Source organism: Penicillium brevicompactum (assembly GCF_028827555.1).
Source record: "Penicillium brevicompactum strain IBT 35665 chromosome Unknown utg000001l_segment0_segment0, whole genome shotgun sequence".
NCBI classification, from domain to species: Eukaryota; Fungi; Ascomycota; class Eurotiomycetes; order Eurotiales; family Aspergillaceae; genus Penicillium; species Penicillium brevicompactum.
Window position 1 is genome coordinate 614,997 of NW_026623203.1, and position 69,201 is coordinate 684,197.

The window sequence follows — 69,201 nt, forward strand, 5'->3', positions numbered from 1 at the left end:
CAACTTTCAGCAGTGTGGGTCCACTTGAGAAGGCATACTGCGAATATGAAATTAAACTTGTCGAGAGATTTGGAACCCTTTTGGTTTGTCTAGCTTCTTTTCCCTCGAACATTATTCACTAATAAACATACCCTTCAGAGTGAAGACCAGAGACAGGGCCTTCCCCCCAACTCAAAGTATTATTGATTCGAGAGCCTCAAGAAATAACGTGACGTGGCGATTGATGGAATGACAATGTCAATGAACGGGAACTAATAGCAAGGAGGGATAATAGAAGAATGGTAAATTTTTATATCAAGGATCTTCACTGAATATTCAGAAAGCATCATTTTAGCCCTATCCAAATTCTCACAGTAGAGAAAGAAAATCGTTGCCGCGAGGAAATTATTGGATTTCAAGATCATAAGAATAGTCAATCAACGCAGTCAAATTAGAACAGAATTTGTCTCTTTTCAATAACTATGGGTTGCACCCTGGAGATAACCGTGGCTTAAAGAGTGGATCCATATTATTGAAAGATGAATGTCACATTACCCTACATTTCTGGAAAGTGACGACCTTTGATGCCCAAATCGCGGATTCTCGCTGTATTCAAGAAGATAGAACGCTTTTTCCACCATCCTCCGTCAGTCTGTCTCTAATCTTGATTACCATGTACCCTGAGCCCAGATTCCTCAGCCCCTGCAAGCCTTCTGAAGCAGTGCCAGAAACGGCACCCAGTGAAAAGAGTAAAGCCTCGCCCACCTGGAGATGAACGATTCTATGAAACAATGAGAACTTTCTAGAAATCTCAACATTTCCCGGGTGGTCATCATCAGAGGCCGACTTCTCTTGATTCAACTGTAAACCCAAAGCGGCTCCAGCCACATGGCCCTGTAGTGCGCGTATCCACGCCGGGGAGGAAAATCTATGGACAATAGTGACCGAGCACAGACTGAGAAGGTCACTTGAAATCGTTGGTTCTTGGGTCGAAATCAAGATACGGGCCCCGAGGTGACGCTGTAACCGAACAGTGGAGAGAAGGTTATCTGTAAAGTTTCCAGCTTCAACCGAATCTTTCATGTACTTGAAATAGTCAGCAGCGATAACCAAGCCAAGTGCGTGTAGAACACAAACCTTATGAGCTTCGTCAAGGGCCACTATTCTGCCAATCTTGGTATCCTGCTCCATGAAGATTCCAAAGCAAACGTTGAAAAGTGAGCAAGCGGTATCAGGAGAGATACAAGGACAGGAGAGGTCAACAATTGTCAATTGCGAGGCCTAGATCGTCGATTAGGCCCTGAAAGTAATTCGGGGATTTAATGTACCTGTATTACCTTCGGTGTCCAGTTGGAGCCTGCTCCTTGGGATTTCGCCTTCTTTCCACGTGCTTGGTTGTTCGGGGCTGTCTGCTGCGGAGCCATGAAACTCTCAAGCGTATCTAATCGTTGCCTCAAAGGTTCGAGCTGACCTGGAAGAAGACCAGTACTAAGAATTCTTTTCTTGAAGTCCTTGTAGTCAAATTGGGATCCTGCCATTTGTTGTAAAAGGCGCATTTCCCGCAAGATCCGCTGAACTGTATGGACGTACAGAGGAACGGGCCCCGAGTCTTGGCCGACTGCCATAAGATCCAGCATACGCTTAGTGCTCAGATTAGCTTGGTCTATCTGCAAAGGCTCTACCTTGATGTTGAATCTCGAATAGGTTCTCTGCAGGCCCATTAGCCAGATGAAGGAAATCGGAGATATTCCATATTACCTGTATAGTGAGAAGGTTGGTCGGAGCACAAAGCACCCTCACTCTGATATTCGAGTGGGATGCGAGGAATGCGGCCTCACAGGGCGAACCGCCATTGTCGCAGATGAAAGTATCGTAGTGAAAAATAACAGCTGTCAGGGGATTTAAAAGTCTACCCGCTTGAGAAGGGATTAAGCATCCTTCTAGTATGCAAGATAGAGTATGACTTTTTCCCGAGCCCTGAGAGCCACAAATGAAAGTGCTGGATGGCGAGGAAACGTTAAAAAATAGCCTCGGATCTTTTTCAATGAATCGGTTGTCCGCACTTGCAAAACCGGACGTCTCGATATTTTTGACACCTCCAAGTAGACCATACTGCGATGGAGCTAGTTCGGGCTGTCTCAGAACGAACCCTGTGAAAATGGGTGCAAGACAGGCTTTTTCGCTCTGGTCATTGGAGCTGTCAAGTTTCAACAAGCTCAAATGATATGCCAGTCTTGAATCTATGAGCATAAAATTCAGTTCCAGCAAAGACAGCGAGAGACAGAAAATTGGTGACAATGTGAGGCAACATGAGCCTGTAGTGACGTACCTGTTTGGTGCTCTTTGCACGTTGATGCAGACATTTTCGGACTGTAATTTGCAGACAAAATTCGATCCCCTGACTTCCAGCTCTATTTATACTCCCGGGTTGTGGATTCACTCGCCTGTTCTCCTCATATGCAATGGTAAGTGGGTGTCGAATACATGACCAAGGCGGTGTACTCATTCACGATCGCGAGATCCTGAGATGGTTGACTGGCAATGACCAATGAAATGAGGCACGTGAATGGCAGACTTACCTGAGCCGGGGATTTTTGGACTTTTGTCCAAGAAGTTGGGCTAATATCAAGAGGCCGAGCCAGCCGGCCAGGACTACCCCAGTAAGTCTACTAGTGATCGTGTCTCTCGTAGATGGCCTCCCGCATTGGCAGCCTCCCGCATTGGCAGCCTCCCGCATTGGCAGCCTCCCGCATTGACAGCCTCCGCAGCTTGTCTGCAATGAATCTTGTCCCTCAAAATCTCCAAGCGCGACATCAGGACCGGCTTTGTGCCTAGGATTCATAAATAAGTCTTCTTAGTTCCCTCTCATCATAGACCGAAGCAACACTTCAGAGCTGAAATCACCGATATGAAAGAGAAAAGCTACTTAGAGATTGCCCCCATTGGCATTGGCCCCCCAAGACTTGATCCTTACCGAAGAATGCTAGCCCGGTTCTACGAGCCGTTATTTCTTTTGAGGGCACTCGGACAAACGCGAGGCGAACATACACCCCGGCCCATGAATTTCGATGCTCCCATGGAAAGGAGAAGAAGATTCTTACAGAATCTTGCTTATGTGTGTGATTTTAAGAAAGGTGGGGATTCTTGCACCGCAATCGGCTTGGAAAATTGCCAAACTCGCTACCTGTTTTGGGTTGCTTCAAACAGGGAGATCGAAAAGATAGTTTATTTTCTCAACATAACTCTCAGTGTTTTGCGCACCGCGAACAGCCAGCCTGCCTCGGATCTAGCAACCACAGAGTCAGCATTTATTCAGCTTTGCGCAGACTTTGCAACTTCTCGTATCAACCTGGAGCACAAAAACTTCCAAAGAGAGGCGATAAACTGCATTCCAAGACTCACAAAAAAACCCTTGAAAGCTGGTGAGCATAGAACTTCCGTAAACATTGCCTTTGGTCTGCAGCTGAGAAACGCCTAGCCCAGGAACTGGTCAACTGGTTGCAAATAGCCGTTAATCACAGTCACAACATCGAGCTTTGCAACTTTGCGTATAAGAACCGCAATTCAGTGTATATCGACCAGCTTGCAGCACTGGCACTGCAGGAAGAGAGCAAATTAGACCCTGCAGGCAGGCGGTCATGTTTTGCCTTAGTCCGACATCACATTTTGAGGCTTGCCCATCACATACGGGCACCAAAAGAGCTTGTCGATGATTCCTTATATTTGGGACACCTGTTACAAACATATGACGTTTGTAGCGTTGATCCATTTCCAAGTGTACCAGCACCAGTACGAGATTCACATACAAACCTCCGAGGAATTCTGAATCGTATGTACAAAACGGCCGGAGAGGAAAAGAAAATTGTCGAGGACGGTCTCCTCTACTTGAACAGAACTTCTTTTTCTGTAATCTTTGAGCATTTCGTGGAACAATATGAGCAACCTTACCCTCAGGTTCATGCTGAAGTTCAAGTCTTGGAGCACTTTTACCAGAGACGGCTCTCTTTTGCGGAAGACGATCGATTTGTTGCTTGCAGCAAGCCCACTTGCCTCTGCTGTGAGCTATACTTCAAACATCATCCAGCGCGCATGGTGCTGCCTTCATCACACCGGAAAGTCTGGACAAGATGGAGCCCTCCGGTCGTGAAGACTTTTACCAAGAACGATATGACAGCTCGAGAGCAAAAGCAGATTATGAGCAAGATAACGCAAGAGCTCCGTGACCAGATCATTGACCAAGTCTTGCGGCGCTCACAAGCAAGTCGCTGGCATCCAGACTCTAGAACTTGCATCACGGAGCTGCGCTCTGTGAGTAACTTCAATTTTCATGAAGAGCAAAACATTTGCGAAAATGCATACAGTGAATCTGTTGCAGATCCCTTGAATAGTTCAGAGCCCGAGAGCGAGGTGGGGCTAGATCAGGAACTTGATTCGGACGATGGTGGCGTGTCCATTTACATTTAATTCGTTAGTTCAATTACAAAGCCTCCCATGGGTATCAATTTGTGATGCTCAATCCCATGTACAGTCTCTACATCCATCTAATTTGATCGAAAACTCGACTAGAGGACAACAAAAATCAAAGTTTCTATCTTCTCAATTCACCTGCATGCTTGTTCCTGCAGTGTCGTCGAAAATTGTCCTTGCGTGTAAATGAGACAGCGCACATCTGACAAGAGAACTGCTCTTCCACATTCCAGTGTCGCCTAGCCCACGCTTTATGGGCATGCTCGACGTGTCGGCGCATGTCCGCTTGTTCTGCAGCAGCGTAATGACACATAGGACATTTGATAGCTTTCTCATGCCATCGCAAGTGCTTTCTAAAATAAATTAGAAAAGATCTTTTATTCCAGTACGGAAGCCTCACCGAAAAACTCCCTTCTGCTGGAAACCCTTCCGATCGCGACACGTTTCCCGCTGGCAGTAATACAGCCCGTCCGAAGCAACATCCGTCATACTGATTGAAGGCATTTCTGCTTCTTCAAATCGCCATTCCGATTTTGAAACGCTTTTGGGAGATCCCGAGTCTTGCTTGGTGTTTATAGCCAATGAGCTCAGAGCCTCTGAAGCGGCCATCGGATAGTCGCACATTTCACCTATATCAATCGGGATTGAGCTCGACCCAGCACTCTATAGAGACTGGTCGTGGTCGAGCAAATCTAGATCTGAAATAGGTTCAAGGTCCGTTGTGGATGAACTGACATGCTCGTCGAAGCTGGCAATTTCCATTGGGTTTGCGTGAGTTCCAGGTGACGGGAAGATACTGTCGTCCTCAGGGTTGCAAAGGAGTGTTATCTCCGGTTCCATTTCAAGGACCAAATTATTATCCGTAGTAGAAGTCGGGAAGCCGAAACAAATATCCCAAGGTACCCCCAGCATCCAATCCCCACTCTCACTTTGCCCAAAGAATCGGGGTTCCATGGCCGATTGGCTTGAGTGGGAGCAATGCGCTTCACACCATCTAGGCGGGTGCCAGCGAGTATATGTACACGAAGCATTCTCCGTGAAATTTTATGATACATGGGATCTACGTGTGGGTGACGACAACCAAGAATGAAGAATGAACGGAGAAGCACGTATGGCTCAATTAGCTGCCAAGACACCCCTTTGTCGCTCACCGCTAGTTGTGGCCATGTAGCTGCTGACAGCGCATTCAGCCAAGCCAACGTCTTGCCAGCTGAGTAGCCTACGGGATTGATGAAGTCATAGTAGTGTAACATTCAATACTAACCTATCTAGGTGACCTTCGATCCAACTTTATGCGTCAAAATAGATAAATATGCCAAGATCTTCCTAGTTAGTCCTAAGTATCCTCATTTATGGAGAAACTGGGTCGAGACCTGCGAGCTAAATTGGGTGACGCAGAATTATATCCACCACGGGCTAGTGTAATAGCGTGAATCTCATAGCAAAGCGAACTGCCATCAATCCAACCTCGTCGATCAAATCATCCATGTGGCTTTGTCTAGCAGCCAGCGCACACGGTCCTCGACTATTAATTTACATCTGCTCCTTCCAGATCTAGCTTGGGTATCTATGTTTCATGCGGTGGCCGAAGTTGATTGGCCGCACAGACCAGTACAGATGCACTTACAATCATGCCTTCTACTTTGCGGTCTGTTATTACTTCCGCCGCAATAGGATGCATCGGCCATCAGGGCGTAGAGCGAACAGAGACGTGGGTGTTTTGGTGCGTCGCGGATATGTTAATGAGTGTTGACGGTCGTTGATGGTCATTGATGCAAAGAGCACAAGTGGTCAGCTTGACTAATCTGCAGCTGCAGTGACTTCCAGGGTGAGTGGTCTTTGCACGTGTTGCTCCGACTTGGATAGAAAAGCGCGCCTAGGCATCAAGTATACCAAAATCTGTCCAAAGACACCACACCATTTCTGACAGCGCCCTTGATGCAGCGTCGTGCAAGGTCAATTGGTTCGATTTCGCTCGTTCGTCTTCGCCCGCTCGAATACGTCGCACGGCTCAACAACGCGGAGTAGGATTAGGTGAGACGGTATCGGACGGCGATTCGTAGCTCGTGGGTTTTTAATTCGCTCGGCTGTGACTTAGGACCAGACAGTCTCTTTCCTAGTGCGTAGCTGATATAGCCATTGTTAATCCGTAGGCTCGAAATGACGGGGCATTTGCCTCACCTTCTCCTTGCACACAGACTTAGACTATCCATCTGGTCGTCTGCGAAGGTATCGCTCACCTGCCACAAGCAAGACAAAACAACACCATTCGTCGGATCTTTCGGAGTTCTAGTATTGGGAGGACGCGAGGTGCTAACCGAGGACAATAAGGATCACCCATTGGGAGGCCGTCAATGCAGGAGGCTGTCAATGCGGGAGGCCGTCAATGCGGGAGGCCGTCAATGCGGGAGGCCATCTCTTCCCATCGTTCCAGTGGCAACCATTGCCTTCTATACGTCCTCCAAAAGTAAAAGTAGCTAGGTTGAAATTTAAAACACTCACGATTCGGACAAGAAGAGAAATTTAATCACCGTCTCACCAAATTCATAGAGGCAGCTGCTACCCATCATATCTTGATGATTTTGATATTCCATTTGCCTACCCAATATCTCGATATTCAAATCCTCTAGCTACGATGCCAAATCGGCAGCAACTTGAACTAGATGAGATTGATCAGTTCTTTGCACAGTACACCGTGTTTCCCTACCAGAGAGAAAAGCCTGTACATGCTGAGTTCTATCGCATGTGCGACATGTTTGAATGGCGCAGGCAGTCGAATGGTAAATTCCCAGTCGAGCGTGAAGAAGCTTGGGGATTGTTTCGCATTTCCATCGTACAAGCCTTCAACTCAACGTTTGGGGCAGATGCCGACAGCTTAAAATCATGGAAACGCATCTGTCGCTGCATAGGAATATCCCCTGTTCCGGAAAGTCTTCTTGAAGCCCGACAGGTATGACTCCCATATATTCATCAAGTTATTCTATACGACGCTCATTAAATTAGGCTGTAATACGCACCCACGTTAATCTGGTTGATCTGCTGGAGTCTATGCGTGCTGGCGCGCCCGCGGAATGCTTTGCTAGCCAAGAGGATTTAAGAGACTATACAATCAGTGAGGGTAAATTCTTCCCTAAAGAAGAGGCGTATGAGGGTGGACTGCTTCGATTCCTTCTCAGGGAGATACTGCATGATTACGAAGGTAATCGTAACAGAAACCACCCCAGAAAGTCGAAACGGGGAGCAAAGAATGATGGCGTCAAAAGATGATAATGGTGAATGCCGAATTTAAAGTCAGGATTTGTGGATATTCATGAGAAATGCCATATCTCTTATACCAGGCTTCTACAGATAAATAAGCTCTTCATATCTAATTCTAACATACCGGAGACAGTGTTTGCCTTGGATGCCCACAAAACATAAGCTCTACAGGAAAGCGGCGTGCTGTTCTGGGAGCAGGTCTCCAAACCTCCTGTCGTGGAGACGACAGCTGCCCGTTGAAGACTTTGTTTAGCAACCCCTTGCAACAATCGTGGACTGCCTTCCGTCAGCGATCCTGCTGTATGAGAAGGCCATTGGCGACCGCGATTTTGAAGCTTCCTATCAAATTGTTGCATCCAGGATCACAAAATACCTCGAGTTCGTGGACCTTTTGCGTTTATTAAAGGGTCATAATCAAATCTGCCCAGCCATGCTCACCTTCTGGCAACATGAAGTCTGGGAGAAAGTTCTCGAGAAGGGAAGTCTCTCGAAGACAGTAAAAATGATTGGTGGGGACACTCATCGGACTGTCTTGTTATGACACCAGTGTTGAAAGCGACGCTGGTGACACGCTTGCGTAACCATGGCGACATTCATCTGGGCATTCGGGGATAGTCCACTGGACTAGGGATTCTAAATGCTGCACACCAGGCAGTTGTTGTGACCGGGGAAGAGCGGAAACCAAGCGCCAGTATGAACGAAGCATTAGCAATGCCCATCAGAAAATATGGGGATCCGCCGCTCCAGCCTATTTTGTTTGACCCTCCCATACAACAGCCCAGCGCCTCGACGCGTCTCGCCTGCCTGTGGTATACTTGACAATTCAGTTCTTCGTGGATTCATCATTTATCCTCCACCAAAGCGCTCGCATTCTTCACACTACCCATTGCTGTGCGGCCAGGTTGCTTATGGCCCCAATGCGCAACGCACTGAATGCAGGTCCAGCGCTGCGGTACGCACATCGCCGAGATTGATTTTGTCTCACCGTAGAGCTCTGCACGCAAATTCTAGGCGTCGGAACATACCCAATTTACCATGTGCATGGGCACCAGAGCGAGGACTATCAGATACTGCATGAAAAAGAGACATTGATAGTGCCCCGGATGCATGGTGGAGAACCAATGGCCTTCTGGTATTAATGAGGTCATGCCCTTTGCTATGCTCCTACATGCGAAGGTTGCGAGTGGTATTCGAACCAAGCATGTGAAAAATTGCGTGACAATCATACTCGTTACCTTGGTGGTCAACAGTGGTCAATTAATTCTGGAGTTTGTGCAGCATGTCCGGAGGTTAAATGCCACTATCCGCATTGTATTATAACTGTAATTGAAATGTAATGTGTTTCTGCAAGCTGCATGGCTCATAAACTTGGTCGCTCTCGACGCCTATTTTTCATGGCACTTCGCCTTTCAGATTACCAATTTGCCGGAGTGGAACATCGATACCGGCAATAGATTGTTCTGTCAGGATGAGGAATTGATGTACTGGCTGGTACTGAACATGTCCAATAGAATCAGGTGATTGATTGTAGGTGTTAAAGATCGGTTGAACGATCTCAGGGGTCTATACAAATAAGCTTCGGCGTGTTACAACACCGTACTTCCGAATGTGCCCGGAATACCGTACAAATACTAGGGGGAATTGGGTGAACGATGAATAAGCCTGTCCCAAATGGTCCTAGTGGTATTTGACCACTCTCTCAGTTCGTCAAATTTTTTAACTGTCTTGTTTTTTTGTTACCTTTGCCATCTACCTTCACGAGTATAACCTATGCTATCTTGCTTTATACAAAGAGCGCCCTCGACATTTAGGCCGGCAACCTCATCATTTCTGCTGCACCCCAAATATTCAGCAAGGATGTCTTCCGCTGCTCCTCAACAAGTGGTTGCGAACACCTGCCAAATCGATGTCTCATATCGAACTCTGGCATTACGTCCAAGTGAAGATAGCCCAGATATCCGCCAGAAGTATCGGCCATTCATCCTTAGCGACGATGCAACTGAAGACTGGGTCAACAGCTTAGACTTGACCACTGCAGTGGACATGGCCGAACTTGACCTGCAGGTTACGAACGAGAGGTTGAGAGTTCTGGTACTTTATGGCAGTCTTCGGAGAAGGTCATATTCGCGGCTAGTGGCATTGGAAGCTTGCCGTATCCTTTTCCGGCTCGGCTGTGATGTGCGCATCTTTGATCCTGAAGGTCTTCCGGTGAAGAACGACAGCGATACCGACCATCCTAAAGTACAGGAGCTCCGAGAGCTTAGTGTGTGGAGTGATGGACATGTCTGGGTCTCGCCTGAACAACACGGCAACTTAGTGAGTGACCTTTCACGATAGTTCTAATACTCAGTACAGTAATTACTGACTCGTTCTATCCCCAGACCGCTGTATTCAAGAACCAGATAGACTGGATTCCTTTGACCACAGGAAGTGTCCGTCCCACCCAAGGCCGAACGCTGGCCATTGCCCAGGTGTGCGGTGGATCCCAATCGTTCAATGCCGTTAACTCTTTGCGTATCCTGGGTCGGTGGATGCGCATGTTTACTATTCCAAATCAATCCTCGATCCCCAGGGCATATACACAATTTCCGGATGAAGGTCAACCGGAAGATCAACGACTCATGCCTAGTGGTAATCGAGATCGTCTCGTGGATTGCATGGAGGAATTTGTCAAATACACGATTCTGATGCGGCCTCACATCGGTCTTTTCGGTGATCGCTTTAGCGAACGGGAGGAGAAGAAAGCAAAGGGGGGAAAGATGAATGCTGCTACAACCAGATAAGAGACATAGAGCAGTATAGACAATGCCAGAGAGGCAATATCTTATAGAACGATTGTTCAGCATACTTCCTGGCGCGAACCGACCGCTAGGGCTCCGAAAGGAATAAGATTATTCATGAATATTCATGAATAATTGCGAATATGAATTATATGAATTGTGTTGGGTATCACGGTGGCTGAACCTGATGGCAGGGATTAGGAACAGATATATATGAGACATCCCGCCCCTGTTAAAGAAAACTCCTCAAGTCAATTAGAATCAATCAGACAATCACTTATCTCAACAGGTTATGAGCCCGAGTGGCGCAACCCTTAGGCACGCAGCTCGGCAACAGAAATTTAAACAGACAACTCTTTGACTGCCATCTACAGCTAAGCTTCCCCATTAAGTGAAAACTTCATCAACCCCAAGATCTGACCATATGGATTCAGGAACATGGCGAAGGGGTAACGAAATCAAGAGTTCAAACCCTCTGGATGAGATGGAGTGGATGGACTTTTCTCCACTAGATAATCACAGACATCACACCATCACTGTCACTATCACACTATCACTATCACAGATATCACATCGTCGCAAGATATCACAGTGACGCCCCCTGTGATTCGTCAAGTGAAACGACACTTTGACGGAAGGGAGTTGAAACCCCTAATTCATTGGCCCTCGACGCAACATTATCGCAACAATATCAAGTATTAGAGCATATGAAATAATGTCGCCCTCTGTAGCGACCTCAAGAACTGCTTCCTCGCGGTTACCGTCTCGACCTCAAAAAGGGTCATCTCAACCTCCAAGGAGAAGCACTAAACGGCAAAGCAGACACTCTTGGACAGACGAGGAGCTGAATCTTCTTTCGTACCTTCGGCACCTTCGTCACTGGCGCTTTACACAACTCCAGAAGTCATACTTCCCTTCACTTTCACCAAGTGCACTCTTAGGAGCCTACTGGCGCCTGTCCACTGAAGACCGCGTACGCCGAGCATCAGCGGTCACTGCTCCAATTACCATCCCTCACAACATTACAAGAGACTCTCGCAGTTCCCCCAACACTCAATCTACGCGTCCTGGTCTTGAACAGGGACCAAGTTATCTTCATCGTCCTATTTCTTGTCCACTCTCCCAGGCGAAACGTAGCACTGAGACCTCGATCTTAACCTCGCCGAGTTCTGCAACTGGAGACGAATCAGTAGGCCAAAGCAGCAATAAAAATCGCTACAACCTTCCTGCAAAGGAAACCGCGATATCTAGTTGACCGGCGCCGTTTTCCTCACTTCTCCAAGTCGTACCAGGTACCACCTGAACCTGCACAGGCGGTTAGACAGAGACTACGTCCCGTTGTCTCACACACCTACGCCAAACCCATCGGATCGTAGCCTTTCCGTCGTCTCGAGCCGCCTAGTGTCGCATCAAGTCTAGATCTCTTTGGCTTAGAGACGCGTTCTCTCAACTCATCACATCGTGGTTCCGCAGTTACCTCCAGTTTATCCGACGACATCTCCAGCGCAGAATTCTTCAGCTCAGAGGAGCGTCCACCTACACAATGACTGACATCGCGAAATTTGAGCAGTTTGGATTAAATGCATTCTATAATGGCATTCCAATACTTGACAATGCCAGTGACTGATTCAAGTGGAATCAGAAGATCAATGAGTTCATTCGGATATCCGCCGTTGCCGACGATGGAACAGCTCCGCCGATAGAAGAAGAAGAAACGCGGCAATGGAGTCATCGCCAAAAGTTCTACTCTGCGATGATCACGGTAAAGCTGACCCATAATGCGGCACAGAGGATCAACGCTTTTGAGATCTCTCGAGTCCAGGCACTCTTAAAGGCAGTTAAAGATAACTTTAAACCAGAAGGCACGGGCACTTACGTGAACCTCCAATGACAGTACATGTCCCTCACAAGAGAGAAATGTGGAAGCGTTCAAGCCCTCGGAGCCGAGATCAGGAAGATTCATGCTGAGAAAGTTCTCCTTCACCCCGACTGCGTGAGCTCCGAGATTGAGCGAACATTATTTTTCGTGAACGCATTAGGTCCTGAGTATGAAATTTCCGTGATCATATGTTTCGGCAAAGGGACCTTGTTAACGAAAGAGATGCCAATGGTAACATCACAAAAGCGGCACCCACGTTCGACTATATCGAGAACAAGGCAATTGAGGAAGAACATAGGAAGGGGCAATTGAGCAAACAACCAACAGAGGCGCATGCGCTTCCTGCTCTCGCTATAATCCGAGGGCCAGGTGACGAGAAAGTCGTACCGTCGGCCGACGGAACGACATGTCGAATCGAGATCGATAACGTACCATATTGCTCTCTCTGCCGAAAGCCTTATCATGTGGACTCTGAGTGCTTCAGCAAGAACCCGAGACCGAGGGATCAAAAGAAAGACGGAAAGAGTCACAAGTCAAAGCCAGGCAATTCACATACAGGCGCACGCAAGCCGTTGAAGCGGCGGCCCACCTCGGATGACGAAGGTGATGATGTCGGTGGCCCAAGGGATCCAAAGAAGCCCACCAAAATTCTGGCCAGAAATTGCTCGAACCGCAGCCTTCCTCTCCAACCGGTCGCCGTCATCAAAGCTCAACATGACTCCGTACCAAGCCTGGTACCGCGACAAGCCAGACCTATCACGACTCAGATTGATCGGATCCAAATGGGAATACTTGATCCCACCCAAGCAGAGGAAGAAGCTCATAGAGCCAAGAACCAGGCCATGCATTCTACTAGGCTATGAGGGAAATACCAACTACCGTATCTTGCTGGAAGACGGAAGAATCGTTGGGATCCCAAACGCTGAATTTCACGAAGTCCTTACAGCTCCTTCCACACAGACTATAGAAGATGTGGGAGCCAAGCGGGACGGCTCACCTGGGGCAACGGCTGCTGCCGCAGGGGGAATAAGACGGTGGGACTAATATATCAACCGTCGGTAGGCATACGGCGAGCATCCGTGCCCGCCTCTGGGCGCCAGTTGTCAATGGTACCACCAGAGCGAGCCCTACCTAAGTCGAGAAACGATATCTCGCACATACTGCCTCGATCGAGAAACGATAATTCGCGAGTGCTAACCCAGTCGAGTGACGAGGACTCGCAGACACCAGCCTCGTCGCAATCGAGTTACGATGACTCGCAGCTATCTGTTGTTGTACAGGGAGACAGGACCTTGTCGCCTATACGGAGTGATGATACCTTTGGATCATTTGTAGATGATTTACAAGACATCATCCAGAGAAATAACTCACCACCCGGCGGCGACCAGCAACAAGACGACGCTCAACAAGGTCTAGTTTCAGGAGAATGGCAACGATCTCCAGAACTCCAAATTGACCGCCCAGTTCATTAAGTGCGACAAGAAGCACTGGAACACCACCCTGAACTCAAAATTCGCGCTCCGCGCGTCACACTAAACACATTTAGTGACAGCGAGGAAGAGCTTGCGTTAATGAATATACCTGAAGAGAACATCATCCCAACATTCTTAACAGTAGCCGCAATGGAAACAGAACCTTTTGAGCCAAAGACTCTGCATCAAGCGAAGAACGATGCAAGCTGGCTCGAATGGGAAAGAGCAATGCTTGAAGAAGTGAACTCACTCAAACAAAACAAAAAATGGGAGCTTGTTGATCCCCCCCCAAAGACCGGCGAGTTCTCAGTGGAAAATGGGTGTTCAAACTCTAACGAGGACTAGACCTCAAAATGGTGCGGTTCTGGTTCCAAGGTCTGGAACCGCGCACCAGAACCTCCGGTTCTGCGGTTCTAAGATATAATAACCGCACCGCACCGCGGTTCTACGCGGTTCTGACGCGGTTCGAACCTCATGGAGCCGCGATTGCATAATTTTGCCAAGTTTTTCCTTTTTCGGATGGATAAATTGATGACTCACCTTAATTTTTCTTTGTTATTAAAAACTGTTTTGGCCAATACATGGCTGAGTGTTGCAATGGAGCAGCATTCCTGACGAGATTTGATGGAATTTGGTTTTATAGAAACTCCAGCATTGAAACTTGTTATTTCCCCTACATTTGTGTAAATTTTAGGCTCTTAGTGGTTGATTCTGGTCGGAGTAGCCATTGATGTAATGTGCGGAGTGAGAAATATATATTTTGATCGGACTACTATACCACCATCTCGCCAGTCTTTTTTCAATTTTACCTCCGCGGTGGCAAGTTAGAAGCTCTCTTGATAGCCTACTCCCATGAGACTACCTATTATTCTTCTTCTACTTTTTACTACTAAAATTCTCTATATCCGCTACAGAAATGTGGTACCAACTGAGAGTAAAGGAATCTAACGAAAAGTCGGGGAATTGAGTCATTCTATTAGGCGAACGGAGGTGCCTGATGTGGTTATGCGGTTCCTGCGGTGCTTTTTGCGGGTAGCTGAGGTTCTTTGCGCGATCCTACGCGGTCCCATAAGGTTTGGCGCGGTCCGAACCTCACGGAACCTCAATATAGTGGGGCTAGCTACCCAATCACAACAAGGATTGGAAATGGGTACATCCGTAGTTAGCTTTTTCTAGTTACGCTGATGCCCGATTCCCCTGGAACTCATTTAGTTCTCTTATTTATAACGTGGAAACTTCCTGCAGATCTGTTCTACATATTCTCCCTTTCTAATCCGTGCCATATAAGGAAATATGTCACAGAGCCAGAACTCTCAGTTTTCTGACAACTATCCTTGATCGATTTTCGAGGACAATCCTGTTGATAACCTCACGTTTCTTTCATCTGATAGTTTACAGCCTTTCAATCCTGCTACTTTATATGGGCAGCAAACGCCGGGTTCTACGCCTAGCGTTGGGTTCGCCCGGCCAGCGCTTCCGCCCCCCATCCCCGAGACACTCGAGCACGTCGGTCCTCGAAAGAAGAAGACCTACCTCCTCTGGACAGAGATGGTAAATGACGAATTCGTTACATGGTGGTTACAGACAGAGTATGGAAGTCAGACGAAACGGAATATCTTCGACAGTAAGCACCAGGCAGAATGTTGGGAGCATTTTCACCAGGTAGCTACTATTGAAGATGGATCTCCGAAGGTTATGTGTAAAACATGTGGTCATATCCTTAGCCATCCTGCGGACCGTCATCGTGGGACATCCTCTATGAATAAACACTATTCACAAGGGGTAAATTGTCAGAAATTGGGGCCTCGTTCGCAGGATATCAGAAGGCTAATACATAATGGGGTACGTTGAACTATGTATGCCTCCTGTTTCTCTCAATCTTTACTAAGATAATTTGATCTGCTCAGGCTAATCCAGCCCCTCAAAAAGGGACCTTCACCCAGCAAGATTGGTTAGAGAGGATAATCACTTTCATGACTGCTTCACGATTACCATTCCAGCTTGTTGAGCATCCACAATTTCGCGCCCTTATTGAAATGGCCCGGCTTGCTCCATCCTTTCCGGAAATACCATCTGCATATATGGTCCGCCGTCAACTTCAAGAATTAGTTCAAGAGAGACAACAAACTCTTCTTCGGACGCTTCCTATGGATGCTAAGCTTTCCATTGCACTAGATTGCTGGACTTCACCATTTCGGCAGGCCTTTATGGCAGTGACAGCCTACTTCCTCGATAAGGAGTGGAACTATCGTGAGATATTACTTGGCTTTGAACCGCTGCATGGGGCGCATACAGGATCTTATCTCAGCACAGTTCTGCTGGAATTACTTCAAAAACATCGGATTGAAGACCGCGTCTTGACGGTTACCACAGATAATGCGTCTAATAACTCAACGTTGTTGGATAGCATCCGGGGGACACTCCAGTCACTTGAGCTACCCAATCATATGCCAATCATTCGTATGCCATGCATTGCACATGTCATTCAACTCAGCCTAAAAGAGCTGCTCGGGCAGATGGAAGCAAATCCAAGAAACGAAAGGGAAGAAATGGAATGGTCTAAAAGAGATGATGGGGCGCGCCGAGAGAACCGCGGAATCGTGCAGACCCTCTCTAAGGTAAGACTATATGCTTTCTAATATTACCACGACTAACTGTTTACTAGATTCGACGACTTGCGGTCTTCGTCAACAAAAGCCCTCAACGCCGAGAGAATTTCTTAGACCTTCAGACCAAGGAGCCAAAGCTTGTTCCAATACAGGATGTCCGGACACGTTGGAATTCAACTTACTTGATGCTACGGCGTGCGAAACGCCTACAGTCTGTTCTCAATGACTTCTGCTCGCAATACGACAACCGGGAGCTACAACCAAGCCACGATGAATGGCGACAGATTGACTATCTTCTTTCAATCACACAGCCATTCTTTACCTTCACTACATCCCTTTCCAAGACCAAGGAAATCACCATCCGCAGTGTCTTCGCAATCTACAACACCCTTTTCTCTCATTTAGAGAAGTCTAGAGCTCAACGTGCACGAAAGATGGTTGACTGGAAGAAAGTGATGCTATCTGCCATTCACGCGGCGAGGTTGAAGCTCTCAGAGTACTATAAGCTGACCAATGAGATTGATAGTGATCTCTACGCGATTGGAACAATCTTGGCGCCACAAAATAAGTTGGAGTTCTTTTCTGGCAAGGACTGGGAGCCATACTGGCGTGTTCGATACCGCAAGAGCTTAGAGAATTGCCTGGTGCCCTACCAGCAGCGCTATTCAGAGACGCAGTCCATATCGAGTAGCCAAACCTTGATAGGGGGAATATCTGATGTTGATATCCTCGTGACCTCGACCGCATCTCTCCGGCCGCAGAATAGCGCTCATGACGAGCTTTCGCGGTATCTCGGAAGTAGTAAGTCATTTCATCTAGTCTTTTGTCTCAAATCCTTCTTGCTGATCGTTACAGGTACCCAACTAGTGAACCCACGGATATACTGGAAGGAACATCAGCATGAATTTCCCATACTCGCAAGCCTAGCACGGGACGTTCTCACAACTCCTGCTAGCGGTTCTGGCGTTGAGCGGCTATTCAACTCTGCCCGTGATATTTGTCACTACCGTCGAGGCTCGCTGAAATCCAAAACAATCCAGGATCTTATGTTGTTTATGTGTACAACAAAGTTTGACATGGAATCTGAACAACTTTCTCTGATGGATGATTATCTCACCACCCAAGAGACGCAAGCAGCAAGGGAGGAAAATGATGCTCGGAAGGCAGAGTGTGAATTTGATCTCATCAGTGACAGCGAGGATGAGCCTTCAGCAGCCATATCTCAAACCGTCCAGCTGGTGAGTGAGCATGCGCTTGGTGAAAGACCAAGGGCAGAAAGCATCACAGAAGCCCAAGAGCATGTGATTGACCTAGATAAAGAAGATGAAGTTCCCCTACCTGACAACATCCATATACCTGGAGAGAGCAGTACTCAGAGGCGTTCATCAGGACGGCTTCCAAAGCGTTCAAGGTGAGATGAAGATTTTGTGTATGAAAAGCCATAGAGTTAGTAGAATTTAGAAGGATAATCTTTTTTGATTTGACCTTTCACAATATACCTTCCATCTAAGCTTTCATCTGACCTTTGAGCTGATCCGTAAGCGAAATACTGAAAAATACAGTCAAAACTTGCACAAGTTATGCATGTCATGGGATTCCTTGGGTTTGTCCTGTTTGTGGAACCTCCGGTTCGAACCGCACCTCCGCGGTTCGGGTCCAAAAATACTAAAAATGCCCCGCGGTTCCATGGTCTAGCACCAAGAACCGCACCTCCGAGGTGCGGTGCGGTTCAGAACCGCGGTTCTCGAGGTTCCATTACGAGGCCTAATTACAGCAAAGATCCGCGAGCTGGGGATGAGCTCCGCCATACTCGGGTCCGGCTGGACGACGCGCGCAGCGATAGCGGTCGATTCCAGACAAAGTCTCGTTTGCTTCAGAGTGAGCTTGACACCAGCTCACACCGAGCCAGTCGGCTAGAGACTGAATTGACGCACGTCAGAGGGGGAATCACGGAGGTGATCAAGGCGTTGCAAGGCCATACGGGCCAGAACAGTAGCGCTATAAATTCGTCAGGGCCACTCCCGAAAGCGTTCACAAACTAGACTGCCCTCCCACTCACCAATTCTGACAACCCCGGACCTTAGCATCACAGATCTGACTCGAGGCCATTAGTAGTGGTGTACTCTAGACACGGGAATTGAGTGGTGGAATGGCCCTAATGGCCCACAAGGGCACGAAGCATGACCGGTTCAAAATCAGGTCAAAATAGGTAAAAAATATACAATTACAAGTCTGCGTGGCAAATGCACATGCATCGTCTAACAAGATGGTGATGGCGAGGTGACCGTGCGCTGAATAAGTTCCGTTGAGATATCACCACAATAGATGGCAGATCTCTCTGACGTAGATCTAGTACAGCTATTCTCGGAATCGGCCCGACTCTTTTCTGGCCCTACCGCCACGGCCCTTGCGCGGATAGATTATTGAACAAGCCGCATCAAATCAAGGGCCGCAGTATTATGCCGCCATATAGTCCAGTGGCCATTGGGGCTTATCGTTCAACGATCAAAGCATAAATGTAATCTCTTGTGGCAATATAAAAGACCACACGTTGCCCCTCATTTTAATATGGCTTGCTCAATAATCTATGCGCATTAAGCCGGTGGGGTCAGAAAAGAGTCAAGCCGATTTCGAGAATCGCTGTAGAAGTAAGTTCTGGACACGACAGAAGAATGCGCTCGATGTTTTGACCGTGATAGAGCAAAGTGAAATCAATTAGGCTGAGACGATCGAGGCTTGACCACCTGTTGGTGATCGTTTAGGATAGGAATCTACCGACTGGTCAAAGGACTGAACATGTTACAGCAAACGTCGCGGTATGTAGCTCGTCTCGGCTGAACGATTCCAAATTTGATCAACTTATCTGAATCCAGCAAGGCTTGATTACCATCTGAACAACCCTAGTTCAACACCACAAGATGTATTAAATAAACCGTCGCTGATTAGACATCCCCCTGTTTTCAACGCTCCCCTCGCCTTTATAGCCTCCTCGGAGGGTGTCTGATATGTGGAGTTTCGGGCAAATAAGTGATATGTCTCGTCTTCAACAGGCTCCTTCTTCACCAACCAACCAGAACTCAACGATTTTGAACAGCCCCGTTTTCAAGGCTCCTGTACTATGTAAACGCTTTGTTTATCAACGTTCTTTTTCTACATGTGCTCTGTTTAAACCATAGCCGCCCAGCTCTTTATCTTATACTTACTAATATTGTTAGTTGCGTAGCTTTGCCGTGTTTATTAGGCGACGACAGTCTTGTTCAAACATTCTCATTTAAACGCTAGAATGTTTTCATTTAATCTTCTTTCAACTTTCTTGTTGGATGTTCTTGTTTAAACGCTCTTGGTTTGACCGTGCAATGTTCAAACGTTTTCTTTTAAACGTTCTCGTCTAAACGTTTGTAGGTTCTCAATTAATATTGCTTAAACTTTCTTGTTTTAACGTTCTTGTTTAAAGCTCTTGGTTGAACTGTGCTTTGTTCTCAATCTCTATTGAATGTCTCTTTTGAACGTCTCTTTTAGTCTCCCTTTCGTGCCGCTGTCCCTATCTTCCACTTGCTTTCGTATGTCCTTCTCTCCATCTTAATATTCTAAGTCCGCTCTTGCTATTTTTCTGTTCGTGTCCTTGCATTGTTTTCCCTCTGCCTGGCCTGTCAATTAAGTAAATACTTTCCCATATCTTCAGTCATCATAATCTCGAGTAGCTTCGAAGGGTTGTCTCCCTTTAATCTCACTTATTATCAAATCTATCGTTGCCCGGAGCATTTTTCAATTTTGCGCCTCGTTGAGGGTGCTGGAAAACCCTACCTGACTTATACAATTTCATTCTGCTTCACACTTTATTCCGCTTTTATGGAATCTCGTTCCGTGGAAACCGTGCTATGATCCAGCTGCTCGCGACCTTGGCAGTCGGCTCTCTATATAACATGCCCCGCCTGCGGCCAGAAAGCCCACCGACAAAGACTTCACCGTCGTTTGCTTGCCACTGGTGACTGTTGTGATATGAGGCCAGTGCAGATCAGGAACAAAGCCGCACCCTCGGAATTAATTCCCGAGTTGTCTATACGAAGAAGCAAGTTGATTCGAAATCAACTTGGAGCTCATGCTGCATATATAGCCTCACGTATTGCCTCTGGAATAGGATAATCAATCAAAAATCCCTCCGAATTACAACAGTGACGAACCAATGTCACCTTCTATACAACCACCAGGAACACGTCGCTACACTGCTAACACTTGATGTGACGGGAGTGTTCGACCATGTGGCACATGAGAGATTAGCCCACTGCATAGGGAAGCGGAGGATACCGGAGGAAATGGTCCGGTGGATTCTCAGCTTTCTGAGAGAACGCTCAACAACTCTGGTTGTACAAGAAGGCTCGATGGGCACACACCCGGTTGCCACAGGCATCCCACAGGGCTCACCGCTATCACCGATCCTCTACCTCTTCTACAATGCAGACCTCATCGACGAGCTCCACGCTGCTGCCGCCGGAAAAGCTCTTGTGGCCGGATACATCGATAATATCTGTATCCTGGTGTGGAGTGAATCCGCGCGGGACAACTGCCAACTCCTCGAGAGGCCGCATCAAGTCGCAGATGCCTGGGCAAGCCGCCACGCCTGACGCTTCACACCCGCCAAGTACGGATTAATCCACTTGTGGAAGAAAGGTTGGAGAGCTAGGAGGGTAAGTCGACCGCTGTCTGGCGAGAGCATCACTCCTCAAGGCATTGAAGTCAGGTCCAACTCGTCACTCAAATACCTCGGCGTCATGCTAGACGAGCACCTCACAGGAGAAAGCCAAATCGCACAGTGTCGCAAGAAGGCCGCAAAATTGATTGCCGCGCTACGGTGCAACATGGCTGCCAGTTGGTCATGGATAGGAACATGCGGAAGGGAGTTGCATTCCGATGCCTCGGAGTTTGTCATTGCCTGCATGATCCAACCGCACCGAAATCCACGGTACAAGATACGACCGGCGGAGTCTTTTTTGGGCTTCCAGGAGCACTGGAGCTTTTAGTATCCTCAATAATAATCCGCTAGTAGCGTGCTGGTATAATAACATTTGTAGGATGTCCTCAGATCACCACCATCGTTGATGTACGGGTGTTGAATGGTGTTAGATAGTTGATATCCACGTTTACATCAACGTTGAAATAAAACACCATTGAACACCAGCACCATGTGAGTTTTCCACCCATAGAAGATATTTTCTGAGCCATATTGAGTTCCTCTGCCATAGCGGGACTTGGTCCCAGTTTGAACTCGCTTCTTAATTGGCCGCGTGGGTTCACCGAACAGTGCCGGATTTCTCATCGCTCGGAGACGCATTAAAAGCTGGTTAGTAAACACATGTTCAACAAATGCGGTAGATAGTAGGTGGATACGTCTTCGCAAAAGATTGTTGGGGAATTTGTCAATCAGCAGCAAAGCGTAGCTTCCTCGAGTACAGCAAAGTGAGGTATCGCAAAAAGACCAAGGCAAACCATGTTAGTATCAGCTATGGTAATTCTCCTGGATTCACACTGGCCCCACTTGAAATTTGTTATGCACGCTCCATTACCCTTACCCATCTAGGAGATGCTGATGGATATTCGCCCCGTTTCACATGACAGCGGACCCTAGGAGCTCGGTGATTCCAGGAGCTGCTTTACTCCAAAGGAGATCAAACACGTTTTCCGAGGCCATCGACCTAAGGGATAGAAATAGCGCTTCAACTTGAAACATTCTGATTGAGAAAAAGTCCATGCAGATTGCCACTGAAGCATCGTTAATCAAAAAGGCATCTGACGCGGCTCAGTATCAGCTAGGCTGCTCTTTGTAAAGGCAACTTTTGTGTGAAGCACATGGTGTATATAAGCTTCACGGCGCTCGGAGATATTGACCTGCTCCATCTTTCAGCTGCTGTTCTTTACCTTGTTCCGCTGTTCCCTTGAACGAGACCTGACTCACCTTCTTGCATTCGGTCAATCCGATCTTGCGAACAAAGAATGCCTCTGAATACTGCCGGGGCCGTGAATCGGATGCGTCTCGTCATTTTATTCTTGACCATCACCTGGCTGGCCCTTGCCAGTCTCAGTTCGGCCATTGTACGCTTTGCGGTCATCCTGCGAGACTGCGCAAAAACTGACCTCGTCACCCCGAGCGACTCTATTTTGGACATCACATTCTAAAACCTCATGGACAACGTGCTCGTGGGCTTGGTGATTGTGGCCCTGGTCTCAGCCTTGTTTCCCATCTTCGGATTTGTCCTAGTGATCTACCCGAAGTGGCTACAAGAGAACTGCACCGCTCGATTTTACTACGGTTGCAGTCAAATCGTCGTAGATCGTTCTTTCATTAGGGGGTTATGTTGCTAGCCACGTCCAGGGCTTTCAGATATCCTTCGAGCTCTTTGGCAGTGAGAGCCACTTTCCATACTACAGGATCATGTACTATGGAGCTGTTGGCCAGGCCGCTTTCGGTGTTCTAGTGGTCATCCTTTCTGTCATGCGTTTGGTCGTACGCGACTAATGCAGACACTAGCAGAGTACGCACTTCAAGCCGACAAAGCAATCCAAGTTGTGCTTCAAAGTGCATCCAGAGTGGAGCTGCGAAGGAATGACACAGGGAGCAGTCCGAATGAACACAATCACAAATTCCATCACGAATTTTCGATGGATGAGGGAGGTGGAATCCGAAAACATTAGAGAGGTGTGACGGATGGAGTCATGCAAAGGAATCGATTTTACTACAAAGTTGCTAAAATAGTTTACAGTTTACCAATTATAGTGCTTGATTGGAATCAAAACGTGTTCATCTCTTGGTCTGATCAACCCGCTAATCTTGGTCGATATTAGAGCCGTATTCTCACATTAATTCTCATATTTGGATATGTAACGATTGACGTTCAAAACGCCGACGCTGGAAACATGTGAGCTTAGGAAATCGTACGTAGCTTGTAAGATTCTCCACCTTCAATATCAGAAGATCAGTCACGTTCCTGTTGACAGCTTTATCAGCACTAGGAAAGCATGTCTTGGCCCTAGGAGCTCGCTTGCTTCCAGAGGCTTTTATACAGTTGCTAGGATCGTATAAGCAGTTTCTAGGAGACATATAGCCCCCAGGAAACCCGACGTAGCTTCTGGGGTCTCGTACCTCCACCTGGAGGAACCAAAGCCATGTTACTGTGGACAGCTTTGTTAACTCCTGGAGACTTAATTGCGGTTCCTGGGGCTATGACTTGGCCTTCTAGGGGTGATCGAATGACTCAGATTTGTGCGCAGATCTGGTGAAGGTGTCGTTTGAGGACTTTATCCTTTGCAGTTCACGTTGGCACGAGGGTGTCTCAGAAGCAAATCGACCAAATCCAGGCGGCGGCTATGAACCGCAAGATATAGCCGCGCACTGTCGTTTTCGTCAAGAATGTCCAGTGTTGCACCTGTTCGTTTAAGGAGCGGTTTGACAGCGTCCACTGACCTATGCGACACTGCTTGATGAAGCGGTAGCTTGGCATCTTGAGTGCTTTGCGGACCGACAAGGAACCCAAGGTCATCCGCGCATGAAAGCGTCATCTTCATGACGTCTCTATCGTACTGATATGCCCAGGCCCGTGGGGAGAGGCCTGTATCATGCTGGAGACCAGAATCACTGCCTATCACGAGCAATAAAGGCACGAAACCTATTTTGCCCCCGAGAATTCCTAGATGGAGCCCCTTTCGGCCGTTTTTGTGTTCTACGTCAACCTTCAGGTTGGGTCTCTTAAATACACTCTTCGAAGTGGAAAGGTTTGCGCAGTGGATGGCGTATCACAGCGCTCTCTCCTATGCGTGGTTTTGGGCATTGGTATCTAGCTATGGACTGTTCAACAAGACCTCACGCACAGCAGTGGAATTAATGTAGCACCCCATCAACGCAGTTTTTCCGCAGTTTTTCCCCAGTAAAAAACTTTGACATTGCAGTTGTGCGGAAGCAAAGACTCTGCAAGAGCAATGCTGTCGGGTTTGTCGGTCAACTGCAACATATTGCTATTCTGGAACTTGATGTTGTAAGTCCAGATGCTGGGGAGCAGTCTCAAATGAAGCTTTTTGCTTGATTTTGCGAGTGCAAATATCGCACTGCCGCCCAAATGCACCAAAATCTCCAACAAACTCTCGTCGTGTGCTTATGGAGAAAAGGGTTCTGCAGGTCGTATCTACCGGCTGCAACAGCGATTCAAGCGACGAGAGCAGTGGAAACCTACCCCCGAAAGTCACCCGATACAATCTCAAAAGTCGCCCAAACATGGGACAACAACCCTACTAGATTGCAGTCAAACAATGCAACCCGCCATCCAGCATGCAGACGAAGAACAAAGCCTCTACATTAATCAATCATCCTCCGTGCAGACATCAAACCTATCGAGATATCAACAGAAGAATTCTCCTCAAACGGGACAGTGAAAGTGAACAATGCCCTTCTCACAGCCGTCAATAGTTTTTGTCCCTCTGCGACCATGTCTGAGAACGTCTTGCGTCAATCAAACCATTGTTTAACAAAAGAATAATTTAAAGTGGCTCTTCTGGTAGAGTTGAGCTACGGTAAGGTATATTAGGGACCAAAAGTTGATCACTGAACACGCTCCCCTGCCATCAGCGTACATAATCCAAGCTCCAACTTCAAGCTTTGCGGCAGCTTAAAAGAAGCCGCACACGATTCACCAACTATTGATGGTACTTTACTACTGTACCTCTTCATTTCTGCAATGCTTCCTGGAGATGAAGGGGCGTTATGGCACATCGTCTATCGCCGTGGAAACGACTGGGAAGAAGGCTTTGTTCTGAAATACGACGGACTGCTGTGGTGGTGGGTCAGCACACGCCAGACTTTGACCCAATCTGAAGACGTACATGGCATGTCCATAGAAAATTTGGAGTTTCAAATCCAGTACATCCAGTTTATTCTAGGACAACATACATGATACATCGCCTCACCCAAGTTTCCATCACACATGGTATCAGCGACAACGCCCTCCATACCGGCCTTTTGGGGTCAAAGCAAGCGTCGCGTTGATTTGTTACGCCTTTACGGGAATTCAAGCCACAGATATTGAAGGGTATGAGTCGAAGGAGATCGGGTCACGTGACCAAGGGTTTCTTTCAATATTGGGCTTTCCAGCTCAAAGAATCGCCACTTTTGGAAGCTGAGGTCTCGATGCACCAGCAGCAATCGATGATACTTAGCCTTCAAGGAGCCTTACAGCTCGAAGAAGTCCGCGTTGCCTTGACAAAGCTGCACAAGATCTACATTAGATGTGATTTAGAGAGGATGGAGTGTTATCGACGAGCATTTTCGTTTTTGAACTCGATACTGGTACCGAAGTTCTTGACTTTAGTACTAGAGGCGGAGCCAATGTCTGACGTGAGTACGGACTGTCTGGCATCTTTCCTTGGAGAAATCTTCCATAAGATGCACCCACTGGAGTATTTGAAAGCTGCGTTCAAAAAGGTACCTGAGATCCTGCTATCGAAGTCCGATCGGATCGTGGCTATGTAAATGTTTCACGTCAAAGCATTTAGAACAAGCATGCCAGTTTGGCAATCTTAGTAAGTTACCCGCCCAAGCCGCGAAAGAGAGTTATGACGATGGCCACATAGAAGATACATCTCACACCTTTGTGTTCCATATCGCCATAGAAAGCGGCATGTGATGGTTTGTATTATCTTCACAATCTCACATTCGTCGTATCCCAGTCACTGCTAGCCTCTTTAAAACTGAACGCCAGCTCCCGGCCACTCCGTCGAACACGATTATATTTCAACGACCCAACAACCTAGTTAGTACTGTCTTTTTGTTCCTGGCTAGGTTGCTGCTTTGTCTCGGGTTTGTTTCCCGGGTGGTGTCCCCAGCCCCAATGGCGACGTTGCTTCGGATGGGCAACATTATCTGCATGACCTTGTTAGTATAAACCAGACGCAGAAATCCAGATGATCCAAACGAGGGAAAGTGAGATCGTACCAGTTGCTGTACCAGCAAAAGCCTCGTTGTCGTGAAAGCCAGGCTGAGCAGACTCGGACTTTTGATTGAGTGGCTCTTGCTCGGGAGGTTTTGCTAAGTCGGGAGACTTGGGCACGTCGGTTGAGTCGGTTGAGTCTTGACGCTGGCGATGGTGGAACGCGTCAGACGCTCTGCGGAAGAAGTCCGACATGGTGGAATATAGATGTCTCCAATAAATCGATTTAAGTGGTTGGAGGATATTTAATGATGTTCTTGGAAAATTAACTACGACAATAACCTTTGCTCAAAAGCTCTGTATATATATTTGACTCACCACAAGGCGAATGACATCACATGGCCCGATTGGTATTATGTTCTCGTGATAACTCCTCTTATTCCATATGGTACATATGAATAAGAGGATCGCCACTACGACCAGTATATTATCGATAACTTTGGGAGCAGCAGGATGAGCGCATCATATGTGGAGAACATCGTGGAAGACCTCAAGCTGGTCCAGGACGCCCGGGTCCGACGCCTCCGAAAGCATATAGCTGTTCTTGGCCACATCAGATGATTAACACCCATTTTATTTAGAATTTTAAAAGTACCTTTGTTGAGGTTTTTGGCTGCCCTGCAACGAAGAACGAGTAGAGGAGTCCACTACCGGCCATGAGCTGCGTTCGCACTGCCGGACTCTTTGTCGTTCTCGGTGCTGATTGGTTAGACTTTTCCGCCAAGAAGGGTTCTTGCAGGCTGCCGGCAATGTCATGTCATTGCTTGTCTACTTCTCCTGGATAGGGCTCCGAGAGGAATAAGAATATTCCTGAATTTTCACGATTGATTGCGAATATGAATAAAATGAAGTGAATAAGGGACTTACTCAGACTTTTTCATATTCGCAAATTTAAGAATTGTATCCTGCTGCTTCGGTCGCTTAATTTGTCATAGTGACTGCTAGTTATGACAACATGAACACCCTGTCTCATACACACATATCGCGGATTACCGCGCGCAACGCAAGATTGGCAAGAAGGCACTTCGCGACCGCGTCTTTTTTTTTGAAATACGACACGGCTGGTAGGACAGGCGAGCAGACGACATATCGGAAATACCGGAAATACCAAACTGGGGGGAACATGCGATGGCAGCTTTTGTTACGAGGTGCAAGGAGCAAAGGAGCAATTTATGGTTTTGTTTTGTGGCATTAAGGCGGAAAAGAGTTTTTCAATTTGTGGAGAGAAGATTGTTGGGCTGTAAATATGTTGCGAGCTTCGTGGAATTGTGGATTCTCGGACTTGTTAGTATAACGCTTGATATATCAACCGAAAGGAGGATGGACGGGAAAAGATGCAAGAAGGAAGGTATCAAGATACCGTTTATACTCTTTTCCACCACCATGATGGAACGTGAGCCACGGGCATGCACTAAGATTCCTTAATGCTATGAATGAGCGGAGATGAAAAATTTAAACCGAGCGCATGGCTCAAGGAGCTCTGGGTCCCAGGATCCATGCGCACTTTCCAGGAATACTAACTAACGTAATCGGTAAGCGAGTGGTCATTCTAAGCGAGTGGTCACCTCACCCCGATAGATTAATTTCAAATGCATTTATTTCAACCCAAACACCATATATTTAATTAACTAAGAAATAGGTCTATCTGGACATGTCTCTCTTCTATAGCCTGGCTTCCTACAAATTCCACATCCTCGCTGGCCCCCCTATGAGTGGTTGTAAACCCTCTGAAAGCTGCTCACGATAACTATTGATACGGGCTACTTGGGCCTCAAACGGCTCCGCACGTAGCTCACGAACCTCTTGAACTGAGATATCCCCTTCATGGGCTATCTGTCTAGTCGATCGAGTCCGCTTTTGCTTCTGCTTCTCGTTGGCAGCGCGTAATTAGCTGTTTTCCTTTGCTAAAATTGTAGCGCCTTGTATCTGGAGTTGGAAGCCTTTAATAAGCTGATTTAACGCGCGATCCGATGAGCTCGGTGGACTTCGAGATCCTGTACGAAGTAAAGCTTTAATTGATGAAGCTTGCCGACGTAGTTGTTTCTCGGTAAAAGGGGTTTTTGGTGTGAAATTCCGGCTTGAATCGCTACCCCGGCTCGTGGGGGGTGTCGGGGTTCGAAGGCGAATATTAAGATTTGACAGTACTCGATCGGGACAAAAAGGTATTAGACCGGCTGCTCCAAAGCTATTCTTGATAGTATCAGATTCAAAAGCCTCGATTCGAGCGTACGGGTATGCCTCGAGGAAATCAAGTTTATCGATGTGGTTAATCCCGAGGCGCATCTTCGTTTCGACAAGCCGACCGTACGAGCGTTTTAACACCGCAAAACAACCGATATCGAGCGGTTGTAAAAGATGTGATGAATGTGCGGGCATACAAATTGGTATAATATCGTCTTTTTCACAGATTTCGTCGAACCTCGGGGTTAAATGACTTCCGTGGCCGTCGAGTATCAAAAGTCGATATCGACCCTTTAACCGCGAAGAAGTCGACGGAATAAAGAGCTTTTCGAGCCAACGAAGGCCAATTTCATCGGAAGTCCAGCCGTTCGGGCTTACTTCGAATCGCCAATCATCCAGGAGGTTATCGAACCAAGATTCGATAAAAACCTTGCCTTTAAAAATCACACACGGAGGCAAGGTCTAACCCGAAGCATTCGTACATTCAATTGTGGTTACCCACTCGCGATTTCCAGGTTGTAAAAGCGATCGCCGGCCGTAGTATTCAGCCCTCGTAACAACCTTCGTGGTCGCTATTAATCCCATCGCGAAACCAGTCTCGTCGAAGTTATAAACGTCGTCGGGATCGATACCATATTGAAGGATAGTGTCAGTGGTAGTTTACCACTAAGCCCGTTTTGGACAGGATCCACAAGAGAAGCTTACTAAGAAGCAAGCCCCTGAGTCTGAGTATGTATGGAACAGGTGGACGGATGTACTTAGAAGAACAGCCGTTTAGTGCTAATCCATTGCTACGTACGAGACTTACCGATCCATCGACCGTCAACAGAATCTATAGATAGTTGGCAGGAACTTCAGGCCAAGCATCGACACCATCTAGCAAGACCATTCCCATGCCCGACATGAAGTGCGTCTCCATATGGCAATGCAAGAGAAATGGCCCTGGGTTCACAACCTGGTATCGAATAGCAATCCAAGCTTCTCCGTTCGGCGCGGTGACAAAGTTGTCGCGGTACACAGGCGTTTCAAAAAAGCTGTCCGGGCTGCTCGCTTTCGCTTCAGCGATAGATCCCCATGTGAACTTTCCCATTGCACTACCAATCAAAAATGCCTTGTTGGAATGCTTGTGCATTGGGTGTGGTGGCTGCAACTTGGTCGGCTCTGGGATTGCAAGCTGGAACACAATGTCCACCCAGGTGCCATTCAGGGTCTCGATCTTGAGGGCAGAAGCCAGGCCGGGTGCTTTGGGGTTGAGAATCACTGGCTCCATTTGGTTCAGATTGGCTGGGAGGAAGGTTGTTCCATCCAAAGTCCATTCCCAAGATGAGTTGATCCGTCCAAGGATTAGGAGATGGAAATCGTCGCCGTCCTCCGCAGGCAGGACGGCAGGATATGGCGGCAGGTTAGTAGTGTCCAAGTCGATTACAGAGGTTGTGGTGTTGCTACCACCGTAATCGATGTATGCCGTTGATTCACGCTTGCTTTTCTCGCTGCCTTTGTAAGTGAGAGTGGCGTAGCCAGAGATAACCTGGTTGTCGTGACCAGCAACACGGATGGTGTAGCTGGCAGGCTCCTTATCCAACAGGATCATAGCAGAGTAACGCTCTCCATTGTAAATGGAAACTTGATGTGCAAGCTGGGGCTCAATGTAACGTCCATCCACCTCGTAGATATACATCGGGTGTTCATCGATGGAGAAAATTAACGATTTGAGACTTGCTGCACTGACGAAGTTGAAACTGGCCCATCGATCGGCAGGTGTCACTTCAAAGACTGAAATCGGACCCTCGCTGGGAGCACATCCAGAGTTCAACCCCGCAGGAAGCTTCTCTGGGTGGTGCTCCCAGTTCCCCTGAAGAATTGGCATGAATGGATCACATCTGATGGTTATTAGTGGTTCTTAACTCAGTAGAACAAAGGTCAGACTCACCCCTTATCCGTCAAAGACTCAGTTATGACTTGTCTGACCTGCGGCGGCTGGAGGTTTGTCAGGTAATCAGGGTCTTTGCAGTATACGGAGCCTGCGCCATTGATGAGAATGCTGTCCGAGCAACTAGTAGTTGTGAGCGTCGCCCTTTGCCTATCATATTTGGGCCCTTACAAGATATCATAGCCTGTTTCTCTGAGAGCATCCATATACTCATTGGACGGCAGATGGTTCCAGTCAGACATGATCACCAACTGGGCATCATGGGCGGCTCTGGTCATGGCCTTGATATCGGTGGGGTCATCGGAGATCATTGAGAAAGGCGATTCCCGGTCGTCAGACGGACTATTTCACTCATTAGAACCACAAAGAGACGGTCTGCTACATACTCACCGGATACGAATGCCACCGTAGAGACCATCCATTATTCTATCCTTGTCGTGGGCATGGTACCAGTATGTACCGTAAGTCGTGGCTTTCCACTGATATCGATATTTGTCACCGGGCTTGATGGCCCATTGGGAGAGACCTGATACTCCGTCGGCCCATGGGGTGTTGGTTTGTCTGATGTAGTTCAGTGTTGTGAGCTTCTCGGTAGTGCATCTTCCCCGGGTCTTACTCAATGCCGTGGAAATGGACCGATGTGTTGAATGGCAAGTTGTTAAACACATCTATCTATTCCTCTTAGTAAAGGTTGGGGATTAAAAGCAGGATCAGGCTCACTGTGACTTCATCCCCTTCATCTAGAATCAATGGAGGGCCTGGAAAGCGATCATTCACAAATATCATCTCTCTCTCATGTCCGTTTGGCGAGCCTCTCTGCCATGTAAGGTCAAGGTCATAATGAACTTTGGCTGCCTGAGTCAGGGCGGCAGCGCCCATCAAGGTCAGGAACAGCGACTGCGTATGTGTCATTTTGTAGACTGATATGGCATCGAGAAATTTTCCCGCCAAATGTCGCATCCAGCAAATTACTCCCTGCCAGCTTTATAACCAGACCGTGGTAAGCTCCTACATGGTTGCCAAGCCACAAAATCATCACATTCCTCCTTTTTGAAAATTTTGAAAACAGTGAGCCCTTGCATTCAGCATTGTTGCCAACCACGAGAACTTGATCTCGGTCTCAGTTCCAGTGCATGGCACTGATCGTTTTGAATCAAACTGCATGTGAATTGATATACCCCGTCGGCGGGAATCGTACGACTGAGATCCGATAGAAAATCACCCAGCAACGGAACAACAGTAGGACAACCCATTGTTATTCCTGAGGTCACTGCAATTAACTCGAGGAATGATAATGGCCTAAGTATGTCCACTAGCCAAAACTTGGATGACTTGTCTGCTGAAAACAAAGAATGCGCAGTAAAAGGTATCTGCCCACATCCCTCTTTGTTTAGTCGGATTGATGCACCTGACTTCGTGATGGTGATCGTGGACATGATTTTTGAGATGATCCATATAAATGGCAAGGTCTATCCGAATCGTCCTACTCGGTTTCACTCGCAGTGTACGCCGCAGATTTCCGTGCTTAAATATGTCAAGCGGTCGCAACGATCGCTACTCTTTCGCCTTCAATACTTATCAGCATGGTCTATCTAATTGATCAGCTCTGTGTTATATATCCTCCATTAACTGTTAATGGTCTGACAGTCCATTGATATTTGATAGCCAGTGCATCGGTCGTCATTAAAAGCCTAAGTGGAGACATATGCTCGGATAGGCGGAATCAGTCCCACAGAAATAGCAATGCATAGAACTTGATTGCTTGGTTTGAGTTCAATGGCAAATCCTTCCTAAAAATGAGTGCTATTCCAGTCCTATCATCCTCTTGTGGAGCGGTTTGACGTCTTCGAGATCGAAGTCCCCGCTCTTACATGAGCTCCATGACTGCCGTATGGCACCCTGCCGATGCAGTACCGGAAAGAATCATTTGGGGCGCTAGAACTCGCGAGAATGCTAAGATCCAGACCCACAACCGTACATGCGTCAGTATTATCTCACGGGACCCCGAGGGCTGACGTCGTCCAGTGTTTTGTCGGTGCGAAACAGATGGGGCCGGACCTCGTCTTCAATCCTGGAATTAGATGGCAGATAGCGTGATGGCATGCGGCTGGCCTGGGATGTCGAACTTGCCTTGGACTTAATAACCATTCAACTCAAAGGAATGGTTTGGTGGCATAGACGAAGAGTTTGGCACTTCATACGCTCCACAGAGACGTCCACAGGAAAACTCGCCTGCCACGAAGCAAGACAAAACCACCAGCATTCATCGGGTCTTTCGGAGTGCCAGGGTTGAAAATACGCGAGATGCCAACCCAGAACAATGGGGATCACCAATTAGACGCCAGGAATTCGATCCACAAGGAGGCTATTCTTTCACAGTGTTCGAATACCGAGACACACGGTGATATGAGCCCATTGTGGCTTGGGCTTTGTATCAGGTAGACACACCAGCACATGACTGATGCGCAGAGTCGACTGAGAGAAGGGCCGAGACGATCTGGACCTTACATTGGCTCATCATCGATGCCACCAGTAGCTATGTGGAAATGATGACAGCATGCGATCGAATGGGTATAGGAGAGCTCGAGCAGACAAGACAAAAACTCGCCTCGTAGTCTACTAGAGTGACAGGAATATGAGGGACCTCCGTTGTTGTATGATCCGAGTCAGCAAGGCTTACGACTTGGACGAGTTGCTATGACTTATTCTATCAGAAATCGCAATAAAGCTGGTAGTACTTAGACCTCGCCAAAAACATTTAGAGGGCGGGCATTGCCTGCCCTCCGCCCGACCCGCGAGGGCGGAGGGCGTGTAGGTGCCCGCCCTCGCCCGGCCCTCAGCCCTCGCGAGGGCCGCCGTCATCAGCCCTCATCCGCCCGCATAACCAGCCTCTTGTAATTGCTGTATTATGACCTTCCACGCATCGTATGAAGTTCAAAATTAGACCATAGATTCAAGTAAACTTTCTAAGTGTATCTTTGAGTTTTGAACTAAATGCGATCCGTGAAAATTGAGAAATCGCGTAAAAATGTAGAACTCATATCTTGATATTGGATATATATTTTTGAGATATGCGGCAGAACTACCACTTTCTGAGTGAAATTCTGTAATTTATAAACTATCTAAATAACGCGTTCTACAATTCATTTGAAAGTAGTTTATAAATTTAAATATTAATGTATTCTACCTATTGAAAGAAAATTAAATATTACGTATATAAAAGGTCTATAAACAGCGTTCATACATAGCGTAATTAAAAAAAGTCACGTTTTTTGCCTGTTTGTCTTGTTTGTCGGCCCTCAAAATTGTGGGTCCGCGAGCTACCCTCGGAGGGCCGCTCGCGGGCGGGTGCGAGGTCTAGTAGTACTTGCTGTAGTTCAGAGGTATAGAACTATAAGGAGGTTGGGGGGTAAAAGGCGGCACAAGGTACTTGACAGTTGTAAGTGCGTCTGTCATAATGTAAATGCTACAAACATTTTCAGTTCAATATCTTTCGGTCTGATTCCTGCTGTTTTGAAATTTCTGCGCTCTCGACATTATTTCCATAGTTCTATGCGATCGAATGAAGACCTGGACGATTTCAGAAAAATACATGGTATGCGTGCTACCCAGCCAGTGGTTCTGGAAAATAGGCAGACAGATTGTTTAGAGTTCAACGAGTTAACTAGAAATGCAATATTGGTGTAGCAAGTTCAGGTTTTCTGATCAGTCATTAATCGTTCTACAGTATATTGGCCCATGGAAAGTTACCTCTGTCTCAGGGATTCGGGGGCTCTTGGTGTTATTCCGCACGAGATATTTGCACATTGGTCTATCAAGTGTGGCGTGCCCAGAGTCTTGGTAACACCAGATGTTCTTGGAAATCTTGGAATGCCTATCGACAGATCATTTCTCGTATTCCCACTAAAAAACATGACTTGATATATATGCTTTGATCGCCAAGTTAGCATACTCTAGGCACTGTCGCCCCATGGAATCCATATCACAATATGTTATTTTACTTCATGTTGTTGACAAGCAACTTCTACTTGGCCGGTTACGCTGCAATGACTCTGCCTTGGGCCCATAATCATGTGACCGCAGAATATGTGTCAAACAAACAGAAACAACTTGGCTTCGATACCTGCCAAATAACCGCTCCGCTCTTTTCATTCTCTTGCTCCATTACAAACTGTGCTCAAGATATGGACCCTACTACCTCTTTGGTACGCTCATCGAAGACATGTTGACAATGCCCTTACTGAAAATAAAACAGATTTTCGACTTTTCTACCAAGAATGGTGCTCTTTTTTCTCACAATGTTTCTATTTTCCCACCATCCCTGCCAATGCAGCTCAACGCAATCCAGCGCTGGGGAACCGGACAACAAATCGTTCCATTGTCGTATGAACTGGACGCTCGATCCATTCCGTCAGGGCCCGACGAAGTAATAGGATACATGTTCCTTGTGAGATTAAGGTTTTCGGACTTGCACGGGCGGCCTGCCTCGAATTCAATGATCACTATCGTCTTGATACGAGGTTCTGGCGGAAACCTTGATGTCTCTCAAGCCGAAATAGAGTCTATGTGATCTCAAAACCATGCTAAATCATGGAGAAGCCCCCTACCATTTCGATTGACCTACCGAGACATCGTCTTGACACCATATGAAATGTATGCTTAGCCCCCTTCTTATGCATACACCCTGTCATTTCACCCCCGGAATACTTTGTAGCTAGCGCACTGTCATCAAGCCACTTAAATGTCGTTAGCGAACCACGTATACCATATATCTCATTCTTCTGACCGACACACCTGACTCTTGAACACCATGTTGTCGTTGCTAAAATCGCCCGGAAGGACAAGCAATTATACAATTGCTGTATGGAGTTTTTCAGCGCACGAAATATAGACAAAAATGAGAGAAACAACTAGTTCTTACGCAAGATAGGCTCATATTTCTCCCTTCGTGTCAGAAAAGCCATAGGCAGCTCTGGGCGAGGAAAGGGAACACAAAGGGGCGGAGACAATGACCCCTCAGAGAGTGTGACGGAAGAAGAAGGATGGCGCCCATTATGTACTCCCTTGATCTAAGCGAGCTCGCAAGTGGCAGCCGACAAGTCTGGACGGTTGGAGAGAAGAGGGCGTGGAAATGGTGTGTGTTGAAGTGGCGCCCGGGTCCTCGATCAGGGGTAAAACGAGGTTCGTTCGTTCATTCTGGCTTTGTGTTTACCATGTTTGCGTCCGTACATTTCTTTTGTTTAGTCTACATCTTTCCATTTGAGGGCGATTGATCGAAATTCGCAAGACGAGTTCCTTGACGATGGCCTAGTGGGCTGGCGACCACCTGGCAGCTGCCGAGAGGCCTGACAGCACTCCCGCATAGCAGCATATATATAGAGCAAGCTACATCGGGCAAATGAGATCATCATTATCAAAAGCCATAGGCAGTTATACTATGCTTCATCGAATGTTACCAGAATCCATGAATAGGCGAGTTCACTTTACCTTCAAAGAACGAAATATCATCCAGTCACGTCTCCTTGATAATTTTGAAATTGTAGACATCGTGGAAGCTACTGGTGTAGAATATGAGGCAAAAGAAGCACTGGCAACTACAGAACGAAGCCATTGAAGTATATAGTCAGCCAGGACTGATCGGCAACGCCAACAGTGACTGGCTATCTGTGATAGGGATATGTGATAGAAAGATTGGTTGTATCAGTTTTGGGTCTCGCTTCTGTGATACAACCTTTTGGTGTTTTGACAAATTGTCGGATTGAATGATACTGGTGTGTGCTAGTATTGAGGTGTCCACTTGAGATGCATTGATTGTTGTATCCATCGGGGTCTTGCTGTTGAAGCGTTATTGGATTTCAGGAGTCGTTCCTAGCATGTTACGACGCTGGTATGCCGAGCGTACCCAGTTTGCCATACAGAGACAAAGAGAGAATGGGTACTTGATGAAGAACCCTGTCCTTAGTGTCAAAATACCATCCCCTCAGTTCGACGCAGACTTTGCTACTAATCTGAAATCATACCTTTGCGTGGAGAATCTAAGTACAAAGTTACTAAATCGCATACTCGTCCTCACTTTTCGATTACTAGAGCTTAATGAGGGCCTCGAAGCACGAAGATGAGCGTCGAAAAAAAAAAACCAACAAAAAATGCGTTCGAAAACATTACCATATGCAGACGTTCATAACAATCAGCATTCTCTGCGATTATATATCGTTAATGGATCATGGAGAAACAAGTAATCGTGCTGGGCTTTTAAGATGGTTTCACGTTGCTTGAAATGATGTCGATGGCATGTTGCCTAAAAATTGTGATACGCGATCCCTCGATTTAAGTTTCTGCCCGGGCAGAAATGTTTTGTTTCCGTTATATTATTGCCAAGCCTCTCCAAGAAAGGCTGGCCTGTAAAGACTCCCAAAGCGGGGACCCTGACATCAACAAGCGACAGCCCTCCAGTCTGGGTGCAATATGACATTTGTCTTAGCTGCGAACCAGGAAATTTCTCGAATAAGGGAAATGTGTCGTGCTGCGGAAATCCAGGAACAGTGGAATGCTCAGAATTCGCGGCCCTTCGTCTTGGTATGCATTCATTCCAACACGAATCAGTAAGAGGGTCTAGCAACAACCGTGTCGCCGGAAACTAGTGTGCTGGTTGACCGCACAAGATATGGACAATTTTCACCGTCTTGACAAGTACATAGGTATCGCTGCTAGACGGCGGTAGAGCTAGTCACATACGTAAATTGTATGTTATTGTTTTTTAAAGCTTTTGTTGAACTTTTCTTTAGTCTAAATTTTCTATCTCTACCAGAACTTCTGTGCTTACCCAAAATCCTGTACCGGGCGTGATTTTTAATCAATGACACAGCATGAGTTATGTAAAGGACTGCCAGGGCAGAATTGCCAAGTCAATCGAAAATCCTTCCGGGCAGAATATTTGCCACTCATAAAGAACTCTGCGCTAGCTAACAAGGAGAATGATCGCTATCATGTTATTTCAATGCTCTGACCCTGGCTGAACCAAGATATAAAATGAATGTTTAACCCCTTTCACTTTTGTGTGCCCTGCATTCACTATGTTGTGAAAAGTTTCCATAGCTGCAGGCGAAGAGTTTCCTAAGGCAAATGCCGACGAAAGAGTGAGAGTTTTTTCTTTTGGAAAACTGTCTCATAACCTTTGTGATGACTAAATCTCTGTATTCTTGGTGTCCGGAACCTTAACCGGCTCCACAAGCCCACTCCGTAAAGGGATCCCCCCTACAAGTACGCCTGAAGTCCTTCATATCATAAAAATGTAATGAGGCCTTGTCCAAGCTTCTATGCTACCTTCCTCTAGTCTCTTCCCATCCATAAATCACATCAATGAGCCTTGCTCTAGATATTGTGGTCAATAGCACGCTACGTACGGACCAAGGACCAGGTCGCTCCTGCTGTCATCCTCTTGTCTTGAGCGACAGCGGTATTGAGGGAGACATAGTCGTCTCTGGAAATGACAGACAGCGTGCTATTAATCAACGCATCAAAGTGACATTCGAAGGTAAGTCTTTTAGTCTTGATACTGCGTATGGGATACGTAGACTGACTGCCAGTGATACTCCCCAGGGGACCTAATTAATACCATAGACGCACGAGGACGATGTTCCCGATTATACCACATGCAAACAACGCGAAAGGTAAGGCTTGCATTGGCGGCGTCGGATCGTTCTTCGCCTCTGACCAATACATAGCTCGTATATGCCACTCAGATACTTCTTTATCAGAACGTCGATGTCAAAGATTCGAGTGATCATTTGAAGTTTCAGTTCATGGTGCCGCGTCAACCACTTCCATCTTTCACCACCACTGACGCAGACCTGGGCTCACTTCACCAGCTTCCCAGCTCTCTTTTAATCAATTTCTCGCAGCCCAGTCAACGGGACCCGAGTTTATGGTACAAGGGCTGCTGTCACATCAAGTATCAAATATGCGCACAGCTCTTTCGAGACGCATATTGTGTTGCAGAGGAAGTCAGGCCCATCAACCTCTTCACTTGTGCGGAGCAGCAACCACCCGTGGCCACGGAACACTTTCCGGATGAATACACGGTTCTGGCTTCAACGCTGCTGCGCAGTCGGTTCCTATTCCGCGCAGTCGGGAAGTTGTCTATCTCAGCCGAAGAACCTCAACCACTAATGTTTAAGCCTGGAAAGTTTGGCGTGTCAACTACGGTAAAGTTGAGAGCACGATACATGCCATTTGACCAAACCAGCAAATGCGCCCATATTGCTCCGCCTCCTCTCATCTGTCTCATTGAGTCTACGCTTCGAGCCATGACATTCATATCCGTCGAGCCCCAGGTACGTGTGCCTACTCGCCGTGATGCTTCAAGCTCTCCAGTCACCACAGAGGTCGTGGACATTGGTACCTGCCACACCCAAAAGGAAGTCTTTAGCGCATGGATGCAGCCGTTGTCCCATTCAGGTACAGTATTTTCGTCTTCTTTTGGGGTGGGGGTGCAGGAAGTCTAACAGCACGATAGAACAGACTGACCGAGTGTGGCACTCGTCGGCAAACCTCAGATTTTCGTACAGAGCCCCGGACTATCTTCCTCCAACCACGGTTTCATCTTTGGTCTCTCGTCGATACTCCGTGTTTTTGCACCTAAAAATTGTTGAGTCCGGCCACGCGACTTTATCGCTTCAATTACCTCTTCAGGTACAATATGAAACGATCCGCCTCCCCTCCTTTTCCACCAGGAACATATCGACATCTCCAAACGAAGATAGCAATGTAATTATTGCGCCGCCCGAATATTTTCCATAAAATTGCTGAGAGGTTGAAAGTAAATCTAGTTGCACTCAGTGTTGACAATCTCAAATTTGCAAAGCCACCAGTGATATCTTGGTCTGAAACTCAACGTAATATGATAGCTGAAGTCGAGTAGATGCAGTTGACTTACCTGTATGACATCAGTTCCATGATTGACGTGTGTCCCAGGGCCCTAGCGTCCGATTGATGTGGCCCCTTATACGAGTTGCTCAATGGACGGTGGTGCAAGTCTTTATATTATCTGACTACTTTTTGTCACATTTGGCCATGTTGATCTATGTCTCCCACGGGGATATAATCAATTGAGAGAGAGTGGCTTACTAGCATCGCAATTGGAAACGCGATGTAAATGGACACCGCACGTACCGGGTTGTCGCGACAGACAATGCGGTCACCTATTACAGCATCCATATGCTTACTCATTTCCTGCGTTTTAGATCACTACGTCGCTAAGCCATCCATCGCTTCATTGTGTTAAATATAGCAACATCTGCAAGTTCTTGAAATTACACTCATTCTATGATATAAAGTCGACCATTGGTTTATTATAGAACCAGTGCGTACAATATCTCTTGAAACGGACAATGAATGATATAGCTACAGTCTGCTATAAGTAAGTGTCGAACTTCACATCGTTTACACTAATGGTAGGTGCTATCTTCGGCGAATTGAAGCGGTTGTAGTCGGACCTTTTATTGTCGTGAGCTCGTGTAAAGCCGGATTCAAATGGTTCGGTAAAAGCTTAGATGCTACCAATAATTTGTCTAAGCAAATGCCTCAACACTCACGACGCTGTGCTATCGTTATCCGATTCTACTGGACCTCCCTACCAGTTCCAGCTTGGATTATATCCTCAGCGCGGCAGAGCTCAAGTATACAATTATATGCTTAGCTCCGTCCAGGGCTGGATTGACCCACAACAAAGCTTTCCACAAATAGCCTTTGTATTCTTGGTATTTGGTATAATTTGTTTAATTGCCGGTGCCGCTATCAGAAGCTGGTGGGAAACGACAGCAGGCTTCTTTACAAAGGCAATGCTTGTCCAACGATTTCCAGTAGTGATCAGAGTAGTCCACGGTTATTTCACTGCCTGGCGAGATGCCTCGTGAAACCACAATAATGCGCTCAATGCCCTGCCAGAAGAACTTCTGGAACTGGCTATTCGGATGGCAAGAATGATTGATAAACCGAGTGAAGTTACCTGCCGTAGGAGTAATGTTAGCTATATACCGCACCCTAGCAAGCGAGACTGACCCATGTCCCCTTGGAAAATTTGATGTCCTCGATTTTTTGTACCACCCATCATCACATCACGTCCTTTCACTCCGCTCGTCACAAAACCGACAAATTCTCCAACTGCCACGCCTCGCTCAAAAGCCTGGGAAAGTGTCAGTGGGCACCTATCATCTATCGTGAGCTTGGCAGTGACGTACACAACGAGCAACAACTCCATTATTTTTCCCTTTGCTGACGTGACCAATCTGAACAGGCACAGGAAGCTTTGGGCATCCAAATAAAGTCGGGAAGCAATTACAGCGGTTCAAATCCACAACATTCGACTGCCGCTGTTGGCAGCTCGGACAGATATCCGGGTCAATCTGTGGCATCCGCCGGGGATCGTCCGTACCAAATACAGTCTGGTCAACCACACATTCGTCGATGAAGTTGTAATTCAGGCCTCCGGGCTGATGATCGTATGTTGAGGCTAGCTCACGAGCCGGTTGACCGCTTGTTGTGACCCATTCGTGAGGATGACCGGAGTACTGAGTAGGGGAATTCTGGCCGATGACCTCGAGCAGCTTCCGCCAGCCTGGATGAAGCGTATCGGCGGCAACCTCAAGACTTTGACGGAGTTGGCGAAGTTGCGAGATCAAGTTCTCGTCAAACCCCACCCGGTATTTGCAAAATCGATAGATACCTGTACTCGCGAAGATGATGCTCGCCCACCCTCCAGCATCTTTAATTTCCTTGTAACCTCGCCAGATCGCCCTGTATCCGGTCCGGTTAGTGAACTTGTACAGTGGGCCATCACATGAAGACTGGTGCTTCTTCTTCATATTGCTCAAACGACAAGTGTTGCTCACAGTCGATTCCGTAACTCCTTCTCAGTAAGACGGAGCACAGCGCAGGCTTCTTTTAAGGCCATCATTCGCGCCTCAGTAGAGGATAGGTCTGGGTGTTCAATTCGGATCGAAACAATCCGAGCTTCGTAGCAATCTATCCAATAGGTCTGTAGCACCATTTCCAATGCGCGTGATGTTTGGGTCTGACATCGGTACTTCAAACATACTACATTGACGGTGCGAAAGGCCTGGTGTTTTCGCAATATTAGCGAGACTTTCAACCGCGCTACAAGGGCTTTAGACTTACCTCCCGACTCATACCTCCGTGGATAGGCATATTCCGATCTACATCCTGATACACTGGTTAAAAATACCATAGCGAGATAGTTCGGAGAATCGGTATTAGGTACCAAGGCTGTGTTGTCCCACTGAATTTCCGAGTAAAGTTGCTTCCAAAGCCCATTAACAAATTTGCCGGTCGAAGTTGGCTGCATCACTGGCACGGAACATTCCTTGCGAGGTTTTCGCTGTGGAAAGCGCGCATCGCCACGAAATTGACGAGGTTCATTTTCCTGCATCTGTTGGTCTGTATGTTCGGCTGGCGTCTCGGTCTCAAGCTCGGTCACGTCGGGACAGACCGTCTTGGAAGTTGATATGCACGGGCGAATGCCCCCCACTACCTTTCGTCTCTTCTGCAATTCACGTGAGTCATAAGCATCTGTAGCCGACTCTGCTGTGGTAGACAAATTGACATTGGACATGCGATGGCGTGTGCGGCGAGGTTCGCCGTTGCATTCAATAGGCGCCGTTGTCGCGGCGGCGCTCTGCAAAGGCTGCTGTCACGAAAGGGATGGTTAGTATGATGAACCGTTCGCTATTCCAAAATTATATACCGGTGAGTCTGGCGGAGTAGGGTCAGTTTCGACCACCAAGTGACCGTTTCGCAGGTCGATAGAACCCTAGAGTAATGATTCAGCAGATGCTTCACCATTTCACGTTGTTGCTATGTGTTTGAAACCCAATCACTCATACCAACCGAACAGTCTGCTGGCCAGTCGCTTTTTTAGCCAAATTAGCAACTGCAGGACAGAGGGTCGCTTCAATACGGAGGATAGAAGCACTGTCGGCTGCGCCCGACCTGGCTATCAGGCTTTGGAGTTGGCTGGAGAAATCATTGTTCAGCACCTCACATAGTGTCGAGATTATTGTGTGACGGGCTGACGGTGATCGTGTAGTCTCCATGACAACTTTTCGTCGTGTTGCGAAGAGAGAAATGCGGCGAGTTGTTGAGAAACGATCTAGGAGCTGAAAAGAAATATTTTCTGCCCGAGCAGATTACGTGTCGATTCCATGGGATGACGTCATGATTTCAGCGGCAAAGCTCAAGTGGTCTCAACCTCACGTACCAAGCTTTCATTATCTTGTTGAACCACATAAACGAAAACATACTTAGTAACTCGGAAACGCCCTAGTCACTCTAAGAAGTATCATGTGCGGGCAAAAAAGAGGCCTCTACTGTTGTTGTTCAGAGGCATGTGTTGATAATATGATATTTACCTATGTGAAGCATACGCCATGAGAAAGAGATTGTTTAAGTCTGTCTACCTATACTATGTAATTCACCTAGTATTTGCAGACATGGTGTTTGCTCACTCATAAGCGAGGTTCATGATGGTTCAATGCTGATAACGTAATTCCCAAGCGAGTGGCGCACCCTACCCAAAACGCGTCCATGAACTAGATCTTAATTAATCCAACCACTCACCATACCACCAATTCGCTCCCAAACCTCAAGAAATCCAGCTGAGCAAGAGGGTAGGATCTTATTAGCTATTCAGGCTATAAAGAACGAAGAAACCAGCGCTATTTGTGAAGCGGCGCGTCGATTTGAAGTGCCGGAAGCATCCTTGCGTCGCCGTCTGAAGGGTCAGACATGTGAATGGGTACTTGATAGTTAACCCTGTGCTTAGTGGTAAAAAACTACCCCTCAGTTCGACACAATGCTCTACGAGCAATGAATAGCAGACTTGAATGTAGAATCAGCAACCGTACTAACACAACCGTACTAACAGTGCATTTTGATAGTGGTGCTGATCCAGATCCTACTGTCAGGCTGAGCCGTAGTGACGTGAATAATGTTGAAATTCATGAGATAATGAGATCTGTGAACTACAGTATGTCCTGGCCAATCATGGGTGTGAACAACTCTGGTTTGTAATTTACCCCTATACTGACAATGATTGGCTCCAGCAATATCTCATTGCCTGATTTATCAAGCTTGAATCACATGATCAGCACTGAACCTCCATGAAGCTCGCTTTCCTTGGAAGATTTCATAAAGGGGACCACACTTCATCTCGCTGATGAATGTGTATTAACATATTCGAGCAAGCCTGAAAATAAAACACGAGCAACAGCAGCCGTGGAAGATGCGATCTTAAGTGAGTGTTAGTTGCAACTTTCCGCAAGATGCTAGTAGATTGTCTCACCAAATAAACCCAACGTTGCACGGGGGAGCGTGATGCCACAGAGACACCCAAACATTTTGCGGGGTTCATGCCTGCCAAAAGTCGGACCGTAGGTTAGTAATCAATTTTCCCACCTAATGGACGCTGTATAAGTCTCACTTGTTCCCATATACCCTTTTGTAGTGAACGTCTGAATGAGAGCTACGCACTCAATCACACAACCCACTAACCATGGCGATAAGGCATCGTTGAATATCATGTTCCGGCGTCGATCAATGGCGATTTTGAGTATAGCATACATCAGGATGATGCAAGAAGTTAGTTCGATTGTGTAGGCTTTCAATGGAGCAATCTTGTTCGTATCAAGATAGCACCCTCGCACTACAAAATCCCCACTGCCATACGCGCGTCGTACAGCCAACCCTGCGGTCACAGCTCCCAGCATCTGACTCACGATATAAAGAATCATGCGAGGGAACGATATGACACCGAACACACATGCGGCTAGGGTAATGATTGGATTGACGCAACCACCAGTCGAGCGCGCAAGGATGCTTATGAGCAACGGCAGCAGTGTAGCACCCACCACTGTACCAGATAGGCAGGCAAGTAGTGAGTCGTAGGGGATATGAGGTGCACTTCTGTCTCGTTGATAGGGCGAAACCGTCACCCATGTCGACATAAAAGTGTGCAACATGCAAGCTGATGTCTCGGTGAGCAAATTTTCTTGCAGGTAAGGATAGATCCTTGTATTACCGAAAAATTCTAGGATTACGCATTGCAACAAATTTGAATTTGCGCATGATTGTAGACGGGCATCCTTAATGTCACACACGGGGCTTGTCATGTTTTGCGAGTCTTCCACAGTCTCACATGCATGAGCGACTGGATCAACTGCCTCAGAGAGGAGCTTTGCATTGGACGAAAGGCTGGCACAGTGGTTGCTGGCATAGTGGTGAAGACGATCGTTAGAAATATTTGCCATCATCGTGGAAGCGATGTGGAGAGAAATGTCGGCGACGGAACAGAAACTGGCCTGCAATTGACCAGTTTTGCATCGGTAATTTAGGCCGGGTAATTACACTGCCACCAAGGTTTGACTCAGCACACAATACCATGTGTCAACAAAAGAGGGTCGCCAGTTTACTAGTGCGCCCGAGGAATATTCAGCACCCCCTCTGCCTGATGATCGTATGGCTCTCAACGACCTTACTAAGCTCATCCCCTATTTATTCTGCACTTTCTATAGTTTATAGAAAACACACTCTCAAGTACTCAATTGGCTATGCCCGTACTAGTCCGTACTGTAACGACCACGTTCCGACACCATGCAATCCCGATGTTTTGATATTCGTCCTTTATTATTCTAGGAGACATGGGCTGACATTTTTGGCTTGCGCGACCTTTTCCCAGTACTCACTTGCTGACCGGTTGATGCCTTCCTTCCGCGTCCGCACAGCCAAAGCCCACAAGTTGAGATACAGTACAGCCGAGCGCACCCAATGTAAGTAATAGGACCTACAAACGGCCATTTCCCTCTCGTGTATAAGCGGGTGCATGTATTCTTTCAGCGCAGAAAATTTCTACGGTCGTAGAAATGACTACACCCCACTTGAAAAAAGCGTAAATGCTTATTTTTTATTTTTTATTTTTTCTTCAAGCTGTGATTCTAAGAGTTTGCAATGCTGTTCCAAATCTCTCCAATGTTACTCGTCTACTGCTGCTCGAAATTTGGCAGTGGTGTCAAGATGATCTTGCCTTTGCCGGCCTCGTGTATAATAGTGACAGCGACAAGGAAGTACCGATTAGAAGAGGCGACACAGGGATAAGAATCAATGAGTACTTGGGTGGGGAATGAATGGATCCCGTGGACAACCAAGGCGGAGTTGCTCGACAGAATATTCCCGGGTGCCCACTGGATCTGATTTCTGCCCGGGCAGATTTACAAGCATAGTCACCCTGAAGAGCAAAGCGTACAGCAGGATATCTCGAGTGATTTAATGCACGGGCGGGCTCATTAGCTACTACGGCCGATTAATACCTTATAATGATGAATCAATCTCGGTCGCTCTGGGAGCGTATGATTTGAACTCGCACAAAGCCATCACCTGACCCATCGATGCTTCCGTAGACATAGTTGCCAAGAGAAACAATTGCCTGCGCGGCGGCACCGAGACCCACCTTACGTATAAAAAGCCACCCTTCACCGTCCGGCGCAGTCCTGAAGACTTCGTTTCGTTCTCCTTTCCATTTCTGCCTTCGCCCAAATATTTTCTGGCCATTCGACACCTGTCAATACCGATGATGTCATCTTCTGCAGACCAGGAGCCCCCTTTATCGAGGGAAAAGACCGCTGCATCCTATTCGTATGAAAATGTTTCTGGATGGAAGGGCGTGCGTTTTCTGCGAATAGGACGGGGTATGTACCATGATGTACGAAGAAGGCTTCCGCTTTATTGGAGCGATATCAGCGATGCTCTGACTTATCGCACCGTGGCAAGTGCAGTGCGTATGTATTTCGTGAAGTGTGTATCGCCTCGTCGAGTCATTTATTTATAAACGGGACATTGACTCTTGGTTCAGCATTCTTCCAGCTATTGCATACACCCTTGATATGTACCGGCGCACGGGCGAATTCTACGGCATCAATGAAGGCTTGTTCTCTTCCGCCCTCGCAGCTATGGTCTTTAGCATACTGGGAGCTCAGCCTCTCACCATTGTGGGAATAACTGGTCTAATTTCACTCTTCAACTACACCATCTATGACATCGTGACGATCTATGAGCCATCCATCTTTCCAAACTTTATGTGCTGGACGGCTATATGGGCCGCGATTTTCCACTGGATTGTCGCGCTCTGCAACATTTGCGACTACATGCGCTACGTCACCGATTTCTCCAGCGAATCGTTTGGTATGTACGTCGGCATCATATACATAAGTAAGTGGAGATCGGACCGGAGCCCATAGTCAATGTGCATCAGGGTGTATTCGGGGAGACAACAGGATGTTAATCGGATGACAGTCAAAGGCGTCGAGGAACTGGTCAACGAATTTACCACGGTTGGCCATAGTGCTGGCTTCATGAGCTGCATGATCGCCATCTTATACTTTCTCTCCATCTATGGTTTGGAAAAACTGGGGTCCAGCACGGTCTGGAAAGCTGGCTATCGTGGTATCTTCGCCGATTACGCCTATGTAGTGAGTTCAAACCCGCCGAAGGATCTCTCGCCGGTTGGCCATTTGCTTATCTCTTCAGTTCTGTACTATATTCTGGGTTGGCTTCTCGCACATTCCAGGAACTCTCAAATCCACCCACATCAGCTTCGTTCCCATTACTCGCGCTTTCTATCCGACCCAAAACCGCAGTTGGCTCATTCCGTTTTGGGAACTGGATACTAAGTGGATATTTGCGGCTTTACCTTTCGGATTTCTGACCATGTTGCTCTTTTACTATGACCATGTGAGTAACTGCCGTGCTTGGCGCAGTAGCAAAATTCCGTTCCTGGAGTCTAATCCGTCGCCTCGAAGAATATTAGCAGTCTGACTGCGCAAGCCCGGCAATTTCCACTCAAGAAGCCTGCTGGCTTCCATTGGGATTTTTTCCTCTTGGGCTGCACAACATTCATCGCAGGCATTGTGGGCGTGCCCTTGCCTAATGGTTTAGTCCCCCAGGTAAGAGCCGTGATATTTGAGCATTTGAGAATTTCTTCAGGTATACTGATTTGGGGTAGGCGCCCGTGCACACGGACTCTCTGACCGTGTACAAGACCCATCTCCGAATCATCCCCACTGACGAAGGGGAAGGGGCTGAGATTCGTCGTCCGGTCGTAGAGGCTGCCGCGGTCGTGGAACAGCGGGTCTCTCACTTCGTCATGGGTCTAGCTATTATTGGCACTATGACAGGTCCCCTCCTCATCGTTTTACATACTATGCCGACCGCCGTTTTCGCTGGCGTGTTTTTCACAGTGGGCTGGGGCTCTGTGGAATCCAACGGGATCTTCCAGAAATCCATCTTCCTCATGCAGGAAAACCGCTTCGTGCAGCGTGGCGAGCCTCTTCTGACGGTGCCAAAGCGAAAAATTGTGCTTTACATAGCATGTCAGCTCGTTGGAGTCGCTGCATGCGTCGCCATATCACAAACTATCGCCGCTATAGGTATGGCCTTCATTTCTTTCCTTGGTAGATTGCTGTCATAGCTAACGGCAACGAAACCCAGGGTTCCCGGTCTTGATCATCGCTCTGATTCCTTTCCGTGTCTGGATTGTTCCAAGGTGGTTTTCTCAGAGTGAATTGGATGTGTTGGATGATCTGACTGCAAACAATGATGCTGTCTTAGCGAGTTTAGGCGGGCGGCCACATTTCCCCGGACAAGCTGTGACCGAAAGCTACGGTCTTGAACGACAGTACACTGAGCGTCGATCTGGCGCCGTCCGACAAAGAGCCGGGAGTGTACATCGCTGAGTACCCAAGGTATGCAAGACTGGGAATGGCCGCAACATATCTCACAGCATACTATTATCTTACGTCAATTCTTGTTTCAACGGCAGACAGGAACTAACAGCTTGGGTAAACTAGTTGCAATTCATACATTGTCAAGTTGAGATAGCCTAGAATATTTTGTTCATCTTATGGTTTTCCCTCACGCATACATTGGGATCTCGCAGTGATTCCGATAAAAATATCCGAGCATTTCTACCGTGGTGAAAAATACAATTTGTGTTTCAGGTGCTAGTCTATATTGTATTTTTAGCAAGTGGGCAGCCACGCGTTCACGTGGAAAGCTCTAGGATAGAGCGCAATTTAGTCTTTTCTCTGTGCTTTGGAGCGGATTTAGCGTGGACACGTTTCCTGTTATGGTGAAAAAGGCCTGTTTTGTATCTAGATTATCTAATATGACTTCACATAGTTACCAACTTAAATAGAAGGTGCATCCAAGCGGCCAAGCCTTTAATCGTTGCTGAATTTATCCAAATCATTCAAACGTATGCGTGCCAGTTTTCCTTCGGTATCAAAAAATGTGCTCCAGCTACTCCGAGAGATACGAGGTGGATTTATCGTCAATGCCGCGTTTTAATGGTTCCCAACACCTAACATCCTGTGTGTTTTCATCACAAGAGAGCTGTCCTTCTAGTTGAACTCAATTCACTGACTGCGGGCCAAGTTCCCGATACGTGCGTCATATGCTTACAGGATCTGGGTCCAAGTTCACAATTTCGACAATTACCGTGCGGGCATCTCTTTCACCAACCTTGCATTGACGACTGGATCCGTAACAGGGACACTAGGTGTCCTATTTGCCGCGAGACATTTTACCACCTACGCCGGCTTCGAAAACCAGCCAGTTCCTTGACTCTCAAGCGGAACCACAGGCACATGGTCCGGCAAAATGACACCGGCGGCTTCTTCCATGAGCAGATCAGCTCCTTGAAGTCTTGGTACAAAAGAAGGGGAAGCATTCGAAATGAACAGAGTATGCCAACTCACTAGAGCATTAGTCCTAATCTTCCACCGACGCAGAATCTTGGAAGGATAGTGATGATCATTCCTGGCCCTGGCCCTGGCAAGTGGATTGATATTTAACCTATGGTGACGATCGATGAGTCGTTAAACTATACGCAAACTTCCACCCTTATGTCATTCCTTTACCAAGTTTGCGTTATGTTGTAATGAGTTGGAATCAAGTTTTACTGATCTCATGCCGACGGAACAATGCCATCCAGCCGTTTCCCAGCAAAAAAAATACTGTCGGGTCTTTCGTTGCTTCGTGTTCTAACGGCACATGAGATGTTTTATCAAGAACTAATGTCGCAATTCTCCCGGTGTTTTTCTTTCTGATCCTAGCCTATCTATCCATCGCCGCCTGAATTCAACAGCCAGGGAGCACCCAAACAAAGCCGACGAAGATGTGCAGTTGCTCGCGCTCTCGGTGTCTTTAATACAGGAGCGTCTGGTCTCATGGTGCCCGAGACTACGTGGCGCGTTTCCTACTCGGTGAGATCTCTAGAATCTGAGATTTTGAATGTGTTGATATCACCAGCTAGGTACCGTGTACACAGTTAAGTGGAAAGTGATTATTTATCCTTTCAAAGCAAAAGTCAATCGATTGATGTAAGATAGATGCGTGTCAAGTCAGGTCAGGTTCCAATATATCCCTTGATTCCATGCTCCGATACTGGGTAGTGCCAACACCCCTTGCTTGGTATACGCATTCTTGCACGGAGCTGCAGCCCCGGTGTTGTCACCCGGCTAACAAAAGGATATATTCCGACAAAAGGTCATTTTGTGAAATCTCGGATTTACCGTACCGTATTTGCCTGTTCGGAAGAAGGAATCATGCATTCGAAGCGCACTATACTGGGTTAGTTTCTACACGTCTGGTAGTATTGTATACCTCACATTGACGTTTGCCTACAAGTATTATAGACCAATTCGATTCACGTACTAAACCATGCCCTACAGTGCCTACGTGTTAGGCCTGGTATGACAAACATCGTGGCCCCTCTGACCTTGTGGTCTGCGTGGCATAAGCCACAGGCCAATGCCTCCTGGGTTTTGGAGCCTACACCGACTCTTGATCCAGTCTTGGTGGTCTTGTGCTTGTCCCATTCCTGTCCATACATGCACCGCCCAGCTTAGCAACGCGCCTTTTTCTGGGCAAAGGCTCCGTTCCTTTTTCTGCTTTTTACTCCGCCAGATTTTTGTTTAAATATAGACCATGTGGTACGCCCGTATCCTAGCTATTCCTTTTTGCTTCTCGTACCTATCTTTCTTGTTGCCTCAAAGCTGTGCCTGGCCAACCCGCCGACACTATCTTGGCATCATGAAGGAAAACAATATTACCCCCTCTACTTCGCAGCCTGCGAGATTGCCTGCACCTGCCGCTAAGTCACCAATCCAGGCAACGGCTACCTCAGCCGCCGCAACCATTACGGTCAACAGCCCCTCTATGAACGGTGCTGGCCAGCAGCTGTTTTGTCAGTGGTTTGGATGTACTGAAAATTCTCCTACCGCCGAGGCTCTCTATGTAAGATCATCGTGATTTTCAAATGGAATCATCAGTGAAAGCTACTAATCTGTCCACACAGAAGCATCTCTGTGAAAGCCACATTGGCCGTAAGAGCACTAACACCCTTAACCTTACCTGCGAATGGGGTACCTGCAATACCACAACGATAAAGCGGGATCACATCACCTCACACATCCGGGTGCATATACCGCTCAAGCCTCACAAGTGTTATTTATGCGGCAAGGCCTTCAAGCGCCCTCAGGATCTGAAGAAGCATGTGAAGACCCACGCAGACGACTCGGAGATCCGATCCCCCCAATTGGACCTAAAGCGCCCAAAAATAATATCTTCTCAAATATCCAAGGGGTATGCTGCTGCCGCCGGTTACTTTGAGAGCTCGGTCAATGGTGTCAATGGTCAATATGCACAAGCTACTTCCCAATACTATCAACCACGCCCTCATTATCACGCTACCAACACTCAGTTCTATGGAAATTTGTACTATGGGTTAAGCCAGCGTCAAGAGGGAAACCATCTTTAGGGCGGAGCTTCCATGTCTCGCCTCTAGGAAGAACTTCGTTAAGGAACAAAGGGTAAGTAGATGTCATTTTGTCTAAAAGTCGTGAGTCGTGGCGTGCGGCCCTCAATTGGTGTTCTACCTGGGCAGAAATCAGAAATCTCTCCCTCACTATGTTGCGGAGCATGCCACCCAATACAGAGCAATGAACGTGGCGGCTTATTTTTTGCTGATCCGCAGTAAGATAAAAATAAAAATTGAACTGATATGCCAGAAATCTCGTTGTATGACAATTGTCAGAGCATGAAGCAGTAAATTACTGCTAACTGCTGATTGGTCACATAGGATATCGACTTGCTTTATGTTTGTATGTAATTTGGCGTTGATTTTCGGCTCTGGTGCTTTAACCACCGAGTATCGGCGTATTAAACGCAGACCCTGAGGGTATTTTGTCGGAACGTGGTCGTCACAGTACGGACTAGTACGGGCATAGCCAATTGAGTACTTGGGAGTGTGATTGTTATATACTATAGAAAGTGCAGAATAAATAGGAGATGAGCTTAGTAAGGTCGTGGAGAGCCTTACGATCATCAGGCAGAGGGGGTGCTGAATATTCCTCGGGCGCACTAGTAAAATTGCGACCCACTTTTGTTGACATATATGCTTGTGGCGGAGGTCATGATTGTAGGAGACTTTAACCGACATGATGAACTCTGGGAAGGAGACGAGGTGTCACTGGAAAGACAGGGCGAAACGGATCCAATCATTGACCTCATGAACGGTTTTGCTCTTAGCAGCTTACTCAAACGAGGTACAAAGACATGCCACGGATGTGGACATGTCGTAGTTCAGAGGTATGAATTGACTTTTTATCTCAGAGGGATACATGAGCCTATATATAAAACAATGAGCCAAGTTGATTGGACCAAGTTGATTTCCAATCAACTTGGTCGTCTGTATAGACACTCTGGAGCTAATTCCGACGGTGCGGCTTGGTTCCTGATCTGCACCAGCCTCACATCACAACAGGACAGAGCGGAGACTGCGAGTCGACCATCGACCTCGTCCTGACCTCTGATGATTTGACAGACTCAATGATCAAGTGTGCGATACATGGGACAGAGCAGGGCTCGGACCACCGTGCCATTGAGACTGTGTTCAATGCACCGTGGTCGGCTCCGAAGCATCAGGAGGACCTCTGCTGAAGAACGCACCATGGAAAGAGACCAATACCAGAATCACAAGTGCTCTGACCGCCGCAACGCCGGGAGGCACATGCAGCAGAAGACTGAGCGACTCATGACTGCGGTCAGCAAGGCGGTGCATGCTTTGACTCCAAAGGCAAAATCGTCACCACACGCAAATCGATGTTGAACGGCCGACTTAACACAGCTGCGCCATATTGACACATACTGGCGACAACATGTTCGCTCGGAGCGCCGGGCGGGACGAAAAGTACCGCACCTGGAAAAAAACAGCGCAATGTGCGCCGAAACAATACCACGATGCCATCCGCAAACAAACGAAGAAGCACTGAATGATTTGCTCGCAGATAAGTAAAGCATCTGCAAAGCCGCTAAATATCACGGATCATCGAGAGCAAGCAGAAGAGCTGCTGTCCACATTCTTTCCCCCCTTTGCCAGACGTGATTGACGACGAGGGGACCAGACCACGAATAAAGCCGGTAGGAATGCCTTATCGGCCTGGAGGAGATAGAACGATAGCTTTTTGCAGCGAAATCATGGAAGGCGCCGGGTGAAAACGGTCTACCGGCGATAGTCTGGAAAATGACGTGGCCCACGGTCAAGCACAGGGTTCTCGACTTGTTCCAGTCGTCACTGGAAGAAGGCATGTTACCGAGACGGTGGAGACATGCGAAGATCATACCGCTCAAAAGGCCGAACAAGGAAAACTACACCATTGCGACGGCAGGGAGGCCAATTTCGCTCCTCGCGACGCTGGGCAAGATACTGTAATCCGTAGTTGCAGAAAGGATCTCGCACGCTGTGGCGACACACGGCTTGCTCCCGACCAACCATTTCGGGGCCCGAAAGCAAAGGTTCGCGGAGCAGGCGCTTGTGCTTCTGCAAGAGCAGATCTACACAGCGTGGCGTGGCGTGGCCGACGGGTGTTGGGTTTGATCAGTTTCGATGTCCAAGGAGCCTACAACGGAGTGTACAAGGAACGACTGCTCCAGGGAAAAAAGCGCGAGGCGTTCCAGCTAACCTGCTTCGGTGGGTCGAAGCGTTCTGCTCGACACAAACAGCGACCATCCTGCCAGAATATAAGACTTGTCGGAAGTTACCAGTAGTATTATACAATCATATTTCGCTCAATGGAACTTCTTCGTAGCCGGCTAGCACGGGACAACTGATCAAGGTCAATCATGATTGCGCCTCTTCGTCTCTCTCAAGTCGGAGCCGACGAAGTGGCGGTTTTCTTCGGGCAAGGCTCTGTACCCGACCCAAGTCACCTTCCAGGTTGGAAACCCAGGGGCGAGACTGAATGTACTGCTTCTCGTGTCGGATTATATCTCGAACAGTGTTGTTTGCTAGTTGTTCGGCTGCTCCTGGAATGAAACGCCGAAGCAGATAAAGACAGCATTGGTATATAGGGATTGACAGACCATGAACAGCCTAATGAAAAAGATGTGTAAGCCACGTTGACATAAAATCAATGCATACTTTGAGGTAAGAAGGTACCAATCCTTACGGCACTGGATAACACAACAAACCAGACAATGACTCGTACTAAATCTGACAATGTCTGGGCGTCTTCCCTGATGTGTCCATCGGGGCTTTTGACTTGGTTTTGCAAAAACTCCAACGTTTTATGTTGGTAGAAAATTGCAGAAACACCAATTGGACCAAAGAATCCCATGAAAAGTGCCTGTCGAGGTTGGTGGACGGGGCCCAGGCGTTTGTATAGAATTAACAAGATCAGGGGTCTGCGTAGAAGTAATACGGTGATCGCTAACACCGTAAGGCGCCACAGTGATACCAATGAGGAGTTGAATAATGGCCATGGGCAGATGACGCCAAACCAGACAAAGAAGGACATGTTCAACAGCATATCTACCGCTGGTTCAAATGAGTCATGCTGGGTCTCTTTCTGAAACCAACCACTAAAAGATGAGTTAGCTGGGCCATTCATCAAAGAATGGTGATCTCCATCTCGCCGTTTACTTACTCCCATGAAAGTGCATTTCCTGCCGCAAAGCAAGCGAGGATATCATCACTTCCCACCAGCCCACATGTACCAATGAGGAAGAGCTGATTATCAATATTAGACCGAGCTATTTAAAATGACTTGGGGAGTGTAATCGCGGGGTAAGCCTACCGAGATCACGACAGTTGACGTGTACAAGCTCTCCTGAGAAGTATATCCCAAGGCGAATGCCACTCTAAGACAACGTCTTGCCATCCATCCCACGATAACACCCCATACAACACTTAGTAACACAACGTATCCCCATGTCTCACCAAACCACATCCCCATCGCGGATCTGGCGCCGCCCCAAGACCCTGCTGCGCCGCCATCTCCAGGAGCTCCATGGTACCCTTGTGTACCAAGATACTTAAGCAGATATAGTGCGAGATAAAGGAACGGATAGCCAAGGCCATCATTCGCTCCGCTCTCTGCCCCGATAAGTTGCGTCATTGGAACCGGAACATGCCGGTCAGCCCACCTGCCTTTAACAATCGTATTGCTCAACACGGGGTCTGTGGGGGTAATACATGCCGCAACTGCCAGAGCTTGTAGAAACGGCATAGTAGTTGCCGAATTATTCGCTCCCCCAGGCACACGTATTATGGCCCATACAAGCAATGCACTCATCATCCACATTCCAACCATGCCCGGACCCAATAATATGAGCAAATCGCGCCAGTGAGAGCGAGAATATTTTCTAGGAAGCTGGGCCCCAGTAAAACAGACTTGTATAGATAGAGCTAGCCGGGAAAAATCCAATGTAGCATGTTCAAGGCGATGAGTCGAGTTTGGGTGACTGGGGCTAGTCGAGACATAGGAATGCGGATCTGCGAACTCGGCAGCATATGGCGACACAATAAGGCCAACCAATAGGGATAATACTAAAAGAGTAAAATTCATATAAGCGTTTGGATGCAGTTCACAAGGCTACAGGACATAAAGGTAACCCATGCAACGTGGGAACAAGGGATGCTGTACATGCTTCGGAAATGTAGAGCCGGTCCTTCAGTAAATAGGACACAAAGTTGAAACAAAAAAGGTATGTTCCTAGAATACCACAGATAACGTTGAATGGTTCTGTCTGTATATTAGGCATACTGGTATTGTTCAAGTCGGTTGAAGATTCGAAGTAAAGTGACGTTTGCCCAAAATAAATCATCCTTGCTGGGAGACTCGTCCCTGTCTCTTTTATGCAACCATGAGGTAAGGGTATTTACGTCAGGCCGTAACCTAACTGCCTGGCGTCCAAGGTTACCAAGATTCAGGTGTAACCCAACGGATAAATACGGACTACCAATTTCGCCGTCACATGAGTTGCCCCCTTCCGCTCACTGAGACCCAAGACCCAAGCCACCCGCACCATGACATAAGCCTGGGCCTCCAACCAGTCTCCTCACGTCCCAACCTTATGGATGAGATGGAATTTATCATGTCCCCACCGTACTTCGACCTGCAAATCCAAGAGGCCCAGTTACTCTCCAGTCCGGCGAGATCACCTCTCTAGGCTCTGCTCCTGATACACATCTTTGTCTCCCTGTCGCACCACCGGACAGTTTTGGAAAATTGTTATGTCCAATGATGACACGTCTCTCGCGCCTCAGATGACCAACTTGGCCGTCAGCAAAGCTCAGAATGCTCAAAATACAGAGCTCATTACGCCCAGCATTGATCAACCGAAGCAAATTCCCCGAAATAGAGAGCCACGGCAAGAGACACAGCCACTTCCAGAATCAAACAGGACTGCTGACGCCAGGTCATCAGAATCAATAACCCGCTATATTTCAAAACGCAAAATGCGCCCCAAAAACCAGCGAAAAGCTACAAAAAGATGCCGCGAGAAAGTTAGATCCCGCAACGTGGCCCTCGAGTCTGAGTACAAAGAGCAGTCTGCCCACAACAGTCGAGCTTGACTGCAGTTGACTGAGACGTTGGAAGGTCCCTTTTGAGTGGTAGTGCAAAGTGAGGATGCTGACCTTGGCTTGGAGTATGTCTGGTTTTCCCCACTGGACAAGACAACGTTCCCGTTATACCAACGCTCGCGCCTGTGCAACCGTGCTCTCCACTTTCTATCAGCCGTGGCCTCTGTGGAGTTCAATGTGGTTTTATCCGGACTCCCTGTCAAAAGGTACCCTATGTCCACTACCGAAATGTGCGGATGAATTTGACTCTTATTGCACATGTAGAGCTGGCTTGAATGTTTATTTTCGGCGGCTCCTTTTCGCCTGACTGCTGTGGTATACGATCTTGGCCATCACCACAGTTGCTTGGGTTCATCAGTATTATGATACCATGATGCACTCACTAGGAGCAAGGAACAGTGGTACGATTGCGCTCACTTCATACCCCAAAGGCAAGATATTTGTGTCTTTCTCAGACTATAGTCAAATATACAATGCTGACAGACAAAGTCACCGCCACCGACTTAGTTGCTTGCTTCCTTGCTTAACATGAAATTTCCACCGCTATCCAAAAATCAAACACCTGCATATCTTTGAACTTCATGTAATGTTTTGTACATAGCTGCTCGCATTATCTAACCCCATGAATAAGAACGGACCGCTATAGAGAAGTTGCAACCGGTGAATTCGCTGAGTTGCATTCGTATGACAATCTATAGATATCTCATTAGACATGGCAAACATACTCCAAACCCGGGTCAAATGAACATGTGAGATGCAGTTTCGCCCATATTTCCTACCCATGCCTACTTAGCAATGGTGTCTTTCCCATTTACATATATCCATGAGGATGTTTCTTTGTTCTTTACATGAAGGGCTCTTACTCGCAGTCTACCAAGTAATGTAGCCAGGCCTGTCCTTGGCCACTAGTCCTATCCATATTAAGGAGTATCACTCTGAGTCTTTCAAGATTACTATTGTTTTACTCTTGGTTTCTGCCAGTTCACCTTGATCTTGTCCTTGTACGTCATCCAGTGCCTATGAAGCTCCTACTCTTTGGTTGGATCTTCCAACTCAAGATCGCAGCGACTAAATAGCATAGCAGTGGCCTTTTACAGGCTCGTTGTCGCTAGGAACCGCCGGAGACACGTTCGGCTCGCCAAGGCGGTAGTGGTCGTACTCTAGTTCGTCTAGCATTTCCGCCTTATCGGTCTTCAGCGCTTCCGCTGGTTGGAGGGAGTGTATGACCCAATATTGTTCGTACGTTTATGGTATCGCTGAGCTTGCTCTCCTCACAAATTCTTCCTGCCATGTCAATCTCGTCGCATTGTTTTCGGCAACAGCTATGTGTCAGACCCTACAAAACACGTTCTGGAAATTCCGAGTAGATTGAACAAATCATCAAAACCGTTGGGCTGTGCTTAAGGTATTCTCAGGAGGTTCCATCACGAAGGTGGATGCTGCGCTATAATCGCTCGTGAAGGTTGAACAGGAAGGTTTTGCTGCATATTAGTCTCTTCAAGACTTCGAGTACCGCACAAATCCATACGGCTAAGGAAAGCAAGTTAGAACCGATTGAGTTCTCTGAGGGTTCATTTGAAGCATCCACGCCTAACTTACCACAGAGGACAAGATCCCGATACATTAACCAGCCAGTCATCTACACATTTCGCATGGTATTGATGATGGCAGGGAAGACACCGTAGGAGCTCGTCTCCCATGAAATCTTCAGAGCAGATAGCACAGGTCGAGTTGCTGCTTCCGCTTAAAGCATACTATTGTAAATTAGACGTGATTATATCATAAGGATGATTGAATGATCGATGGATCCACCTACTGAGCTATCCAGCGTCGATACTGCGAGATTTCGATTGGCGAGCTCTGGACTGAATGTCCTTCTGGGATGACTGCTGCTTGTCTGTTGGTAGGCGATGCCTCTTTCCACGTCAGGAGTACCACTGCGTGTTCCGCTGCCGGGAAAGCTCCTAATTCTGTACATGGGTATTTCATCCAAAGCTATTCTCTCGAGTGTCTTTCTTCGGCTTCTTCGATAGGAGGCCGGAGTACTGGGGTTCCTGTTATTTAAGTTTGAACCTGAAGGTTCGCAGTGTACTCGTCGGGCAGCTGCCAACTTCGAAGCAACAATGACTATGCAGAGAAGGACGGGAATTATTGCTATAAAGCAGTAGCCAATGATTCTCCCTGAGGGAAATGTTATTCGGGGCACCTAATGCTGCTTGGGGGAGATGTACCAGCTTCGGACTCAGGGCTTTGGTTTTCCATGAGGTGTTCAATGATAAAGCAACAGGTTGCGTCAGTCTTGCATTTTCTCTGGCGTAACAGAATTTTCCTGTTACTAGCTAGTATACGGTTTTTTGCATGCGTCCGCTTGAATTTTGGCTTTTATTGCAACATTGCCATACTTGACGTCATCTTGTTCTGGGTGCACAGCCATTTTAGCAATTGACTCCTATTCAAGACTTATGACAGCGGTACATATAAGTGGGCCAGGGTAGAAGGCTCCGCATCCGTTCACTCACTTTATCCTGAGATTAGCCAGCCACCTTGTTGTTGCAGTTCTTTAGACTCAGTGGTTTGTGACGAGATAGACCCACTTTAATTGGGAAAAAGCTCTTGGAAGCAACGACTTTGGTAAGTCTAGTTTGAATGTCTGGTGATGATTGATGATGATTAGCCTTGGCATGAACTTTCCTTTCCTTGTTGCAAGGCACACGAAATTTTTCCACCTAGAGGCCTACAACGCGGGCTTTACGATTAGCTGTCGCGGAAAAGCAATCATTCATCTTACGAATTTGCACAACAAGCAGCCTAACAATGGATGCTTCACGCCAAGAGACCGAAACGTCCCAAAGACGACTGAGCCAGCCTCCTCACTGCTTGTCTTATACCGCAGTCTTAGAACAACTTTCGACCGATGCAGACGATGGGCTGGCAAACGCTGAGGCTCGCTCACGTCTGGAAACTTACGGACATAACTGTCTGGATGAGGGCGAAGGTCTCTCGATTGGGAAAATACTATTGCAACAAATCGCGAATGCGATGATGCTTGTGAGTTTGGCCTGTCTGCTTTGTTTTTTTTTCTCTCTTTCATTTCTTTTTGCAAATTTTGGCATCGTCCCTTTCATAATGCGAAAAATGAGAAAAAAAACCCAACCATTCTAAATCAGCGTCTCGCAGGTGTTAATCTTAGCAATGGCCGTCAGCTTCGGCATCCAGTCTTGGATCGAGGGCGGCGTTATTGCTGGCATTATTGGGTTGAATATCGTCGTCGGCTTCTTCCAGGAGTACGCGGCAGAGAAGACGATGTCGTCTCTGCGATCTTTAACAACGCCCAGTGGGACCGTGTTCAGGGATGGCAGTACGGCTGTCATTCCTGCCATTGAAATCGTCCCCGGGGATATTGTTGAAGTGAAGATAGGCGAAATGATCCCGGCTGATCTGAGGTACGGCTGTCGCTTGCCACCCCTTGTCTATAAAGGTAGAATATGTGCTGACGTTCAACGATCAGGCTGATTGAAGTGATCAATTTCGAGACAGACGAGGCACTCTTGACGGGGAATCTCTGCCTGTTCAGAAGGTCTCCGAGGCAACGTTCGAAGAGGATACAGGGCCTGGTGATCGCCTGAATATTGCATATAGCTCCAGTACTGTGACGAGAGGGCGAGCAAGAGGTATTGCTATTGCAACTGGCATGGACACAGAAATAGGGAAGATCGCTTCGGCACTCCGTGCCAGCGGGCAAAAACGTCGACCCGTGAAGCGTGGACCCAGTGGGGAGGCTAAAAAGCGATGGCATGTCCAGGCATGGGTGTTGACTGGCACTGATACAATTGGCCGCTTCCTCGGGGTGAATGTTGGGACCCCTTTACAAAAGAAATTGTCTAGGCTAGCAGTCGGTTTATTCGGTATTGCAGTTGTCTTTGCTATTGTGGTGATGAGCGCAAACTACTGGAGGAATAACAATGAGGTGATTCTGTATGCTGTCGCAACAGGGCTAAGTATGATCCCTGCCTGTCTTGTGGTTGTACTCACGATTACCATGGCAGTCGGGACAAAACGGATGGTGCAGCGCCATGTTATTGTCCGAAAACTAAGCTCTCTGGAGGCGCTTGGAGCGGTAACAAACATTTGCTCTGATAAGACAGGCACATTGACACAGGGCAAAATGATTGTGAAACAGGCGTGGGTTGCTTCGCTGGGAACTTATTCCCTCGAGGGCGGTAGTGAACCTTTCAATCCGACAGTTGGAGAAATCGGGTTCCAAGGACTGGCTCCAAGGAGCATTGTTGAGGAGAAGACGAGTGCAGAGACCAAGAAGCCTGAGGAACTGCTGGCTGAACACAAAAAGCTTGAGGACTACCTAAATGTCTGCTCGTTGGCCAATCTTGCACATGTCTATAAGAAGAAGCACGAAGGCGGCGATGGCGTTGATGGCAATGAATGGCATGCCCGGGGAGAGCCAACTGAAATTGCCATTCAAGTCTTCGCGTCTAGATTTTCTTGGGACCGCGACTGCTTGACCAAAGGCAAGGATCCGAAATGGACGCAGAAAATGGAGTTTCCGTTTGACTCGGATATCAAGCGGATGACCGTTGTTTACACGAATAATGCCGAGAAAAAATCCGTGGCGTTCGCAAAAGGCGCTGTTGAGCGCATCCTGGAGAGATGCTCCAAATTTATATTCGAACAAAATTCCCCGCCTAGTGCCCTGTCCGGCGAACATCATGAGCAGGTCATGAAGAATATGGAAGCTCTAACACGGATGGGCCTTCGTGTTCTCGCCCTTGCGAAGAGAGATGTTGTTCCAGATACGGAAGACCGGGCGGAGGTCGAGAAAGATCTTTGCTTCCTGGGCTTGGTCGGCATTTACGATCCGCCCAGACCTGAGTCCGCCAGAGCTGTTGAGCTATGTCACCATGCGGGCATATCAGTGCACATGTTAACGGGCGATCACCCTGGAACTGCAGAAAAGATTGCTCAGCAGGTGGGCATACTACCTGATCTTCAGCAGGTTGCTGGGGATGTTGCACAGGCTATGATCGTCACTGGTAATCAATTCGATAACTTCTCTGAGGAAGAAATTGATGCCCTTCCTGTTTTACCTCGGGTCATCGCCCGCTGTGCGCCACAGACTAAAGTCAACATGATCAACGCACTTCACCGGCGTGGGCGCTTTGTCGCAATGACAGGAGATGGTGTGAATGACTCTCCATCTCTGAAAAACGCCGATGTGGGGATTGCTATGGGACAGAGTGGTTCAGATGTGGCCAAAGGTGCTTCGGATATTGTGCTAACTGATGACAATTTCGCATCTATCCTTAATGCAATCGAAGAAGGTCGTCGGATTTTTGATAATATTCAAAGATTTGTGCTTCACCTACTCTCAGAGAATGTCGCCCAGGCGTGTACCCTGTTAATTGGACTTGCGTTTAAGGATGAAAGTGACCAGTCAGTCTTTCCACTATCACCTGTGGAGATTCTCTGGGTTATCATGATTACTTCTGGCCTACCAGATATGGGACTTGGAATGGAAATCGCGGCTCCGGATATCATGGATCGGCCTCCTCAAAGCGTGCGTTTTATTCTCCACATCCAAGCTCTTCGGCATAACTAACAGGGGCCTTCACAGAAAAAAGGAATTTTCACATGGGAGGTGGTCATTGATGTCCTTGTTTACGGCCTTTGGATGGCCGCGCTATGTCTCTCGTCGTTCTCGCTGGTAATATGGGGCTTTGGCGACGGTGACCTTGGCCTGAACTGCAACCGAGATTTCAATCCACAGTGCGAGCCTGTGTTTCGTGCCCGCGCAACAACTTTTATTTCACTTACCTGGTTCGCCCTATTTCTTGCATGGGAAATGGTTGACATGCGCCGATCATTCTTCCGCATGCAACCAGGCTCGAAACGGTATATCACTCAGTGGATGTTTGACGTCTGGCGGAATAAGTTCTTGTTTTGGGCTATCCTAGCAGGTTTTATCTTAGTTTTCCCTGTTGTCTATATTCCTGTTATTAATCATGATGTGTTCAAGCACTCTGGTATATCATGGGAATGGGGAATAGTTGGCGTGGAGACTGTTTTATTTTTTATCGGCGTGGAAAGCTGGAAATGGGCCAAGCGGATCTTTTTCAGAGGGTCCAGGAAAACACATCTTGACAGCTCTCCCTCTGAGATAGTCTAGCGCTGTTCTGGCAAAGGATTTGGGGTTCGCAGTGCTAATGTTAAAATGTTTCGTTATCATGCAATATGCATCGCTAGTGAACTACAGGCAAAACACCAATTTTTTATAGAACACATGAGCACTTTGCATCTATCTTATGGCTCTTTTTGTAGCGCTGTCCCTTTGCTCGAGATCAATTGCAGCTGGCCGGCCGACATTACAATATGTTATGATATATGGCTGGTGCAGATCAGGAACCAAGCCGAATCATCAGAAATAATTTCTCCACGGTGTGTACGAAGAAACTAGCTTGATTTCAGTCAACTTTGGTCTCAGGTTGTGTGTAATCTCTCGTATACCCTCAGAGCCAACATTGAGGTCAATCATTCGTCTGAATTACAGGTTACAACTTCCTGTAGCCACTGAGAAAAAAAGAACCTCTTTTGACCTTGGTCACCACTTTGCCTCCCTCTCCAACTTGGCTGGTCGAGAAAAAAAGAAGTTTAAATTTTAAAAAATCAAGTTTTCAACCTCCACTCCTTGACATCATCGGCTGCAGACTGTAGCCAGAGAATGGGCGTGGCAATAAAGCTTCTTTCCCTCCGCAGGCCCCGCAGCTGGATTTTGCCATACTCTGTCACGGTACGAACGGAGCAGCCGCCGATTGAACGAATTGTCGGAACGTGGTCGTTACAGTACGGACTAGTACGGGCATAGCCAATTGAGTACTTGAGAGTGTGTTTTCTATATACTATGGAAAGTGCAGAATAAATAGGGGATGAGCTTAGTAAGGTCGTGGAGAGCCTTACGATCATCAGGCAGAGGGGGTGCTGAATATTCCTCGGGCGCGCTAGTAACATTTCGACCCTCTTTTGTTGACACGAATTGCCGTTCCCACTTCTCGGCTTACATAACCGTGTACGCCCCACAAGTCTTGGCAAGGAAACTGAGTGAGGGTGAACTTATATATCTTCGGAAATGAATAAGGTCCTTCAGAAAACCCTTTCGAACGTCTGGACGGCGGAGTACCGCAATTGGTTCCATGTATTTCTAGAACACACACTTTCCAAATTCCATGGGAATTTTGTACCAACATTTCCCCTCCACGTCTCAAAGGCTCTGCTAGGCAACCTCATTGAGTTAAACATCGAGACACATCCGCGGAGACAAGATAACCTTGGGTAGTAAACATGTGACGTCACATAGTCGCCGTGGCCGCGTAAGCTGCTCTTGGAAGATCAATATCAAAAGAGGATAAAAGAGGGGTGGTGGGGTTCAATCAATATTAGCATGAAACGCAGGACAGTCAAAAATGAGTGTTTCACAAAGCATGGAAGGGATGGAATCAGATCAACTCCCATCGACTTTTAAACTTGTTTCTGTCCTAATCCCTGTGGGGGCACTTGTGGGTATCTTGTATGTTCTCAGAACTGCTCAGCTACACATACACTCCATTCCTGACACGTTTACAGTATAACCTGTGGTCTTTTATATTGGGCTGTGTCAAATCGACGCCTTTCAAACCACGATGTGGAATCAGGGTTTGTTTCCACCGCTGGTAACGAGAAAAATCTGTCAGAGAGGATCAACAAGCTGTTTCCGATTATAGAATACGAAAGCTGGGATTTGTCACGGAAACATGAGCCAATATTCGAATTTGAGAGGACATGCTATCAAAGCTGGGATCCAGAATCCCTTCCGGGCGACCAAAATGAAAGGATAGCAGTCGTTGATAATGCTAAGCCGCTAAAATTCGTCCCTGTCGAAGCATGCCAACATGTTGTCGACTCCACTGAAGATGACTTATGGGAATCTGATGTGCATCTATGTGCGATATGTATCAATGATTTTCTCAATGGGGACAGTGTTCGTGAGCTCACATGTGGACATATCTTTCATCTCGGTTGTATAGATCCCTGGCTTTGCAAGGGATACACTTGGTGTCCATTGTGCAAAATTGACATTCTCAAGTCACTGTCTCAGGCCGTTAACGAGGAGAGAAGCGAACAACCTGCCAACCAACTGAAATACCCGCCTACGGCTCTTCTCAGGGACCGTTAACATTTTAAGATGTTATTTAATCTCGTTTCCTTTTTTTTTTCGTATACCCTTTTTCGTGGAGCAAAAAGGAGCACTAGCCGTTTGAAAACAAATGCCACACTATTCATTACGATATAGTAAATACTTCAGTTACATAATTTTCAGTGAAGTGAATCTGATGTCTGAGACGGATTGGCCTGTAAGCTCACTATGATAGACACCTACAAGGCATATTTTCGGGAGCATTTCTACAATTATCTTATTGCAAAAACCTTTGGACATATTTTCTGTTGGGCGACAAAATAATTTCGGTTCCATACTACTGATAATCTCCCCGCTGGTTTACTAAATATGAACAGCTATGTTTCACTCCATTTCCACTGCTCAAACCTGGTAAGCCTTGTGAGCCAGATTCGATGTACCCCAAGTCAACCAACTCTCTTTTATCTGCGCATCTTTTCCAGTTCATACTTGAAAGAACTCAAGACTCAGAAACTGGCCTCCAATCGCTTGTGTTTCGTACACATAAAAGTGAAAAAACGAGCTAGTCACTAAATATGCCCAAATGTAATGTGGACAAGCTCTTCTACTTCAAACTGCTTACCCCCGATGTTACATGCGATGCTGTAAAGCCAAGCCATCCGGATCGGGAAATATACAGACAGTCACCTATACTCAAAACGCTATTGTTTATGGATGAAATCTGAGTTTTCATGGACTGGTCGCTTCAATTTACCGTCATATTGGCTGCAAATCTAGTCCAAAGAGACTCCAGATTTACTGATTATGACGGCAAGAGTAGTAGTAGCACCAGTATCACCAATCTCAACTAGGTACACCTTTTACTTGGTAACGTGCTGGAGCTGTAAAGATATGCCTCCCATACATGTAGGAATGATGTGCTTTCCTTTGGGAATTGCTTCTGGCACCTTCGTTTCGAACCATTCACGTTGGATAAATTGCAGCACAGTCATTGTGTGCATCGGTAAGGATGGTGCTCAATATCTGGTCCGATGATCTCCCTCAGTCACAAGAAGCGTGAAATACCCGCACAGCTCTTAATTGGAATCCGAATAAAGCGAATATTAATAAACATGTGTATGTTTAAATGTGGCAAACAAATCCCCAAGAATTGGAAAATTCTGCTATTTCGCCACTAGTCCACTACGGAGACCAAGGCGTCTGCTTATGACCTAGAAGAACCATATTATAGTATGTCACATTCCCAGGGGATGCTGACGGTGGCCTAGAGCATTAAGATTCCCTCCTTTGTGCATCCATATGCTATTAGCCAATAACACTCACAATCAATTTTCAAGGAAAAATAGAAAAATAGAAAAGAAAAGAAAGTAGCCAGCGGGTTTCGCTGTAAAAAATGCCGCGTCACAATTCAAACACAACTGAACACGATACCCACTCTTCATTTCAACAAAGCACAAAATAGCGGGGGGGGGGTTTCGCAGAGAGATGATCTGGAGCTGAGAATTACGAGTCTCATGAGAGTAGAGGCGCATTGGAATTTTCTCATTCACAGCCGCCACCAAGGCCTGCAGAATATCGACATAAGGACGCACACAAGGGTAACGTTGCTCAAGCGGACCAGGAGTCCGTGATCTCGATTTCCCCGCTCAATCTCTCTAGATGGGCCAGCAAATACTGTTTGACAAGTATGTAATTACAGCTCTACCTTGAAGAAATATACCTTTATATAAAGTCTAAATTTGTACATTTCATGGAAAAGACGGAGGTTTTGAATTCTAGATTACGTGTTTTGAGAAGGGTCCATGGCAATTGACTGACGTCTTTCCCCATTCGGATCTGGAAGTGGCAGTGCCCCAATGACGGTGGCGAATTCATCAGGCACTAATGTCGGATTGACGGATACTGGTATGTGCTAGTATTGAGGTGTCCCATTGAGATGCATTGATTGTTTTATCTGGATCTTGCTGTTGAAGTGTTATCAGATCTCAGGAGTCGTTCCTAGCGTGTTACAACGCTGGTATGCCGAGCGTACCCCGTTTACCATACAGAGACAAAGAGGGAATGGGTACTTGATGAATAACCCTGTCCTTAGTGGTAAAATACCACCCCTCAGTTCGACACACCCCCTCAGCGAGTGCCCTTTCTGCTCTTGCAGATGTGTGCGTTAGACCTCGCCCATTACCAGATGTTGCCGTATATCCTCCATACCCATCGATTGCATGAAACCGAGATGCTTTTGGCGGGGTAGTAGCTTTGTGAGACCATCAGCTATCATATCGGCGGTTCTCACCCAGTGTACGTTGATGCGCTTGCTCTGAACTTCTTGCCGAAGCCAGTGCTGGTGTATGTCAATATGGCGGAGCTTCGTGCGCAGTTGAGGTGTTTCTTTTTCGAGAATCCCGATAGTCTGTTGGTTGTCGCATCTGATGCTTAGCTCGTGCTCAGGATCGAAGCGTATTGCTTTGAATAGCCGTTTCCACATGGCCACAGTCCTGGCAGCTTCTGAAATCGCAAGGAGCTCAGCTTCGGTTGTACTGGTAGTCACCGTACGCTGCTTGCTGGCCTTCCAATCGACAGGTCCTCCAAACATCATACATGTGTATCCTTCAGAGCTTTTTCGATCAGGATTATCGGCGAATGAGGCGTCGCTAAAGAACTGAACTGCCTCTGGTATCTGACTATTTTTCTGTGATCGATCGCGCGCTCTGTACGCGATCGCCGATGTCCGAGTGTTGTAAAGGTACGAGATGACTCTATTGATCGCATCAAGGTGCTGGGGACCGGGATTTGTGAGGAATTGAGCGAGTGTAGCCGTCGCTTTCGCCGAGTCCGGTCTAGTGATTGTCGTTGCATATTGGGCTGAGCCAACCTTCTCCTGGTACTCGTGAATCTGTTGAGGCGTCGCCTGGCCGTCAAATGGCTTGAGTGAGTAACTAGGAAGTGGTGTATCGTATCTGCGAGATCCGGTGAGATGGTAACGGTGAGCCATCGAGGATATATATGAATCCTGACAGAGCCAGAGGGCCATCTGTTGTCTGTCACGGAGAATGCGTATCCCGAGGAACCACTGCGCCTCTCCCATATCTCGAAGCTCCCAGTGTTTGCTGAGCTGTTCTCTTAGGTTTTCGGCTGCCGTATGCTTTGAAGCATGGTTTACGATGATGATATCGTCAACATAGAAGAATACGATGATGCCGTCCGCTGCAAAGAGGCAGATATCTTCCTGTACTACCTGCAAGCCTAGAGATGTGAAGATCTTAGACGCTTCTCGTTGCCATAGGCGTGGAGATTTCCGTAGGCCGTAAAGAGCTCTAAGAAGCTTCCAGCACTTGGTTTTGCCATCTTTGTCAAACCCTGGTGGTAATGAGACGTATACAATCTCATCTAGTAGGCTGTTGAGGAATGCGTTGACAGCATCGTATTGGCGTGTGTCCAGATCGAATGCAGCGACCAGGGCGAATACAGCACGTGCGGTTCGGACTGCGAGAGTAGCTGAGTACTTTTCTTCTGCCGTCATCCGTTGGAGATCTCCTCGTACGCATAGCCTCGCTTTCAGCTTGCTCAGGAACCCATTGCTATCAAATTTATAAGTGAAGACCCATTTGAGAGGTAGGATCTGAATGCTGCGGTCTGTTGGACGCTGTACTACCTCGAAGGTGCTTTTGCGAGCTAGTGTGTCAACTTCAAGGCCTGCAGCGGCAAGAAACCCCTTGTGATATTGATGGTTGATCATCTCCTTCCAGTTCTGAGGCTCTGAAGGCAGATCATCGCGGTGCACGAGGTTATGAAGGTGAGGAGCGTTTAGTCCTGTTGCGAACGCTGCTAAGACACCTTCATGATAGTCTTCTGGCTCTTCTAGCACGGCGGTAAATGCCTGGTCCACTGGTTTCCTGTTCCGTGCTCCAGTGACGATGTTTTGATCCGATACATCTCCAACGATATCCCTTGGTGCTCTTGGATGTGCTGTCTCATGTTGTGCGGGCCTTCGATCTCCGGGAAATGCTCCTTGAGATGATTGCTGCGTCTGAGGCGCCGGCAGAAGCTGTGGCTCTGCCGAGGGTGTTAGAGACGGTGTGACCGTCTGTTGAGGTTGGCCTGGTGACTTTGGTGGTTCAAAGGCATTTTCCTGGCGTTGAACGTCCGGTATGGCCTCTGGTGACTGCTGAGTACTCTCACTAGCTGGCTCGTTTGTTTCTGGCTGGTTGTCAAGCTGTGTGAGCTGCTCGATATCCTCATGCTCGTCTTCACCAATTTCCCATGGCATAGCTTCGATTACGTCGCTAATAGGTGGCTTTTCTAGTTCTTTGGGGTCATATCGTAGATTCTCATCGAATACTACGTCCCTGACCTCTCGCACGGCTCCTCTGCGCGGAAACCACACTCGCCAGATGTTCGAGGCTGTGTAGCCTACTAGATATCCGATATCCGCGCGCGGCTCCATCTTGTGGCTCTTTGGAATATCCTGACGGCGCACGTAAGCGCGACATCCGTATAGCCGCAGATTTG

The 69,201-nt window shown here is 47.4% G+C and overlaps 17 protein-coding genes across 17 annotated transcripts in view; 11 read left to right on the forward strand and 6 right to left on the reverse strand.

The window, feature by feature from the left end:
- Positions 1-591: 591 nt before the first annotated feature.
- N7506_000130 (uncharacterized protein) lies at positions 592-2,342 on the reverse strand (the record flags this gene model as incomplete). The annotated part of the gene is given in 4 exon segments (XM_056949426.1): positions 592-1,065; positions 1,317-1,688; positions 1,738-2,294; positions 2,309-2,342. The coding sequence occupies 4 exon segments, from the start codon at positions 2,340-2,342 to the stop codon at positions 592-594; spliced, it is 1,437 nt and encodes a 478-aa protein (XP_056815341.1).
- Positions 2,343-3,810: 1,468 nt separating this feature from the next.
- Positions 3,811-4,443, forward strand: N7506_000131 (nucleic acid/nucleotide deaminase domain-containing protein; the record flags this gene model as incomplete). The annotated part of the gene is made up of 1 exon (XM_056949427.1): positions 3,811-4,443. One exon carries the CDS (start codon positions 3,811-3,813, stop codon positions 4,441-4,443), a length of 633 nt encoding a protein of 210 aa, XP_056815342.1.
- Positions 4,444-4,842: 399 nt separating this feature from the next.
- On the reverse strand, positions 4,843-5,286 carry N7506_000132 (Zinc finger C2H2; the record flags this gene model as incomplete). Its single annotated transcript, XM_056949428.1, has 2 exons — positions 4,843-5,109; positions 5,182-5,286. 2 exons carry the CDS (start codon positions 5,284-5,286, stop codon positions 4,843-4,845), a joined length of 372 nt encoding a protein of 123 aa, XP_056815343.1.
- A 1,795-nt stretch (positions 5,287-7,081) lies between these two features.
- Positions 7,082-7,713, forward strand: N7506_000133 (uncharacterized protein; the record flags this gene model as incomplete). Its single annotated transcript, XM_056949429.1, has 2 exons — positions 7,082-7,396; positions 7,450-7,713. 2 exons carry the CDS (start codon positions 7,082-7,084, stop codon positions 7,711-7,713), a joined length of 579 nt encoding a protein of 192 aa, XP_056815344.1.
- Positions 7,714-8,287: 574 nt separating this feature from the next.
- Positions 8,288-8,782, forward strand: N7506_000134 (uncharacterized protein; the record flags this gene model as incomplete). The annotated part of the gene is given in 3 exon segments (XM_056949430.1): positions 8,288-8,318; positions 8,333-8,459; positions 8,482-8,782. 3 exon segments carry the CDS (start codon positions 8,288-8,290, stop codon positions 8,780-8,782), a joined length of 459 nt encoding a protein of 152 aa, XP_056815345.1.
- Positions 8,783-9,474: 692 nt separating this feature from the next.
- On the forward strand, positions 9,475-10,487 carry N7506_000135 (uncharacterized protein; the record flags this gene model as incomplete). Its single annotated transcript, XM_056949431.1, has 2 exons — positions 9,475-10,020; positions 10,086-10,487. 2 exons carry the CDS (start codon positions 9,475-9,477, stop codon positions 10,485-10,487), a joined length of 948 nt encoding a protein of 315 aa, XP_056815346.1.
- A 1,894-nt stretch (positions 10,488-12,381) lies between these two features.
- On the forward strand, positions 12,382-13,226 carry N7506_000136 (uncharacterized protein; the record flags this gene model as incomplete). Its single annotated transcript, XM_056949432.1, has 2 exons — positions 12,382-12,530; positions 12,584-13,226. The coding sequence occupies 2 exons, from the start codon at positions 12,382-12,384 to the stop codon at positions 13,224-13,226; spliced, it is 792 nt and encodes a 263-aa protein (XP_056815347.1).
- Positions 13,227-13,469: 243 nt separating this feature from the next.
- Positions 13,470-14,180, forward strand: N7506_000137 (uncharacterized protein; the record flags this gene model as incomplete). Its single annotated transcript, XM_056949433.1, has 2 exons — positions 13,470-13,773; positions 13,846-14,180. The coding sequence occupies 2 exons, from the start codon at positions 13,470-13,472 to the stop codon at positions 14,178-14,180; spliced, it is 639 nt and encodes a 212-aa protein (XP_056815348.1).
- Positions 14,181-18,024: 3,844 nt separating this feature from the next.
- On the forward strand, positions 18,025-18,486 carry N7506_000138 (uncharacterized protein; the record flags this gene model as incomplete). Its single annotated transcript, XM_056949434.1, has 1 exon — positions 18,025-18,486. The coding sequence occupies one exon, from the start codon at positions 18,025-18,027 to the stop codon at positions 18,484-18,486; it is 462 nt and encodes a 153-aa protein (XP_056815349.1).
- A 7,746-nt stretch (positions 18,487-26,232) lies between these two features.
- Positions 26,233-26,607, reverse strand: N7506_000139 (uncharacterized protein; the record flags this gene model as incomplete). The annotated part of the gene is made up of 2 exons (XM_056949435.1): positions 26,233-26,345; positions 26,418-26,607. The coding sequence occupies 2 exons, from the start codon at positions 26,605-26,607 to the stop codon at positions 26,233-26,235; spliced, it is 303 nt and encodes a 100-aa protein (XP_056815350.1).
- Positions 26,608-29,137: 2,530 nt separating this feature from the next.
- abr2 (laccase abr2) lies at positions 29,138-31,435 on the reverse strand (the record flags this gene model as incomplete). Its single annotated transcript, XM_056949436.1, has 7 exons — positions 29,138-29,165; positions 29,496-30,473; positions 30,524-30,634; positions 30,695-30,865; positions 30,914-31,084; positions 31,140-31,195; positions 31,244-31,435. The coding sequence occupies 7 exons, from the start codon at positions 31,433-31,435 to the stop codon at positions 29,138-29,140; spliced, it is 1,707 nt and encodes a 568-aa protein (XP_056815351.1).
- A 6,447-nt stretch (positions 31,436-37,882) lies between these two features.
- On the forward strand, positions 37,883-39,027 carry N7506_000141 (uncharacterized protein; the record flags this gene model as incomplete). The annotated part of the gene is made up of 3 exons (XM_056949437.1): positions 37,883-38,057; positions 38,144-38,193; positions 38,248-39,027. The coding sequence occupies 3 exons, from the start codon at positions 37,883-37,885 to the stop codon at positions 39,025-39,027; spliced, it is 1,005 nt and encodes a 334-aa protein (XP_056815352.1).
- Positions 39,028-40,299: 1,272 nt separating this feature from the next.
- Positions 40,300-42,633, reverse strand: N7506_000142 (SET domain-containing protein; the record flags this gene model as incomplete). Its single annotated transcript, XM_056949438.1, has 9 exons — positions 40,300-40,529; positions 40,583-40,706; positions 40,762-41,317; positions 41,413-41,558; positions 41,619-41,639; positions 41,699-41,743; positions 41,802-42,227; positions 42,285-42,350; positions 42,424-42,633. 9 exons carry the CDS (start codon positions 42,631-42,633, stop codon positions 40,300-40,302), a joined length of 1,824 nt encoding a protein of 607 aa, XP_056815353.1.
- A 3,527-nt stretch (positions 42,634-46,160) lies between these two features.
- On the forward strand, positions 46,161-48,321 carry N7506_000143 (anion exchange family protein; the record flags this gene model as incomplete). The annotated part of the gene is made up of 7 exons (XM_056949439.1): positions 46,161-46,384; positions 46,443-46,798; positions 46,883-47,058; positions 47,117-47,320; positions 47,389-47,532; positions 47,592-48,015; positions 48,077-48,321. 7 exons carry the CDS (start codon positions 46,161-46,163, stop codon positions 48,319-48,321), a joined length of 1,773 nt encoding a protein of 590 aa, XP_056815354.1.
- Positions 48,322-50,680: 2,359 nt separating this feature from the next.
- On the forward strand, positions 50,681-51,407 carry N7506_000144 (C2H2-type zinc finger protein; the record flags this gene model as incomplete). The annotated part of the gene is made up of 2 exons (XM_056949440.1): positions 50,681-50,884; positions 50,946-51,407. 2 exons carry the CDS (start codon positions 50,681-50,683, stop codon positions 51,405-51,407), a joined length of 666 nt encoding a protein of 221 aa, XP_056815355.1.
- Positions 51,408-59,327: 7,920 nt separating this feature from the next.
- On the forward strand, positions 59,328-62,694 carry N7506_000145 (uncharacterized protein; the record flags this gene model as incomplete). The annotated part of the gene is made up of 4 exons (XM_056949441.1): positions 59,328-59,561; positions 59,691-59,956; positions 60,051-62,085; positions 62,143-62,694. The coding sequence occupies 4 exons, from the start codon at positions 59,328-59,330 to the stop codon at positions 62,692-62,694; spliced, it is 3,087 nt and encodes a 1,028-aa protein (XP_056815356.1).
- Positions 62,695-65,877: 3,183 nt separating this feature from the next.
- The window catches only part of N7506_000146 (uncharacterized protein), a gene marked incomplete at both ends in the record, with an annotated part of 5,588 nt that continues 2,264 nt past the window's right edge, over positions 65,878-69,201 (reverse strand). Inside the window, 3 exons of the mRNA XM_056949442.1 lie at positions 65,878-65,948; positions 66,904-67,585; positions 68,234-69,201. The exon at positions 68,234-69,201 is cut by the window's right edge and continues 171 nt beyond it. Of these exons, the coding sequence (XP_056815357.1) occupies positions 65,878-65,948; positions 66,904-67,585; positions 68,234-69,201 (1,721 nt within the window). The remainder of the gene's footprint in view (positions 65,949-66,903; positions 67,586-68,233) is intronic.